Genomic DNA, 69,004 nt, shown 5'->3' with positions numbered 1-69,004 from the left:
TATTATCACTCATGAGCATTATTAGCAGTAGCAGTGTTGGTTAATGGTTATGTATTATTAATAAGATTAACAAATATTATGATTAGTATCACACATAACGTAGGCTAAAAGGCAACTGTCGTATTTTCTTCAAGTTGAAGTTGATTAAGCTTTTATTACTTACCATAGTTAAAAGTTTTTTTTTGTCATTGATAGTTGATTAATTACTCAAAATAGTTACAAGATATAAACAAATTTTACATGATATTCATAATAGTAAAGCAATAACTAAAGAACATGATTTTAAAACGAAATGTCATAGCTAAAAACGGATTTCATATTTTTGAAAAAATTATACACTAATTAAACTAGCTAGCGTTTGGTTATAAATTTTCAAATATTCTTGGCAAATTCATTGGGCGAAATTTCACCATATGTCTTTCTACAGTATTTGGGAAACATATTTTAATTTATTAGAGAAATATAATTTATATCCATAAATTTTAAAAACTATCAAAACTAATCATAAGTTTATATTAAAAGTCAATTGGATTTTCGTTGCAACGAATAACAACTAGTGTCCATGGAACTCGAGCAATGTGGTAGTTTGGATTGACTGCAACAAACATCACTTCACACATCGTGAAGTAGACAAAACACATGACTTTGTTACCTGAGCCGATTGTTCAACAATAACCATGTCATTACTTTCATATTCATTGAATATTTCATCACTACTTTGGTGTTCACGTAAAAAATTATGTAATACAACGCAAATAACTATTATAGAAGGTGTTCTGTAAAGGATAAAAGTTTGATGTAGAATTTCAATTTTTAAAAGATTTCAAATAATGAGATTTGACCCAACTACTAGAAAAAAATAGTATTTGGATATTTGCTAAATAATGACAGATTGTATGGATAAACATTATTTGTCAATTTTTTTCCCAAATATTACTTGAGAAATCTATGGTCAAACGGGTCAAAGCAGAACAAAAGAAGTAACTTTTTTCTTAAAAGAAATTCGAGACACGCTAAAAGTTAGAGCTAAAACAGATTTCATAATTTCAAAAAATACAATGACTAAATTAAAGTAAAACCAGAGAAACATTCTTTTGAAACACGCTGAAGCAGACATGTCAACAAAAATATGACTACTTCAATGCGAACTCTCCCTTATCTAATCTATCCTGCTTAATTTCTCTAAGAACACTTAAATAGATGTGTATTAATGAATTCTCCAAAATTTGTTTATCAGATACAATTTCAAAAGTAAGAAGTTCATGTAATTTAGTCGTATGTTATATCAAGAAAATGGTAGAAGACATCAAATGATATATTATTAGATTACTTTTCATTTCAATTCATGTAGTATTTGTTTAAATTATACAAAATGCTCTAGAATTAGTCATAAATAAGTTGATAATCACCGAAGGAGAACGTAAAAAGGAGTTATTGTCGTGACAAGCAAGAGATATTGTGAACGGCAGAAAGTTGAAGATCATTTAACTAATCGGATATTCATAATCACTAGTCTCACCTATAACAAATTCAATAACAGTAAATCCTATTAGAATGACACATGCCTTCAAAATCGAAGATAAATATATTTTTTCGCTTATATCAAATATTAAAAAGTAAGAAAACCTCTTATTTAATTTTTCACGCAAAATATTTTCATTCATATCAAACAGACTCTAATCATTTTGTTAATCCACTATGTTTAAATATATCTTTTACCCTTTGTTTCTTTTTTTCCTTTATATTTATTTAAAACTTATTTCAATTTGGTTCTTTCCAATTTCCATTATCTTAGGAACCCCAACATCACATATGTTTTCTTTTGCAATTACTTTGTATTTATTAGTCAGCAAATTATATTCTTAAGCTACTCTTTACAGCTCAGCATCTAGCTTAAATTACTAAAAAGTACAATTAAGACAAATTTCTTTGTTAACTTATTTAAGCACTAAATTATTTCTTTTTAATTTATGGAAATCATATCATGGTAGGGTCATTTCATTTCTACATATACATATATACAAGTAGCTAGTAATAAACTGTACATGTTTATCACCATTTAACATATTTTCCAGCTCTAGCTACCCCTACTAAGTCTAAATTAAAGTGCTGATTTTGCTAATATCTTGATAATGATTGCTTTAATGATGCTAGCTAGCACAATTATCAAGATACTAATAACATTTCTTTTTTTTTTATTAAAAACAAAAACAAATTATCATCATGAAACCTTAACTTCTATTCAATGACAATTGTAGAAATATTGTCACACTCTTTCTTACTTCTTAGTAGTTAAAAATTCTAAACTCTGTTACTGTTTATTACAATCAAGTTTTTTTTTTATTGGACTATTAAAATACCTATTACGTTATATTATAAGTTTTTTATATAAAAATTACCCAGACAAATGATTGAATTGTTGAAACTCCTATTATACTATATTATATTAGTATTCAGACAAATGATATCGTTGTAGAGTGATTTTGAATTTTTAGTGTAAAAATAAGTAGAAATAAGTTAAATGATTAGTGGTAATAGGACAATTAAAGGAAGAAAACAAGAAGGAATAAGAAAAAGAAGAGTTAATATACTTTCCTTGGACCCATGCCATGTCTCCTTGGTACTCCATGATTTGATTTCCATCTTTCTCATCTATAATTCTACTCACTTTTTCTTCTTTCTTTCATAATAAATCAACAATATTTAATTAAATCTCAAGCTTGAAATGATCATAACTTGCTATTTATAATTTCTTTACCAAGCATATTATATATTGTCAACCTAGGTTGCACAATTAAAATATTTTGATACCTTACTATGATGTCAAATGATCAAATAATAATCGAAGGCGAAGGAGGAGGAGGAGGAGGAGAAGGATCATCATCGAGATCCAAAACCACTATACTTATAGCACCATCTGACGATCATCATCATCATCATCAGCTACCACCAGTACCACCTCAACTGAGTAGATATGAGTCTCAGAAACGTCGCGATTGGAATACTTTTGGACAATACTTGAAAAATCAAAGGCCACCTGTTCCTTTATCCCAGTGTAACTATAACCACGTGCTAGAGTTTCTCCGATACCTAGATCAATTTGGAAAAACTAAGGTACATTTACATGGTTGCCCTTTTTTTGGTCAACCAGAGCCTCCAGGGCCTTGTACTTGTCCTCTTAGACAAGCATGGGGAAGTCTTGATGCACTTATTGGTAGGCTTAGAGCTGCCTATGAAGAAAATGGTGGCTTACCTGAGAATAATCCATTCGCGAGTGGAGCTATACGCGTTTATCTTAGAGAGGTAAGAGATTTTCAAGCTAAAGCAAGAGGAATTTGTTATAAGAAGAAGAAGAAGAAGAGGAAAATGCAAAACAAACCTACTTCTAGTAATGCTCATGAGCCAACTACAACTACCTTTCAATTCCAATCTTCTTGAATTTCTATGAAGGAACAAAGCAAAAGGTAAAAAAAATAAAAAAAATAAAAATTGCTATGTTTTTTTAATAATAAGAGGATTATTTGCTTTGTTTTTCTCAAAATATATGTCATAGAATTTTCTGATATCAGAGATAGAGTCAGAATTCTTTAGTTTATGAGTTCTGCACTGGACCATAATCATTTCAGTTTAGTTACAAAGTTACTGAATTCTGTTGAATCTGTAAAATAACATGAAGGTTAACTTCATGTTGTAAACATGTTGGATGTTTATAGTTCAACATGGAGTATGAATTAAAAATATTTTCTTTATGCTACATGGTTTGGATTTGATCCATTTTTAGTCATTTTGGATGAGGAAATCCCTAGAAACACGAATGATATTCATGATTAATGAGCTTGATTTAATTTGTAACATCGAATCTACTGACTTTGAATTCTAAATTCTGAATTTAAAACCCTAAACTTCTTTCAAGTTTTATGTGAAAAAATGGATTTTTAATTTTTCAATCATTCATAACCTATCTACTATGGTTACTCATAATTCTCTCATTCTTCTCTCTCTATCAACTCTCCAAACAGTTATCAGTCGGTTTGATTTGACATTAAATTTATTATTTTACTTTTTTTTTTGAAGAAAACTTAAATTTATAATAATAAATACATCATAATGTTGTCTGATTATACATTTTATGAAACTTCTCATCTTAAATATATCATAAAAATTTGTTTGATCTAAAAAAACTTCTTATTCAAAGAAATATACAATTAAATGCATCATTCTTTTTGAATGGTAGTAATTAATAAGGAAATAGTGTTGAACAAAGTGGAGAAAATGGTGCATTTTTTTTGTTTTTCTTTCTTTATAGGGATCTTGTAGCTAAGATTAAAATGTAATCTTTGTTTGCTTTTGTCTAATCTCTTATCTCTTTTGAGATTCTGCATGATTTTGTGCCTCCATGGGTTCCATTAAGTATAATTACTGTGATTAATGGTTATATAAAACATGCATAATAAGTAGTATCTAATTTTTTAAAAAAAAATCTGTTTTTTGTTGTATTTATATGATAGTAGATTTTGAAGACTTAAGATCTCTTTCTTATAAAATAAATAAATAGAAAAAAAAATGATTACTTCATATGTAAAAGTGATTATTTCATAATATTAGTACGTTTGATTCTAGCCTGCATAAAATAAACGAAAATTCTAATTTTGTCACTATATCATGTATAGTATAATATGCCACATGAGATATGGAGGTTCGGGGTGGGATGACCAAGGGGCCGGGCGAGGGTTGGAGGTATTGGATAAATAGGAAGGAGATAATGAACATGAAATATATATTATTTTCGTAACTTATTTTTTCTATTTTCTTTACTGAAGTCGGGAAATCTTTATATAATTCAGTTTGTTAGATATTTAGAATTTCACCTTATTGATAAGGAGTCAAATTCTTATTCATTTCTCATTTGTAAGGAATTCTTTTTCCTAGAAAAAAATATTTTTTGAAATATTTTAATTGACTATAAAAATATTTTTCTTCTTATCAAACAATTATTAGTTTAATGTGTGTTTTGTGGTCTTATTATCGTTAATTATCCTTCCTAAACAGCTTTGCTAATGCAACAGGAATAACTTCCTTGATTGCTTGTAGAACATCTTCTTGCACAGATCATTAGTGTTTGGTACAAACTAATTTTTTCGTAGATTCTGTATTTGTACTACAAAATTAAATAAATAAATATTAATTCGTGAACTCCTAATCAAACTAATTAACAACTTAGTGGTAAAGAAGGGATCGTTGAAATACTTTTTACATTAGAGTTGTGGGTCTGAATCCCGCTATCAACAAAAAGTTTCTCTTTTTCAAAAAAAAAGAATAAAAATTAAAACTTACAAACTCCTAATCTTGTGAGAATGATACTATATATATATATATATTCCTTTATACTACCAAACAAACCCTATCAAGCATTAGTTTGTAGTCATGTTTACTGTATTTAATCTTAGCATTATTGCACCCAATTGTCCCATTTATAAATGTTTCTTAGACTTCTCTTTTTTTTACTTTTTTTAGTTCTAGCTATCTATTGTATCATTCTCACGAGATTAACATAACCATAAGTTTGTGACCATTCCTTTTTATTTTCTCTTTTAGTAAAAGAAAGAAGCATTATATTAATAAAGGTAATAAATAAAATATTCTAGTCAAAATTATACTCCACAAAATATTTTTTAAATAACTCCAAAAAAAAAATTATGACAAGTATGTAGAAACGGAGTAAATATCACTCGCACAAGATTAACATAACCATTATATGTTCATTATTTACTTCATTTTAAGTCCTAAATTTATTAGGATATCAGAGTCAAAATCATTATCTCAATTCGATCATAATTAATTTGATGTTGTACCTTTATATTTTACTATTCGAAGTTTTGAGTGTCCGAGGAGTATAAAGTTTTCCACATTTAATTTTATTAGAATAAGTATTATTACACTCCTTTATAAAATCTTAAAACAATATATTTGGTCTTTTAACTTTGAATTTTAACTTTTGGCTGAATAATAAATATTAGGTGGTCTTCACATTAATAATCTTTATATCAGTTTTAAGAATGTACCATCCATGTGAAAAATAGATATAAATTAGGTATATCTGAGAACATAAACTCTTTTGATAAAATTCCGCATAAAATGGTGACCAAAGGAAGGATTGTTATTGCAGTCTAGTCTGGTTAACTACTTTCACAAACATTTAGATTTTATTATGTGTTAACATTTTTTTAAGTTGAAATTTTATTTAAATAAAAAGAAATTGTAACTTTTTTAAAAATAATTGTAACTATTGACAACCACCTTATTTATTGAAATAACATTAGTTAATAATTTCCACTCAACATATATAATATAGAGTGATTTAACCATTTATTTTCTTCTACTATATAATTTTGCATTGACAAGTATCAAAAAAAAGTAAGAAACATCATATCTAAGAATAATAAAAATCTATTTATAGAGAGGCCCTACTGCTTTTCAACTTATACAGAATCTTTTCATTGATAAGGAATTAGGTTGACTTAGAATAGTATCTCCTTTTAAGGTTAGAAGAAATTAGATGCTCAGAAATACTTCCTCCGTTTAAAAAAAATTATCTGATTTAATTTGAGACTAAATTTAAGAAAAATAGAATTTTTTTTAATTTTTTATAATTTTAAATTAAAGTTATGTCAAATACTTTGTTTCTGTATTTCCGGAGCATGAGTGTGTGACTTGTTATAATTGATCCTATTGATAGTATAGAGAATGGGTCTGTTATCTTGATAGAGATGGTTCTACTTCGTCAGATATATCAAAATATCTTTTAATCATGTGATCTTAAACATACTACGTAGAAAGTTTAAATTAAAATATTGCCAAAAAAAAGAATCGTTCTTTTCTTGAAAGACACTGAAAAAAATTAGATCATTTTTTTAAACGAAGAAAATAATATTAGTTGTAAATAACAATTTGAGATAAACCACTTGTGATTTCACCGAAGCAAATAATTTCTCTATTTTAATTTATATATCTTGCTAATTTATATTATAAAGGTATTTTTGAAAAAAAATTAATTTTATTTTGATAATCTATCTAATATTTAAAATTTTAAAAAAATTATTTAAAAATATTTTTAATTTATGATTACGAAATAAACATAAAATTTTCTTTTGATAGAATGCAATAGTGGGGATGGGTAACACACATCATTTATACGAATCATAGTCACCCTTTTTGTCTTATTCTGTAAATAAAAAATGATTGTACTAGATATTATTTTTTTGCTACCTTGAGTCAAATCAAGGTAAAATTAGCTAGTAATTTTTACTTTTCAAAAAGCAATGGTATAAAAACGTTAATTAGCATATCCAACTTCATTGAGAAGTAAAAAGAAAAAATTAACAAAAATCTTACTTTTTTCGTTTCATTTTATATAAGCTAATTTAATTTTATACGAAATTTAAGAAAGAAAAAATTTATAGACAAAATAAAATGATATAAATTTGTGTGGCTTGTAAATCATTTTATTAAAAATGAAATAGACATTTTATAATTAAATTATTATTTAATATAGAAATATGTCAATTCTTTATAAAATTTGATACAAATTGATAAGACATGGGTAAATGACTAAATAACTCTTTGACTTCAAAATCACTTATTATTTCCATCCAAAATAGAAAATCACTCTTAACTTTTTCTTTCTTATTTTCTCTCTCTCTTATTTTACTCAATTTTTTTCTTTACTTCACTCATTAGTTTTATTTTATTTTGTTGTTCAAGATTTTATTTTGTTGTTAGATTTATATAGTTTTAACAAGATGTATCTGAATAGTCAGAATAGTCAATAAAATAAAGTATTGAATAATTTTTTGAGTTTAGATGAGATTTATAGTTTGTTGTCCCCAAAATCATGAAGATTTCGATGGTACATATGATAGGCCTGGAAAAGAAAAATTAAAAAAATCTTGTGAACTATAGACTTTGAAAAAAAATAAAAAATACCTAAAATTGGAGACCTAAACTTAGATTTGAACTCGTGATCTATAGACTATTTGTTTAAGTTTTAGTCATTTATGTTGCAATAACATAAATTCACAATTACAAAAGAAAATGTATTTACTCTCTTTCATATCAGTTGTTTATTGAATATCACTACTAAATTTAAAATGAGATATTATCAATAAATATAGTCTAATAACTACTAAAATGTGAAGATAAATTATTCAAAGGTTGACATGTACAATAATTAATTGTATTACCCAATTAAAACGTGATCATGCATATATAATTGTATTCAATTAACTTATATTTGTGAGGGAGCATAACTCATATAATAATATATCCATTATATTTATTTTTATCATAATGATTCGACTGATAATAATGAAAAATCTTTAATTTTTGTGAAAAATTTAAATATAAACTTTTATAATCTTATTTACCCAAAAAAGTGAATTTAAAAATTATTTAGATCCTAAAAGTTTCAAAGAGTCTATTTTTTTAAAAAAAAATCTAAAATTGGGACATAACCTAAATTTGAACTCGTGACCTATAGACTATTCATTTAAACTTTAACCATTTGTGCTGCAATAACATTCATTCATAATTACGTTAGGAAATGTATTTACTCTCTTTCATATCAGTTGTTTAATGAATATCATAGGAAATTTAAAATGTGCTATTATCAATAATTATAGTCTAATAACCCCCTAATATGTGAAGATAAATCGATCAAAGATTGACATGTACCATAACTAATGATATTATCTGATTATAACTTGATCATGCGTATATAATGACATTCAATTAACTTGTATTTGTGAGGGAGTATAACTCATATAATACTATATCTATTACATTTATTTTCATCATAATGATTCGACTTGTAATAATGGAAAATCTTCAATTTTTGTGAAACAATCTAAATATAAACTTTTACAAATATATTTACCAAAGCAATATAAAAGAAAAATTATTTAAATCCTAATAGCTCCAAAGAGTCTAATTTTTTTTTTAAAAAAAATACCTAAAATTGGGACCTAGCCTAGATTCAAACTCGTGACATATAGACTATTCGTTTAAGCTTTAATCATTGACGTTGCAATAACATTCGTTCATAATTACGTAAAGAACTGTATTTACTCTTTCTTATCAGTTGATTGTTTTAATTGATTATTTTATTTACTCTTTCTTATCAGTTGATTGTTTTAGTTGATTATTTTTATTTAAATCAAATATTAACAAGATTTTAATATATCGTCATATTTAATATTGTAAGAAAATTGTAAAATTGTTGGAAATAATTTTATCATATTATTTATAATGATTCAATTTTTAGATAATGCGTGATTTATTTTTTAAAGAATCCTCTGTGTGTCAGCGCGCGTGTGCACGCGTATATGTGTGTGTACTTTAACAAAATTTTATAGTTTCATATTTTTTTAGAAGTCCACAAAAATCAAATAGCAAAAAAAAAAATAAAAATTAAAGTTATGAAAGATTGACTTTATTTTAACATTTAAAAATAAATTAATTAAATTTATTTTCATTTAATTAAAAAATGATCTAAACTAAATCACGAGCAAAACAATCCTACTAAAAATATGAAATTTTAAGTTTCACGAAGAAATGTAAAGGAAAAAGAAAAGAGAACATTAACACATTTATTGGTAAGTGGAACCCCAATTTAATTTCTTGGATTATGAACTGAAAAATTAACAATTATGATTTGACTTTTCAACAGTGATTTTGATATATTCGAAGTGATTTTACTTTTAAAAGTAATTTGAATACAAAAAAATAAATAAATTTAATTAATTATCTTTTACTTTTCAATGAAATTACAAAAAAATAAAATTAACTATTCGTGTCAATCGTGCCCTGCCAAATATATTTTCTCTATTTTATTTTCAAGTTCAAAGAAAGTATTTTTTTATTTTACTCTTCAATCAACTGTTGATAGTTGACTCAAGTACTATGTACTTTGACAGATTTTTTTGAGTTTGATTGATTTGTATTTTAATTTAAAGACATTATAATTTGGTCTTATTTTGAATTTGATAAATATTGAGGAACTTTCACATATAATAACTTAAAAATAACTTAATTTTTTTATAGCTATAGTTTAATAATTATAATTTGTAATTACATGTTATAAGAAAGAGAGAGGTGAACTGTATATGTATATCGATTAGATAATTGTATATTATACATATACATTTGCATATATGGCAAGCGAGATTAAGAGAGGGAGGAGAGAGGTGAGCAAGATTCAGAGAGGGAGAGAGGTAAATTATATATGTATATCGGTTAGATAATTGTATATTATACATATGTATTTGTATATTCTGGCGAATTATACCTATACAAACGAGGATAATTATAGATACTCGAAGTCAACTCACATAATTAACGTATAATATTTAATCGCGAGTGATAAATATAATAAACTATAGCTATGGTGAGTAATTAAATAATATAAAATTGCTTAATCGCGTAATTTTTCATAAATTTAAGGGCATATACTCTATAATATATTACATTAACACCCTTCATTTATCAAAAGGTCATCATACCTTTCTCTAAATAATGTACATTGTATATCTTTTCGAATATTTATAATCTTTAATTATAACCCTAAGCAAGTGACATTGAAATATATAGTGTCTTATGAGTCTTATAAATATCGATATCATGAAGAAATTCGAGTCATCCATAAAATGTTTTTATTACTGTAAATTAAGGCATACCTATTTAGTATTTACTAATTACTCATAATATAATTCAAGTTATCCTATTCTTATTTTTTTCGTTAAATTCGATAACTTAAACTAAAAATAAAAATCGAAAGAAATCAAACACTTTACACTTGACAATATTGCTATTGGGCTGCTTAGCTTTCTAACTTCAATTCAGGCCAAGCCCACAAACCCACATATATGCCATACTGATTCTGGAAAAAATTAAATACGAAAGTTGAAACTAACGAAGCGATTTTAGTCGAAGAGACAAGCAAAGCAACAAAGACTTGAAAAAAAGTTATATATAATACTTACACACAAGTAATTAAACATAACTAATAGTTGAGCCTACAACAATGTCTAAGTTTACGATTTTTCTAATGAAATTATGGTAAAAAAAAAAAAACAAGTTTGATAAACGATATATCAAGTTCATTAATACCTTTCTCCCAACGAACACCTCCAACCTCGCTCCCTTGACCATTACACCCTCGATGCTCCTCTATTTACCCCATAGTATTTAGTTAAATTACATACAATACTTTAGAATAATAATTTTTTTATTAATCAAATACTAGAAAATCTATCAGAGTCGATAGTATTTTTGATGGATTTTCAACTAATTTTCTACGAAATTCAAACTTATATTATATGCCTCAAATTATTTAGACTTCAGAAACTAAACAAGCATGGAAGGGTTTAGACACTTTATTTTACATATGCCAAAGATGGACACCACATATTCTTATAAATATATACGTGATATACATGAGATGTATGGATATAGTAAAAGATATTCACAAATATTTAAAAGATATTAGTGCCTCTAGTTAAAAAAAATATTTTTCTCGCAGTCTTCGACATACGGCCATCACAAAATAATCATAATTACAACTATCACTAGCCAAAAAGAGGGAATTAATTATAAATTTAATTATTCATAGCTAACTTAACTTTTTATAATTTATCACTAAATAACATTAACGATGAATTTTATTATTTCGCGGTAACAATCCAAAATATAAATTCAATCAGACCAAAAAGAAAGAGGGAAAAAAAAATACAATACCCTGCTGCTTCATATGACAGAATATATATATTATATTGTCTTCTTGTCAAATAATTTTTGTTTTACTTATATAATAATAAAACAAAATATATAAAAATAAAGTCATTAATATTATATTAGAAAGTAATGAGTGTTAGTTGTAGTGGGCAAAATCAGGCCTTGTGGTTTAGACAGTTGCAAGATTCTTACACATTCTTTTCTTTTTTTATTATTAAGTTATGTTTACTATTTTTTTTAAAGGGCAACTTTCACATATATAAAAAAATCATATTTGTATAATATAGCAAACTTTGCATAATTACGCTCCATAGCAAACATAAAAACTGTATAATTCGCTATACATAGTAATTCGCTGGCCTAAATTATATATTCGCTGGCCTATTTCGCTGCAATTGTATAATTAGCTTTGCATACAGTTGAATCGAATTAAAATTTATGTATATTGCATAATTATAAGTGTATAGCAAGAAAATATATGTTTTTCTCGCTTTATTCAAAAACAGAAACACAATATATACACTTCTGTTGTATAAAGCTAGAAAAATTGTATTTCACTGCAATTGTATAATTCACAATCGTATAATTCTTTGGCCTTTTTCTCTGCAATATTTGAAGTAAAATGTTTGTAAATTATATAATTAAGTGTATAACACGAAGATATACATTTTTGCATGTGTATATACAATTTTCTCTCGCTTTATACAAAACAGAAACAGAAATTATACACTTCTGTGTATAAAGCGAGAGAGGCGAGAATGGGAGAGTGGCGAGCGAGACTTCTGGGAGAGAGACGGCTGACAAATTTTTGTCAATGTTTGCTATGGAGCACAATTAAATCAAACCCTAGCTATTCAATTTAATTTAGGTTATTAATTTGCTATTTTATACAATTTTTCCTTCTTTTAATCAGTATGATATTATATAATTGGACGCATCTCAATTTGTTGTTATTTTTAATAGGAGAAAAATAATATATTTTTATGATAAATATATTTTGAGAAAATAAATAAAATTGGAAGAAAAATTACTCCGCCCCTAAGTATATGATTTGAGTTCTCTCTATTTTTTCTAAGATTTTTGCTTGGATGGAGGACACATGTCGTAGTTTGAAATCCATGGTTAAAATTCAATTAATTAAAGCAAAGATCTAATCACGATAAAGGTAATTAATACTCTCTATGTCGCAATTTTATGTGATTTGCTTTTTTTTAGTAAGTCAAAAAAAGACATTTTCATATTGAGTAACAATTTAACTATAAATGTCTATTTTTTAATAAAATTATTTATAGACACACAAATTTTTATAACTCATGTTGAATCACAAATTTTAAAAGTTCTTCTTTCTTTCTTAAAATTTGTATCAAGTCATACTACCTCAATTAAAATGAGATAGAAAAAATAATTATTTTTATATATTTGTAAAATTTGAAATTAATACACTAATAATACGTTATAATATAACCGTCATCCAAACAAGCAACAATCACATAAAATTTAAATTACAAGAAAATAAATTCCAAATATAATACCCTCAAAAAAAAGTGATCTATTTTGATTAGATATTGAGTTTAAAAAAATATAGAAAATTTTAAAATTTTATATTCATTGATTAAAATTTGTCAATACAAAAAATTATTTTTTAATTTTATAATTTTAAATATAACATATGAAAAATTAGAATTAAAATATTATAATTTTTTTTTAATGAAATAAACTAAAAAAAAGAGTAAGTTATTCTTAGTAAAACTCTAAGAAAGAGAAAACTCTTTATTTCCCAATATATAGGTTGCCATATCCTATTGAGTGTCCAAAGTAAAAAGACTTCTTTTTCTCATTCTTTTATATTCTGACATACCAAAATTCAGGTACTGAACATTATTTATGTTTCTCCAATTTGCCATACTCAAAATTTCATATCTTTCTTGTTTTTTTTTTGCTAACAAATAAATCAACAAGAATATATAACTTAGTAGAGAGTTGCCAACTGGGGTTTTTTTGTTTGTTTTGAATGGCCTGAACAAGAGAAAAGAAAAAGTGGTCCCTTTTTTGTACTTTTCTTGGGGTCATGATCAGATATTGTGGTTGCTATAATTTGTAAAAAAAAAAAAAAAAGATTTTGATGATTTTTATGTTTATGTCTATTGCTGCAGAGTGTTGACTGTTGAGTGAGATATGGCTACTAAGAATTTGGAGAAACTTGCTTCAATTGATGCACAGTTGAGGCAACTGGTGCCTGCTAAAGTTTCTGAAGATGATAAACTTGTTGAGTATGATGCTTTGCTTTTGGATAGGTTTCTTGATATTCTTCAAGATTTGCATGGAGAGGATCTCAAAGGAACAGTATGCATTTTTCCCAATTTAATTTAACCTATGAATGATTAGAAAATTGTAAATTATCTACCAAAGTTGTAGTTTTTGATGTTGTATGAAGTTCTGTGATTTTGGTCTTTTGGTTACTAAGGGGTTGTTGCTTTTGTGTTCCACTTTTAATCTGGTGTATTTCTTGAAGTTAAAGATTGGATTTTTATGTCACTAGTAAAAAAAGGTAAAAAGATTGGATTTTTATGTCTTGTAAAAAAGGGGATAAAAGATTGGATTTTTATGTCTGTTCTTTGTTGAATTGACTAGAAACACTTGAATTGGTTACTAAGGGGTGTTGTTTTGTCTTCCACTTTTAATCTGGTTTATTTCTTGATGGTAAAGATTGAATTTTTATGTCATTTATAAAAAGGGGAATAAAAAAATTGGATTTTTATGTCTGTTCTGACTGAGTGAACTACAAACATTTGATTCTGAGGTGTGTGTAATACTTTGAGATTGTATTGATATAGTGGTATTCATATGCTTCAGTATAGTTTGACTGTGTTAGTGGATGAAGTCCCCATGTGTATGTTGACTTGAAATCCTAAACTTGTGTTGACCAAGTAGTCTGTTTGTTAGAATGTTTTGTCGTGTTTGCTAGATTTCTTCACTTCTGTTATTTCTTTTTTCGATCTGATTTTTCTTAAATCGAGGGTATATCGGAAACCGTCTCTCTACCTTTTCAAGGTAGGGATAAGGTCTTGGTACACTCTACCCTCCCCAGACCCTACTTGTGTGGGATTACACTGAGTATGTTGTTGTTATTGTTGTAATTGCAAAAGACTGGTCAATATTGAAGTTTTTGATTTCTTCGATCTCACATTAGGTCCAAGATTGTTATGAGCTTTCTGCCGAGTATGAAGCCAAGCATGATCCGAAGAAGCTGGAGGAACTTGGCAATGTGTTGACAAGTTTGGATCCAGGGGATTCAATTGTTATTGCTAAAGCTTTCTCTCACATGCTTAACTTGGCCAATTTGGCTGAGGAGGTTCAGATTGCCTACCGTAGGCGCCAAAAATTGAAGAAAAAAGGAGATTTCGGGGATGAGAGTAATGCAACAACTGAGTCAGATATTGAAGAAACTTTCAAGAAACTGGTGGGGGACTTAAAGAAGTCCCCCCAAGAAGTTTTTGATGCTATCAAGAATCAGACTGTGGATTTGGTCCTAACAGCTCATCCTACTCAATCTGTACGAAGATCATTGCTTCAAAAGCATGGCAGGTTTGGTCTTTAATCACAATGTTTATTGTCTTCAGCAGTTCGAGTTGTCTCCTTGGCTTGTCATTTTATGTTAGTTTATGCTTCGATATTTTCCCTAATAAATATAAAGGGGAAATGCTCTTTTCGGACCAAATTTCGTGCTTTCATCGGTTGTTTACTAACTTGTTCTAACTCAGGATCCGTGACTGCTTGGCTCAGTTGTATGCTAAAGACATTACACCCGATGATAAACAAGAACTTGACGAAGCTTTACAGAGGGAGGTAACTATTGACGTTTAGTTAGTTGATTCATGTGTTTTCCTTGAATGAAATTCTATTATTAGTACCTTCAATTCCGATGTCTTTCTAACTCTACTAATCGATATTTTTGTGCTTCAATGTCATATAGATATGTCTTGATCTAGCAGGCTTTGTATTAATGTAGTTTTACTTTCTAAACTTGATGGATATGACATATCCATGGACTTAATTTTTGCATCCATCTCGTGAAGATTGGAGAAGCAAAAATTATCTCATAAGTTACCCATTGAATATTTGTCCCTTCATTCATCTGAATCGTATTTTACCCTGTAAAGAGTGCAGCTAGTTATATGATTACTCTAAAATTGTAATAAGGAATCTTCAAAATCAAATATGTGTCGCATTCTATGGATCTTTCTTTTTTGATAAAAATCTGCTACTTACTTCCTCTGTAGATCCAAGCTGCGTTCCGAACTGATGAGATCCGAAGAACTCCTCCTACTCCACAAGATGAAATGAGAGCTGGAATGAGCTATTTCCATGAAACAATTTGGAAGGGTGTGCCAAAGTTTCTGCGTCGTGTTGATACAGCTCTTAAAAACATAGGGATTGATGAACGAGTTCCTTATAATGCTCCTCTTATTCAATTCTCCTCTTGGATGGGCGGTGATCGTGATGGTATGATTCCTTAACTGTAGAGAATGTTTGCAGTTACTTTAGCTAAAAGCTGAGAAAACAAAATAGGAATTCGGATTACATAATTTTGAAGGGGTGGAGGAAACCAAAGTACTCCTTCTGCTTGAACGTGGATTACTTAGTTACTACATGCAGTAGATAGTCCTTATTTACCTGTCAACTCTGCTACAAAATACAGGTAATCCAAGAGTGACTCCCGAGGTCACAAGAGATGTTTGCTTATTGGCAAGAATGATGGCAGCTAACTTGTACTATTCGCAAATAGAGGACCTCATGTTTGAGGTATCCAACAATTAAATGTTTTTGACAATTTTGTCTCGATTCATTTAGTGAAAGAAATCAGACTATCTACACTGATCTTTTTCTAAATTGTACAATTTTTCAGTTATCTATGTGGCGCTGCAGTGAAGAGCTTCGTGTGCGAGCAGATAAACTCCAAAGGTCTTCAAGGAGAGATGAAAAACACTACATAGGTAACTAATTGAATATTGCTATTGAGGTTGATCCATGAAATTGAATCAAAGAAGAGTTTGGTAGTTGAATATAACCTTGATAGGACTGTTAAAGAATCTTTGGACAGAGAAATCCCATAATCTGTGATCTTATAACGTTTTCTTCTCATGCAGAATTTTGGAAGCAAGTTCCTCCAAATGAACCCTATCGTGTAATTCTTGGTGATGTGAGAGATAAGTTGTATCAGACACGCGAGCGTGCTCGCCAACTGTTAGGCCATGGATACTCTGAAATTCCAGAGGAAGCAACTTATACTAATATTGAGCAGGTTCATAATACTATACTTCTGTCTTTTCCTGTGACTGCTTTCTATATGTAGAGCCTCCTAAATTAAGCAGTGAACATTCACTTGTACTCTTTACTAGTCTTACTAAACAACTTGACATGTTATTCATCGAAAAAAGGAACTAGAAAAACATGAGCAAGTGTGTCTGTTTCTTGTTGAATAACAGCATAAGCATTTGCATGGTTGTTCTATTAAACCGAAATTTATAAATATCTGTGTTGCATGTCATATAATACTAATATGGTCATCATTTTATGTAGTTCTTGGAGCCTCTTGAGCTCTGCTACAGATCTCTTTGTGCTTGTGGTGATCTCTCCATAGCGGATGGTAGCCTTCTGGATTTCCTTAGACAAGTTTCTACGTTTGGACTTTCACTAGTGAGACTTGACATAAGACAAGAGTCGGACCGCCATACTGATGTGCTTGATGCTATTACGCAGCATTTGGAAATTGGTTCATATCGAGAATGGTCTGAAGAACGTAGACAAGAGTGGCTTCTGTCTGAACTCAGTGGCAAGAGACCTTTATTTGGACGGGATCTTCCAAAAACTGAAGAAATTGCTGATGTTTTGGATACGTTCCATGTCATAGCCGAACTCCCAGCAGACTGCTTTGGGGCATACATCATCTCAATGGCCACTGCACCATCTGATGTGCTTGCAGTTGAGCTTCTACAGCGTGAATGCCGAGTTAGGCAACCTTTACGAGTTGTTCCACTTTTTGAGAAGTTGGCCGATCTGGATGCTGCTCCTGCAGCCGTTGCACGTCTTTTCTCAATTGAGTGGTACAGAAACCGGATTAATGGCAAGCAAGAAGTGATGATTGGATACTCCGACTCTGGCAAGGATGCAGGTCGGCTCTCAGCAGCCTGGCAGTTATATAAGGCTCAAGAGGAGCTTATACAAGTCGCCAAGGAGTTCGACGTGAAGCTAACCATGTTCCATGGTAGAGGTGGTACAGTGGGAAGAGGAGGTGGCCCCGCCCATCTTGCCATATTGTCTCAACCACCCGAAACAATTCACGGATCTCTCCGTGTTACAGTTCAGGGTGAGGTTATTGAGCACTCTTTTGGGGAAGAACACTTGTGTTTTAGGACACTCCAACGTTATACTGCTGCTACACTTGAACATGGGATGCATCCACCAGTCTCTCCAAAACCAGAATGGCGTGCACTTATGGACGAAATTGCAGTTGTTGCTACAGAAAAGTATCGATCAATAGTTTTTAAGGAACCCCGATTTGTCGAGTATTTCCGCCTGGTAAGTATGCTAGCGATGAACTCAGTTATTAATTACAGATGCTATCACAAATATTGCCTTGAGTTGTAATAAGCTATTTTTCATTGATCATGTTTGCAGGCCACACCTGAGTTAGAGTATGGTCGAATGAACATTGGCAGCCGTCCATCAAAGCGTAAACCCAGCGGAGGCATAGAATCACTTAGAGCTATTCCTTGGATCTTTGCTTGGACTCAAACTAGATTCCATCTTCCAGTCTGGCTCGGCTTTGGAGCAGCATTTAAGTATGCCATCGAAAAGGATATCAAGAACCTCCGCATGCTGCAGGAAATGTACAATGCATGGCCATTCTTTAGGGTAACTATTGATTTGGTTGAGATGGTGTTCGCCAAAGGAGACCCAGGCATTGCTGCATTGTTCGACAAGCTTCTGGTATCTGAAGATTTGTTGTCTTTCGGTGAACTTTTGAGGTCAAACTATGAGGAGACAAAGAGCCTCCTCCTGCAGGTAATGTGACATATACTTCTGAAAAAGATCGGTTGAACACTTGTTGTGTTCAATTGCTTCACAAACTAGTTCCAAGTTAGTGCATCTAAACATAATTTTCCCCTTATTCAAAATAGATTGCTGGACACAAGGATCTTCTGGAGGGTGATCCGTACTTAAAACAACGACTCAGGCTGCGTGACTCCTACATCACAACATTGAACGTGTGTCAAGCCTACACCCTAAAGCGTATTCGTGACCCAGACTACAGTGTCACACCAAGGCCTCACATTTCCAAGGAATACATGGAAGCAAAACCAGCTACAGAACTTGTGAACCTGAACCCGACTAGCGAATATGCACCTGGCTTGGAGGACACACTCATCTTGACCATGAAAGGTATTGCTGCTGGAATGCAGAATACTGGTTAAGCTAATCCTATTTCATGTCTGTCTTTCATAGTTGATACTTGAGAAAACGCGTCACCTGGAATATGGAAGGATGTTAGTCGTCAAAGATGTTGACGACTAACATCATGATTATGCTCTTGACGCGAAGTCCCGAATAGGGGACCATCACTGAGCAAACTTGCACAAACAGTGAACTAGAATCTTATGTCCCTATTGCAATTGTAGCAACTCTTGAACACTAAGGATCCGTTTGGTTTGATGTGTTATTAGATGAAATATTTATGGTATAAAATTTGGTATTTGCTTTATCTAGTGACTCCTTTGTAATTTCAGTCTTGCATAGGCATTATGTTAATACATTAGTGTATTATACTATTCCGTTTCAATTTATTTGTCATATTTTGACTTGGAAAATAGTTTAGGAAAATAAATAAACTTTTGAATCTTGTGGTCTCAAAATATAAATATATCAAATGCATCAAAATGTGTTTTTAATCTTGTGGTCTTAAAGATGTTACCTGGAAAATTGAAATTAAAAATATGTCAAAAAAGGAAAAAGACATTCTTTACCTGACGGACCAAAAAAGAAAGCAAGACAAACAAATTGAAACTGATTGCATGAGTTTATTGTAGTGATCAAAGTTTTGTAATGCTAGTCCTTCTAATTTTTTTTTAACAAGTGAATAATCAAATCAAAATCGATATACATATATCATATTTAGTTTGGTTTTAATAATATTTTGAGAACCGATTAGATTAATTTGAACTTTTTTAATCAATCATCGACCTATGAACACCATAATACATAAACACACCATTTAACTTAATCTCATTTTACATTTATGTTCTTCAACTTTGAGTGTCCACAAATAGACATTTAAACTTGTATAAAGTTAAACAAAAATAGACACGTGAGTCCTACATGTTACAATACACGTAGGGCACCATCTAGGATACAAATTTTTATGTATATACAAGTTTAAACAAAAATAGACACGTGAGTCCTACATGTTACAATACACGTAGGGCACCATCTAGGATACAAATTTTTATGTAGAACGTTGGAGGGCATAAATGTAAACAAGTCCAAGTTAAAGAATATATTTATATATTATGCCTTTATATAATATGACTTAAAAATATTATAACTTTCAAATGAAAATTATAAATTACTTCACAAATAAATGACCTCAAAATATTATGTCCCATTAAATAATTTTGTCCTCTCAACCAAATAAAATTAGTTATAAAATGAAGAAGTCAAATAACTCCCTAACCTTGTATTAAATATAAGATCATCCTTAAACTACTCCACAACAATCTCTCTACCATTATTCCTTTGAAAAAAAATTATCCCTATAAATAGTTGAATATATCATTTATATTCAAATTGTGACACACACAAGAGAAGAAAGAAAAACCAAAAAAATAAAAAATAAAAAATAAAAAAAAATGGCAAAGGCTATTTTGGTCCTTTCTGCACTCTGCAGCATATTGGCCTTTGCCAACTTTGCTCAATGCCAAGAAGCCTTCAAAGTTGAAGGCACTGTCTATTGTGACACTTGCCGTGTGCAATTTCAGACCAGAATCAGTGAATACATTGAAGGTATGAATAATATTTACGATCAGATCTCTTTATAACGTTATTATTTATCTAAATAGTGTTTTTTAACTGTTATAGCGAGATATAGTAACGTAATATGATTTGATTAACGTTATAATGATATGTTGTTATGGAGGATCGTTGCTATAGAAAGATCCGTAAGAAAATTGACATACATGTTTGGTAAGATGTATTTTATGTTTATTCAATATTATAGGGCGTACAATTCATACATAGCAAACACATGGTATTAGTAATACAAGAGATATTAATGCATGGATAAGCATGATTTAAAACATAAATGTTCTTAAGGCCGTAACATTTAGCAACCAAAAACTATTTAATCTAACAAGTGCTCTCCGAACTAAGCTACATAGTCTCCGGTCACCAGGCTCACCAACCAATCTGAATTTTTTTTTAAATTTCTACCGAATATATCAAAACAAACCATAATAACTGATGATTTCAACCAATGAGTTTCCCTATATATGACATAGCGCTTGGGTAGGGTGGGCTATTTCGATCCATCAAATCTTTGAGCAGGGGCCTAGTATCGTATTTGATGATTGGCGTTGCGATACGTTATGTTTCAATGACTGCCTTCTCAATCGTTGAAAGACTGAGCGAGAACGGTAAGGGCACACAAACAAAGAAATAATCTCAACATATAACTGATCATAATATTACTAGTCCCAAATTACTAATATAACATTACTATTCAGTATTATTTTTATACAATCTGTCAAACAATTTGTAATATATAAAAAAATACTATGGAATATAGATGTAAAGTAAAATGGGAAGGCACCTAGATGGAAACAAGAGAAGTAGTATGGGTGATCACACCATGACACTTACTATGCTTCACAAAACTGACGAATATTGTTATAGAGAAGTCTGATTGGTTGATTAACGAGATACATTGTATAGGAGCAAAAGTGAAGTTGACATGCAGAGACATGGAGACAGAAAAGGTGACATATACAGCAGAAGCATTGACAGACAAGAATGGAAAATACACAATAGAAGCATCAGGTGACCATGAGAAAGAACTTTGTGATGTAGGTGTTGTGCAAAGCCCAAGAGAGGATTGCAAGGACCCTGCAATTGGATTTGAGAACTCAAGAGTTGTGTGCAGTAACAATGTTGGTATGCATAATCCAACTCGCTACGCGAATCCACTATTCTTCATGAAGAAAGAGACTTTGCCTGATTGCAAGGATGTTCTTGATGAGCTTGGTTTATTCCCACTTGAGTTTTAAATTACAAAGTTTTTTAGACCAAAACACACATTACTATTAGCTTTTGCCCTTTTTGTTGAATCGAATTCTCCTGTATGTGTAACTCACCATGCATGAACAACAAAGTTCAATAATTGGTAATGAATAAGGAATTTTCCATAACTAGTTATGCTTTTCATTTGCTCTTTATGTTTGAAAGTTGTGATGTAAGTTGACCGAAGGGGACCAACGTTTCTACTCCTTCACCAAGGAATAGTTAGAGGGATGTCAAGAACGGTGGGAGATCATAGAAAATTGACCTATTCATAGACTGATTCTACAGGATATAACTCCTTTATTTATTAAATCATAATTCATGCAGTCATTAATCAATCATGTAAGGTGGAGAGAATAGGGAAATCAAAGAAGTAAATTACATGAAATCAACCATGTTCTTAAATAGTGAATGCATCACTAAGGACTTTTAACATCTCTCAATTTGGAGAATCAACCGTGAACAAGAGTTTTATCCTTGATTTATTGACGGTCTTAAAATTTAGCTGAATTCATAGAGCTTGATTGCAACCATATTGTCTTATAATGTACCAGCAAACATTCCAATCAATGTTATTAATAAGAAAACATTTTCATTAGTCTCTATCATCAGTCAACACAAACGATCACCATCACTAGCTAGTACCATTAGCAATAGTTTTAATAATTTTTAAGAGCATTATATTAATATAATAGTAGATTAATTAGTAAATAGATATTAATTTCTTTTATACATTTATATATTGGAAAAACAAGTTGCCTTAATTATTTAGTATTCAAATTGTTGAAGAGAAAAATATTAAAAACATTTCAAAACTTGGTACAAATTATTAGTTTCATTCTGAAGTTATTGAATACTTAAAACTAACCCTTTACTTAACTATCTGAATCTAAATACACCCCAATCTTACAATATTAGTGTACTACACCCTAAATACTCATCAAATTTAGGGATATTTTCAATACTTCTCTAGATTTTTACTAAGAACATCATGCTCCTATAAGAATTTGAGACTATTTGTTATTTTACGTGACATATTAGGAGTGTATCTAAATTTACTTAGTCAAGTAGATGATTGTTTTTAAGATTGACAATAGTTCGATGAGAAACTAGTAATTTGCGTCAAGTTTGAAATATTATGTTTATTGCATATCTTATTATTCAGATGTGTATTCTGATTCAGATTCGACGGTGGATGTATTTCACACATTTTGAAACTTGAAGGACTAAACCAAACATTTTAGAGGGGTATTTTCATGGCATTTTGCTATTAAAACCCGATAAACCCTCACAGAGCTAGCTAGGGTTTTGTTGAAACGAAAATGGCGTCTCGCTCTTTGCTCAATGCATTCAAACGCTCCTGCAACTCATTTTCTCTCTCTACAACTCCGAGCACTTACTCACTCCACCTTCTCCGACCACTTCATGCCGTTGCGGCCAACCTACGAAATGTCTCTCCGGCACCGACGCCGTTTTCTCGAGGTTTTGCCACTCGTCAAACGTCGTCGTCACTGAATGATCCAAATCCTAACTGGTCCAATCGACCTCCGAAGGAAACGATTTTGCTTGACGGCTGTGATTTTGAGCACTGGCTTGTTGTGATGGAGAAGCCTGAAGGTGATCCTACCAGAGATGAAATTATTGATAGCTACATCAAAACACTTGCTACGATTGTTGGAAGGTTTGGCTCATTTCTCTGCATTTTTAGCTTCTTCTCGTGTTTCAGCTCCATTTTATTAAAACCTAATTATAATTGCATACTGTTTTATTACTTTTGGTGATATGATGTTTAGTTTTAGCTCTTGATAAATGATTTGGGGAAGAAATGATTAAAACATGTGAATAAAATATGTTTTTTTATCTTGATATGCTAAAAGTGATGAGTGAAAATGTATTTTCAGTATAATGGATGAGTAAACGTGAACAGAGGGAGTGTTAGTTTGTTCAAGGAAAAACAAACTTCCCTGTGTGGTGTGCCTATACTTGTATATGGAAATGTATGCCTTTTGTTAACCAATATATACTTGTTTTGCCGTAAAAACGAAGTTGTTAGCTTGTGTGGATGAGGAGAACAAAGACTGTACGAGTGATTATACCTGAAAGAAGGATTAGCTTATCTTTATGGATGGCTTATGTTAATAGTTAATTTTTTCAGTGAGGAGGAAGCACGGATGAAGATTTATTCCGTCTCAACTAGACATTACTTTGCTTTTGGTGCCCTTGTATCTGAAGAGCTTTCTTATAAACTAAAAGGTAATGCAGTTGTTACACCCCAACCTTTTTTTTTCCTTTGGTCATTCATGATGGTGAGTAAATTGGTGGTAAGCCTAATCACTTGTTTGTTTTCATTCATGTCCAGAGCTGCCTAAGGTTCGTTGGGTGCTTCCTGATTCTTATCTCGATGTTAGAAATAAAGATTATGGAGGTAAGCGATTCCATGTTTTGTAGTCCTATCAGGTTGCTGTGTCAGCACTAGTTAAGCATTTTTGGACAGTTTATCTTGGATTATAAACTTGTCATGTGTGTCAAGTTAATATGTGGTGCATCAGCTAATCTTATAACTTTTTGTAATGCATGTTGCAGGGGAACCTTTTATCAATGGACAGGCTGTACCATATGACCCGAAATACCATGAGGAATGGGTGAGAAACAATGCTCGTGCTAATGAGAGAAACAGGCGCAATGACCGACCTCGTAATTTTGATAGGTCCAGAAACTTTGAGAGAAGAAGAGAGATGCAGAATCAACCCAGTCAGAACCCTGGATCTAACATGGCAGCAGGGGGGCCTCCCAACATGGGCGGCATGCAGCAACCTAACATGGGTGGAATGCACCAGCAGCAAGGCATGGGAGGGCCACCACCTCATGCAGGCGGGATGCACCAGCAGCAAGGCTATGGAGGGCCACCACCTCATGCAGGCGGTATGCAGCAGCCGGACATGAGAGGACCACCCATGCAGCAGCAAGGCTATGGAGGGCCACCACCTCATGCTGGCGGGATGCAGCAGCCGGACATGAGAGGGCCACCCATGCAGCAGCAAGGCTATGGAGGGCCACCACCTCATGCAGGCGGGATGCAGCAGCCGGACATGAGAGGGCCACCCCGTGGAGGTGGGATGCAGCAGCCGAATATGCCACCAAACATGGGTGGAGTGCCTCCCAATAACTACGGAATGCCAAACAACGCACGTAATTTCCAATACAATGGTGGTGGACAGAACAATGGAGACACGCCTTACCAAACAGGTCCAGGGCCAAACCAGAGCTACGCTCCTAATACATCTGATGGGAACTCCTATCAGAATCCAAACATGGCTGGTAGAGATATGTCCAATTCTAATTACCGATGAGCAGCTGTAGATACGTGTTTAGTTGTCAATGCTAGATGGTTTATCTTCACAAAGTAATGTCTTAATGGAGTTTTGATAGCACGTTGTCCTCATAATAGTTGGAAGTACGAATTTTACATATTGAGTTATGCAGTGCCAAAAATTATTGGGATTTCCTTTTATTTTTTTCCAGTGTTCATCATCATATTACAAGTTTTTTGGATTGCTAATAGGATTAATTTTTTAGCCTGCAATGGCATCGCTTTAGCTTGAATTGCACAATACATTTGTGCAGTGGAAGTATCAGCCACTGTAGTTGGTAGGGTTGGCAAATGGGATGTTTGAGCAGAAGTTGGTTGGTTCAAGATGGTCTTGAGTTTGCAGAACTAATGCTACACATTATATTTTCGAAAGTGGAGAAGCAGGAAAATTATATTTTCAATCACTAACTAGGCAGACAATATCTGGAACAACCACATTATATTTGCTGGCAAACCTGTAAGTTGGAATAAAAAATTGATTCTCTTAGAAATTGTTCCAGGGTAAGTAGTTTAGGGAACCAGGTTTTTTCCTCATCAATGATCATCATGTCGCATGTTCTCAAGTCAAATACAAGTCAATCTTCCCTCTTTTGGCATCATCGAGCAACAATATTTTTCATGTTGATAAACAACGAAAAACTGCTGAATGTAACACTGAAATGAGCTAGTTTCAACCTGAACTAATTCATCAGCAAATGTGACTACAGACAGATGGTTGACAATCCTTTTTTTTTTTTTTTGCATAACTTGAATATCACAAGCTGCTTTTTTCCTTTTCCCATTTCTTTTTCTACAGGTAGCTTATGGTATTCCTGAAATTGAAAATTCTAACATGCGGTTTCTCCATCATATGAGTGATGTCCAAGGACAAAAAGCTCCCAACGAAGACGGAGGCTAAGTTGTCCAGACATTCTCATATGCCAATGCAAGTAGCTAAATGATTGGAGAAAATACTTCTGTCATTTTGTTTCCACTGTGATGAATTTAGCCTCTGCAGATACTTCAATAGATTGAGAGTTGGAGGATGTAATACCAAAGGCTTTTTCATTCACATCCATTGTTCTCTTCTTGGCAGCACGAATCTGATCTGCAAGAGAAACTGTTTTTTGTACTTGAGGTCTCTTTATGAATGCTACATCGAGTTTCTCCCAAGCTTGTCGATGTTCTCTACAAACATGGCTAAGTGTGGACTTTTTCTTCTGAATCTGTCAGCACACAGGATATCGCATCAGTAATAACACAAAAAAGAAGGCACCAAGATGACAACATTTTAATTACAGAAGAACTGTGAACATAGAGGATATGGCATCACTTATAGAACACAATAATGCACCAAAATGACAACTTTTTAGCCGCATCCACATCTGGAATTCATTTTGGAATATTTTCTAGTTCGGTGCTAACTTGTACAGCAGTTGTGTTTCCTTTTTCCAGAGGGAATTGAGCAAAAAGTAGAAATTTTGATGTTGGAGAGACTATAATATGTGACTTCATTGTAGTAGCTACAGCATTTTCTTGGAATGGCCAAAGGAATAAAAATTGATCTATGGGATCATCTAGGTAAGAGTGCCAAATACAACCCATGCATATTTTACTCAGTGTTCAAGCAAGGTTTTGTTTAGTTCTGACCTTCACTAATTTCGCCTTGAGTTTCAATTCTTCAGCAACAGCTAACTCTTCTTTCTCTTGCTTTGACCGTCTTCTTGGTCTCTTCGTTTTTCCTTCAACTTTTTGCTTTTCTTCTCGTTCTTTTCTCCTTTGAACAAGTCTCTGCATCCTTTCCGTCTTTCTCTGTGCTGCTCTCTCAGCTCGTATGCGTGTGATTTCTTTTGCCTTGGCCTTTTCTGCAGCCAACTGAAGTCGTTCGAGAGCTATCTCTCTTTTGATCTTGTCGTAGCTGTCCCATTCTAATTCTTCTTGGTCGCTCCCACCTACCTTAGCAGCATTTGCAATGCTTTCAGCCCATGACTGAAAAAATTTCTCCCGTGACCTTTTCCATTTTAATCGTTCACCCCAGAGTTTTCTGAGAGATGCGCGTATTCGTAACTTGGTCTGATTGCTGCAAAAGAGAGTTATTATGAACTTCCAGTTTTATATGGAAAAGGTCTATTTTGCAAGTTATTATTTATGGTGAACTATTCATGCTGCAGTTAGAGTGATATCAAACCATTCCTATCCTTCAATAACAGAGTAAAGAGAGACTTTTGGCTATACTTGCAACTTCCTAGTGATCACAAAGGTTAGCACCGAAGGTCAAGACACCACACAATAGCATGCATCCTCTACTAAATTACTTCTAAAATTTCAAACCAGTGATTAAAGTTCTTAAAACAAATTTAAAAAGGGAGCAGAACTATTGTTTGGATTGATTTTAGACGTCATCACACAACCTATGCATAGGATGAACATGAAATTATGAAAGTAAATATCTAATGCCACAAACTTAGCAGTTTATGTGCGGCTTAGCAGGAGCAGGTTCTTCTTGCTGGTCAACTATGACTGGTTGTGCGCACAGTTTGAAACAGGGTGCAGGTCTGCTGAAAATTTGCCTCTTGACTTAGAGGGAGCTTTTAAAGCTCTTATATCTTGATATTCCTCTTTGCAAAATCATGTGGACAACATTTCAGCCTGATTTGTTCCTTGTGACCCCTCTTTCCTTTGGAAGATAACTTATGGTGGCAATGATTTTGTTGATACATTCTAGTAAATTAACGTTTCACAATGAGGAAACTAAACTTTCTTTTATAACCTGAAGTTTGACAGATGGGTTAGTATGATTTATTCAGATTGAGACAGTGAACCACTATTTAGTTATTCTGGTCAGAAATGACAGAGGAGGTGCTCCATCCAAAAATAAATAAATAAAGACAATAAGAGGAGGTCACAAAGCTCTGTAACCAGCTGAAATCGCTTAAATAGATATCTGATCAGCGAAAATGATTGTGGCTAGCCAGAAGCACATACAAAGCAAGAAGAACTGGGAGCTAGCAGTTGGAACTTTAAGCAAAATATTTTTACTTAACATAGCGCTTTCTTTGTTATCTCTCTATGCCAAGGGTATTCCCTTCTCTATGATGTAGTACTTTCTTCTCAACAGTATCTTTAGCTTGAACTTAGACAGATCGAGAGAGAATCAATTTACCAAAAAGCTGACACGTACCACAGACATATACAAACACATTCTTGTTGACTTAACTTAGGTGTCCCCTACTCATCTGTAACAATTCCTCGAGATTGTCCCAAATCCTAAAATTAAAGTTCTCATACAACCAAGCTAACTCTTGCACTTAACGAACCTAGTGAATGTTACTTTGGGCAAGAACTCTCATTACACATACCAAAATCCTAAGCTTTTCAGAGCGCTCGTAGACTAGCAGATGTGAATATCTTATCAACATGCAATGACGTATAGCTGTATAATTGCATACTTTTTCAAAATATAGCATAATAAAGACGAGAGCGAAAATACCTAAGAGAGCGTGGACATTCAGACATCTTTTGTCTTACCTGAAATAAGATAAAATATATTTTAGGAGAAAGAGAATGATATATATGTATCAGAGTGGTCAGTACATTATCATGCTACAATTGTAAGTTCCTATTTGTCAGAAGGAATGCTTTGAGGGAAAACAAAGGAAAAAGAGCAGTGGATTGTGGTCTTTCATGTGCAAGTCAAAACTTCAAAGCAAAACCAAAAGTATAAACAGTTGGACATTTTAAAAAATTGTGAACTAAACAAACTTTCTTTATCTAACAACAGCACATGCTTCATATCTATTTTAAAAGTAAACGCAACATGAAAGACTTCGTACAATTGATTCTTACATGACTTCACCTTGGGATCACGCAAAGCTTCTTTGGTTCTCTGTCTGATCTTCTCACGAGTCTCTGCAAGGTACTGCAAATAGTTAAACTACACAGATATATGTCGTATAATTAACATATCGCCATCCATATAAAGGCTACCTGGACTATGTTTTCTGCCTTTGTTCCATGGCACTTTTCCTCTGTTTGCTAATCCAATCTTTCTTCTTCTGTCTACTTCCTTTTCCTTACCATCCTTGCTGTTAAAACCCTTGTCCTTGTTGGAATAGTCCTCTTCTTGAAAGTCATTAGTTAAAACTTGCCCCTTGGACACATTATCACTTTGGCTTCTTGCATTACATCTCATTAGCTGCAACATCTCTGCCGAGCCATTTCTGGCATACACCAGTTTATATGAGCCTTCTCTTTCGGATGAAACAGCAAAGCCTGATAGGGAATATTTCTGAACCATAGATGCATGACAGATTAACTTTAATATGCTCAGCCTGCTTCGTGTATACTCAGCCGCACAGACTGAAGTTGGGGAGAGAAAAGTGCTATGTGTGGTATTGATAGGAAGGTGAGAAGGAGATAATTTCCTGAGGAATGAACAAATATACAGATCAGAGCTGCATCCATTTGATAAATAACACTAATTAAAATACATGCAACCCAAAGTCAAGCCTCCTACTATGCAGCCAAAAGCAATACATCCATTGCTCATTTCTGGCTAAACAACAGTTATTTCCATCAAGGCAACATGACACTGCTCTTAGTACAAATTGTTGTGCCAGAGGTTTGTTCGATTTCTACCCCAAAAAGCTATGCTACACATGAGTTGTCTCACCTTTTTGCGCGAAAAGTAGAATAGAATACCAAACCAGAAACTGAGTAATCAGTTGAACAATAATTGCTAAAACTAAAGAAGACCTTAACATTTAGAGTAAAGCTTAAGTAGAACTCAAGTGAACAGTCAGGATGTGATTCATAACGGTTTTGATTTCCAAGACAAAACCAAAGAAAGTATAAAATAAGAGAAGGAGAGGAGAGGAGAAACAATTAGACTACAAAAGTTGGCTCAGATATAGAAACTAAATCAAAAAGTGATGACTGCAAAAATGACAAAATTATATTACAAACCCAAGCAACAACATGACGAGTGTATCCCACAAATGGAGTCTGGGGGCATAATGTGTACACATACCTTACCCTTACCTTGGAAGATAGAGAAGTTGTTTCCAATAGACCCACGGCTCAACGAGAAAACATATTTTGTAATTTGTATTACAAGTCTAACTGGAAAATATCAAAGTGCATGTCTACCTCAGTTCTTGAACAGGACTTGTGGTACCTTTCATTTACAAATTTTTAACAGAGCTACTTTATGAACTTCATTTAAAGTAGTACTAAACATTTGGGAATTTCTCACCCGAAGGACCAAAGTACAAGTCACCCAACTCATCAAAAGATAGCTTCGCAAATATCAACAATCATCTTAACCCAAATCACCACCCCATACACCCAATGTCATGCATATCCCTTAACAATCAGTTTCAGGGTGGTCAAGGAATTTCCTATACATTTCATAAATAGGGGCTAAGCTGCCTCAATATGGCCATATTGCTCAAATTTTGTGAACTCTCACTGCTAGTTTCGGCTCAAATCTTGAGTTTATGTTTAAAAAATCACTCAATGTGTATAAATAGTTAATCAAGAACCAATAAGCTTCTTCTTTTTTAGAACTCACTACCCATAAACTCAAAAACCATAGCTCCGCCTCTATATAAGAAGCTCAATAAATGCATAACAACAAGATTAGAAATTTGACTTCATATCTAGCAAAAACAAATAGAAACATTCAAGGCCACTTCTTTAAAAGCTAAAAAAAAAACAAAAAAGAAAAAAAAACAGAAAGCTTTAATCTTTGTTCGAATTAAGTAAATGGGGTTTCTGAATTGCAATCAGATTTTTCGAGTAAGAGCTTACATGGAGAAGAAGATTGAGAGACGCATCAACCATACGTTTCAGATAACTGCTTCTCTTTATTATTTTGTTTCCCACAATTATGTAACTTAGCCTAGGTATAAATGAATGGAACCAATGAATATTATTTACCTTTTTTTCGAAATATTATTTCACTTCATTTGAAAAATAATATTGGATAATCAAAACCTTTTTTTTAAAAAAAATAAATTATTATGCTTTTATAATAACTTTAAACTTTAATTTTCATAAAATAATCTCATTTGAAATTGATTTTGAAATAAAATAAATATTTTAAAAAAAATATGCCCAATCATTTTTTAAGTGCAGTAATGAAATTTTACAAGTGGGGTCTGAGCAGAGTAGAATGTACGCATACCTTGTCACAAATATCTGTGAAGGTAGAGAACTGTTTCCAGAAGACTCAACAAATCTACTTACAAAGTAGCAAGAGACAGTGAAATAAATTTAGCAGGTAACAATGAAACATTATAAGGTCTACCAAAATAAAACGAAAACAACAATAACAAAATGAGAACGCAATCAACAACATATTAGGATAGACTATCGAATATAATAATAAACAATAAAACTAGTTAACGACAAAACACTAATAAGTAATATTAATAAATATAAAAGAGCAAGAGCTACACTAATATAACAAGTAAAATATTTCACATTATACTACATGTTAACCTTCTCCTGTTATACATATCCTTCACATGCCTATTTAAGATTTTGTCCTCAGTAATCAAAGTTGCATTATATCTGGTCTTAATACATTTCTCTAATATCTCTTCGGCCTGCTTTTGTCAATCCTCATAATCATCCAAAAGTTGACAAGAGAGGATTTCAAAAGATAAATACCTTCCATTTTCAACTCAAAGACTATATGTTCAACTTGAAGCAAAAAGAATGAAAATCACTTGGACGAATAGCTCCTAATATTGCATCTTTTTTGAGATCGAAACCTTTTATCAGAGCTTTTGCTTGTTGCATATCCTGATCCACTACCATATATACAGATAACAATAACTGCTGCAATTTGAGCAACAAACATTGCTCCTCTTCTGTACTTTTAGATTCAGAATTATCAAGCGGATCAAAAAGTTACTTGACCTCATACATTTGTAACAATAACAATGATACTATTGAAACTTTTTTTGAATATGAATAATTTTCTCTGACATTCTATGTACCTTTGTGTGGAACCAATATATTTATTTCTAACACAAACTAATTACTAATATAACTTTTACTACATTTTATCATCTTAGAAATATGAATTGAGATACATGAATATATCTTTGGATTCAGAAGAAACCAGAGGATCAAGAAACTATTCGACCTCATACATCTGTTACTGCAATAATGATATTATTGAAGCTTGCTTGTACATGAATGACTTTCTTACATACATCTTCCCGTGAATCAATATATCTACTTCAATACAAACTAAATATTGATATAGCTTTTATTATATTCATCATCTCAAAAATATAATTTAAGATACATGGATTTATCATCTTAAATATCTCTGAAATTCAGAAGTACCAAAACAGAGAATCAAAAACCTACTCGACTTCATACATCTTAATTATAACAATGACTTTATTAAAACTTACTTGAATTTAGAAGTACTAAACAATCTACATATATTTTTATCCTAATCAATACATCCATTTCTAACACGAACGAATTTTCAATATAACTTTTACCATATTTTATCATCTCGTAAATATGAACCAGATATACATGAACATATCTTTTGAAGATTTGGTTGTTAGCATTGGGCTATCATAAAAGCCCAAAACCGAACCCATATCATCTCAAATATATATAGTGTTGCACTTGCTCAGAGAATTGGGATTTAGGGTTTTAAACTCCATTGTTCGGTAGAGTTTTTGAGCTCCAGAAAATGGACCAGATGAAGAAGAGGAAGCTTGAGGACAACGGCGTCGGCACTGACGTTCCTGTTGCGAATAGGCTTTCGATCGAAGATGGTCGGAAGATTCTTGAATCTGTTACACCTGAACAAATGGTAGAAATCTTACAAAATGCTGTCGTTCGTCATCCCGACGTGCTTGATCAAGTTCGAGAAATCGTCGATCGTGACCCTACTAAAAGAAAGCTTTTTGTTCGTGGGCTTGGCTGGGAAACTACGACTGAAAAAATCAGGTCAATTTTTGGGACATTCGGTGAGTTAGAAGAAGCTGTTGTTATTCTTGATAAAAATACTGGGAAGAGCAAAGGTTATGGATTTGTTACGTTTAAGCATGTTGATGGAGCTTTACTTGCGTTAAAGCAACCGAGTAAACACGTTGATGGCCGAGTTACGGTTACTCAGCTTGCTTCAGCTGGGATTCAAGGTGGCCCTGGTGGTGGGAGTTCGAATAATCCAGTGGATGTGTCGTTGAGGAAGATTTATGTATCTAATGTGCCGTATGATATGCAATCCGAGAGGATTTTACAGCATTTTTTGATGTATGGGGAGATAGAGGAAGGACCGTTAGGGTTTGATAAGGCCACTGGGAAGTCAAAAGGGTATGCTTTGTTTGTGTACAAGACGGCGGAGGCAGCACAGTCTTCGTTGGTGGATCCTGTTAAGAATATTGATGGGCATCAATTGAACTGTAAGCTGGCTATTGATGGGAAGAAAAAGCCTGGTGTAGGAGGTCCAGGAGGAGCTCAGGTTCAAACAGATGGACATGGTGATCCGATGGGTCCTGGGCAATATGGTGCGCCTAGTGGTTATGGTGGATTTTCAGGTCATTCTTCATATGGCGGGCATGGACATGGTCCCAATTCGGCATTGGGTAGTGGAAATGGTATCGGTGTGGGTGGTCCTGGTGGTTCATCTTATGGGAACCAATCTGTGGGTGGTGGGTACGGTTCAGGGATTGGTGGTCCATATGGTGGGGGGTCTCATTATGGTGGAGCTGGTTCAGCTGGATATGGCGGGTTGACCGGTAGTGGTTATGGCGGTGCTGGGGCAGTGGGAGGTGCTGCTGGTGGATTACCTGGCGCTGGTAGTACATTAGGTGGTGCTGGCCGTGGATCTTCAATGTATGGGTTACCCCCAAGCTCAGCCGGGATGCCCTCGGGAGATTATCCACCACAGGGTTCTCATTACGGTCCTTTACATCAACCTCACGGGCTACAAAACCAAGGCCCTGGGGCATCAGCTGCACCTAGAGTTGCACCTGGGGGTATGTACCAGGGGATGCATTCATATTACTGAGGTAAATTTCTTCCTCTCCATTTTCAGGTGATTATTGTTATTGGTGGTTGGTGCTCTGTGGTGCTCTCAGATTCGGTTGATCTTGGACTTCTGGTCACTTCTGTTAGTTGCTCTAGTTGTCAGTCCCGTGTTCTTTTGGCATCAGTATGCTTTAGATTCTGCCTGTAGAATATTCTTGCTTGAAAATGTTGTGTGTAGGCTTGATTGGAATGATAAACATTTTTGTGACGTGCTTGTAAAGTAGGCTTAATTTTTAATGAGTTTTGAACGTGCTTGCTGATTCTATGATATGGTTGGTGGAATGTGCTTGCTGATTCTATGATATGGTATGAGCTTTACTAGGTAAGACGAGGTGTGATAAAACGACAAAAACTAGAGGAAGGCAAAAACCTCTAAAAAAAAGGTTCCCTTAATGTAGTTAATTGAATTTGTTTTGTGGCAGTATGGTTGATTCACATATATTTGGGCTTTTTGTGTTCTTGAAATTTGTTGAATGCGTCTTAATCAATGTATGTAGATTTTAGAGTGACATTTTGCATTAGGTTAAGGAGCATACACCATTGAACAAACTTTTGTAAATGAAAGTTTATTTGTCTTTTCCCTTTCTTTATTTTTGTGTTATTTATGTGACCTGAATGTTAATTTATTATCTTTTGTTACCTTGAAATTTTGCTTGGAGAACAACAACCAAGAATCCAAGCAATGGGATATTGTCCAAGATCATCTCTTTATTTTTTCTCCGTCTCCGCTTCAATTATCTCGATTGATTAGATTTTGGTTGTGATGATTGTCTGTCACCGTATCTTTCAATGCGTTGTTATCAATTCAAGCTTGATTAGATTGATTTTTGTTGTTCTTCTTACAGATAGTGATTGTGTTGATTGATATTGTCTGTCTTTTGATGGATTGTTCTTAATCCCGGATTGATTAGATTGATTTTCTCTGTTTTTGTACGGTCCTTCTGCATTGCTGTAAAGGTTTTAATTACTGTTATGTTCCTTTCTTTTGAATTCGCTTGAAGATTTGTATTGTTTCTGGATGTAGAATGATCTATTGAGTTGTGAATGGATGTTTGATTCAGGTGTTTTGACAGCTTGGTGCAGCTGCTTTTAGTGGTTCTGGATGAATGCAGATGTTTTTAAGTCTGGTTTGATGATTTTGATTGCTATCTACTTTGGCTTCTGCATTTGCACCCTTTACTGATGTCCTTCTACATTGTGGTAGTCAAGCGGTTACTTTCTTCAAGAGACCTTGTGCTTTTTGGAGTTCTAGTTGGAGTTTGTGTTTGGATATAAATATAGTAATGTTTCGTACGCTTTTGAGCCTTAGAAACGATCTGCTGTATTGGAACAACTTTTAGATTGCTGTTGAAGTTGCTGAAATTAGTTTCTTATGGTATTTGGAAGACCTCCGTTTCTTTACATTTAAATTGTCTGAATCTAGAATTCTTCTTCTTTGTGCCTTTTTCTTTTGCCAACGACTTCATTCTTTTGGATGATGAAGAAGCATTACTTTTATGTGTGCCCAATTGTCTGCGTAGTTGTTCAATATATGTTCGTCAATTATCTTTGAGATTTGAGAGGACGATTTGGAAGAATGAGTTTGTGAACTGGATGGGAGTGCTGTTTGATTCCCTCATTTTGCATATTATTAGAGTCTCCCAAAGGTGTGGTTGGCTAAATTGTATTTCACTTGTTGGTTGCTTGGCTATTTGAGGATGTGAATAACCCTTGTGATGGCTTATAGAAGTCAAGCTACAAGACCTGTCTAAAGTTGATTTTTGGTGCAATCTTGCTGAAGATACTTTTATTTAGGATACATCTATTATTGAAAGTGATTTTTTTTTGGTAATGTGACGTTGTTATTGATGTAAATGAGGGCTTCACTTGTATATAAGCAACATACAAAATGGAGAAGTTCATACAAAAGTATAACTACTTAGTGATCACGCTTGTAATCTATAAGTACTGGATTCTTTTTGGAATTTAATGAGTTGAAAAAGATGATATTTTAATTGTCATTGCAATATAACACGATCATCTAATATGTGCAAGTGAGTTTTAATCCTTTTATTAGGTTTGATTGCTCTCTTAGAACAGGATACCTGAGTGCTAGAGGAGCCATGTTCCAATAGTTACTTTTCCTTTTTCTTCCTATAGTCCAGCTTAAAGTGAAATTGACATTTTCCCACCAATTCTCCTGGTATCACCCATGAATTCCAAAAAGATTCATACTGTTCTATCTGACAGTACAACAACAACAAACCCAATGCAACTCCACAAAGTATGGGATTGGGGAGGGTAGAATGTACACAAAACTTACCATTACCCTAGAGGTAGAGAGGCTGTTTCCGCCAGACCCTCCACTTAAGAAAACAATCCAAAGTAGAATATGGAAAAATAACGTAAATGAAGACAATCATGACAAAAAACTTAAGACAACCTGACAAATCATCCTGAATAATAGTCATAACAAGCTGCATAATAGAAGTGTAAAAAATCAACTATTCATAACCAAATTGAAAGGACAAAGAAATTACACAAGTCATGAGTAATATTACTAATGGGACTTCAAGAGTAAAGAGGCATAAGCGAGACAATTCCCAATGGACTGTCTAACCTCCTATCCTAACATGTGACCACCCTAACCTCTCTTGACCCTTGGTTTATATAACATGGGCTAGCACAACATAATATTCTAGTGTAGGCTCTCTTCTTTTGGTATATGGTTTGTATATATTAAGTTCTCCTTCAAATTATTTAGCTTATAATCAAAAGAAAACATGAGTTATTTTTCCTTTTTCTCAAATTTCTCCGTTGTAAGGATGGTTTCCACACTGCACGCTAAGCAAATAATGTATAGAGTCATTCCTCCATCCTTCAATTTTTTAAGGTATCCTAGTCTGTCAATCTATGTTGCTTGAATCCTTTGAAAATGTAGCTGAGTGTATGTCAGATCTTATAACAGTTCACAATATGACCTGAAGAACTTGATAAAGAAAATTAAGAATTCAAAAGAAATTGCCGAAACTTGAACTAAAATTTAAAAATGAAAAAGAACTGAAAATAAAGTAAGAACCAATTCAAGGATGTGTTTCTTGAATTAAGTAATGGTTCAAACAATTCAAGAAGTGATCTAGAATTTCAAGACAAACATTCACAACAACAATTAGCCCTTGGTAGAGAATGATTGCAAGCATTAGATTATAGATCCCCAACCTTTTTTAGAGTGACAAAGACAATTATAAGACAAGACTTTCTCTCCTTCTTTAACCACCTAAAAGTAACCCTACGATTTGAAGAGAGTGATAGCATTCTAGGAAGCACAACTCTAATTAAAGACAAGGATGAAGCTTTGGAAGCTCCAAGAAGCCTATTAACAAGATCTCAAGCTAAAAGAGTTGCCAGACGTTCTTCTTTTGAACAAAAACAACTGTGGCCAAAACATATAAAGATGTGTTAGTGCCTCGTATGAATATAGTTGAACAGAGATGAAAAGAGGTATAATGATTCATAGTCTAGTGTGGAACGGGCTCTTGCTCAAAGGATCGAAGAGATGTTGGGGATGATATAGAACTCTGGGAAGAGCTCTTATGAGTGGTTCTACAATTGGATGTTGTTTATCACATCTTGCGGTTGAATATATCTAGTTTTTTTCATCTTTAGGCTGAATCTCAAGAATTTAGGTCGTAGGAGTCAAACCTGTCCTTTAGTTGGGTATCAATTTTTTTTTTCCAGAGTGGTGGCATCGGAAGGACCAAGTGAAGGAAGTCTTAAATTTTCGTTAGTAAATTTGCTTAAAACTACAGTTTAATTTATTCACACCCACTACAGATCATCTCATTTTGCTTTTGCAGGTTTGTTTTATATAATTTTGACATGTAGTACTCTACTTTGCATTTAGTAGACTGACACAGTTAGAGTGGGTGGGAATTGGGACGAGATGGTGATTTAGCTTAGTTTCTCACTTTCTCTCCCAGATACTAGTTTTCCTTTTCTTTTGTGGGGGAAGAAGTGTTTTTTCAACATCCTTAATTACATTTTGAAGATGTGAAAATTGGTGATTTTGTATTGAACTTACATGCATATTGAAATGGAAGTGTTTCTTGGTTGATAAGTTAAAACCCTCTTATCATTATTTGTAGGTGTGAGAAATGGTGATATTTGATTAAAAATCTGCATATTGGGATATTGAGTGTTTCTAAATAATTTTGAATTTCAATTTTTATATGAATGGACCCAACTTGTTTGCGAGTAAGTTATTGTCCACGCTGGATTGGTATAAATTTGCACTGAGACGTGCCACTACTAAAGATTTTACATTGTCATGAGTTTGTCTCAAGTTGCCATTATAACTTGTTTTAGATCGTCTTTCATAATTCTCCCTTTTTTAGGTGAAAATTATTATTGTCAGATGCATCTATTGTGTGCAGTTATAACTATAGGTGTTCCCTAACATTGAAAATGTGGATGCTATGCTACAACTGATTGTTTGTCGAGTACCTAAATTTCATAAGTTTGTTTGCGGTTTCTGGGTAAGTTGTGCGTACGCTCTACCCTTCCCAGACTTCACTTGGTATGTTGTTTTTAGCGATTTCGGTTTATATAAGGTGAAATAATCAGACCTTATCTCAAAGTCCATCCAGCTTTTGTTGCAAACTTTTTATGTGTGTTTCCCGAAATTGAGCCAGTTATGAGCTTGGCTGTCTCTGGCTTTCACCTAGCCTTGTCAATGTTTTGGTTTATATCATCAAGAGTTGTATGGGATTTTAATTGCTGTGGTGTGTGGTTTAGGATGTCCGTAGATACAGTGCATCATTTGCTAATTATATTCATCACTGTAGTCTTCTCATTCAAAGGGTCATTGACTCGTGTATGTGAAGGAAAATCTTGTATTGGGTGAGTAATCTCGACGTTTTCAGTACTCGGCAGTGGATATTCTTTCTGTCGACTGCACTGGGTATTGATCATTTTTCTGGTTTTGTTCCTACCACACCCACATTTTGCAAGTCGAAAGTGGTCAGACCTGTTGGTGATTTTTTTTTAATCTACTATATGTCAGTAGGTATTAGTTTTGTTCAACGAAACAATGCTACACGTTCTTGAAAGCTTTTCCTTGAAATCCTCTTCTTGTTTTGGAGCCGTTTGTTTCTATGATGTGTAGTTTTTCAGTGCGCGAGTTTCTCCTATCGCGGCATTGATTTGACGCAGTAAGTAGCTCAACTGCAAGACTATTATGCATCAGAAACTGGAAGAAAGACGGATCAATCGAAAATTGATTGCTCTGATCATTGGACATCATGTTCTCCATAATTGTATATCGAATGATAGTAGTAGCTAAGAGTCGTGTAACCCACTTAAGCTTACATGGAACTTTGATGTACTAAGATATTTGTAAATTATAGTTTTATCTCATTTCAATTCTATTGTTTTTTGCTTGTTTTGTTAATAGAACTAAATTATTTTCTAATGTTTCATAATCTAACCTTTTATGTCCATGATCCTTTTGAAGTTGAGTGATATAATAGGTAAATATGACCTTTAACTTGGTGTCAACTAACAATTATAACCCTTAAATTTAAATGTGCACAAGTAGATATTTAAATTTTTGTAAAATTGAATAAGTAGGATGAATATGTCAATTTGTTTAATTTTATACAAGTTTAAGTGTTGTGAACATTTAAAGTTAAAGGTCATGTTGTCAACTAACGCCTAAGTTTTTTATGTCCCACTTTTTAATACGCTTTAAGTTTCATTAGAGTACTACTCAAATTGTGAGTCCGGAGCTTAAAGAGTGTAAAATATTGACAAAAGTTTTAAAACGGTATATAAAATTTTATATTAATCAAAATGACAAGATCGCTGGAACAATAGCGATTTTCTCCGTCAAAATAAGCAAAATCACTACAGTAGTAGCGATTTGCTGCAAAATGTGATTTTTTTCAAGAAAAATATTCAAATGAAGACGATTTTTATATTTTTTTTAAAATAATAATTGCTCCCTAAATTTTTATTTTTTTTTTTTTAAAAAATGAAATTGCTGCTTAGGCAGCTATTTTCATGAAACTTTTTTTTAAAAAAAATCACATTTTGCAAAATCGCTGCAGTAGCGTTTTCGGCGGAAGAAGTTGCTGTTGTTTCAGCGATTTTTACCGTTTTGGTTATATAAAATTTTATATATCGTTTTAGAATTTTTGTTAATATTTTATATCCTTTAAGATCCGGACTCCTCAAATTGTTCTATTATTATTTCGAAAAGATCTCTACACCGCCGATAAAAATAAAAGAATGGTAAGAAACAAAAAAAGATCATGTACTAAACCAATTTTTTTCAATCAATGATTACGGTAATCTTGCAGTAAAATTGCATACAATAACTGATTCCAAGTATCAGGTACTCCTGGTAAGCACCAATGAATACAATCAGCATATGTCTTTGGCTCTGATCTTTCTTCTTTAGTCAATAATTTACCTCTCCTTTCACCAAAAACTGAAGTGTGGCCATCTTTTCTGTACTCAGACAACTGAGTAATATTCAGCAAACGCACATCAACTTCCAGTTTCTCAATTACATCTTTCAAAATCGCCATGATTTCAAGATTTGAACCTGTTCCCCAGTAGGGTCCTTCTATTGGTTGCGTCTCGTTAAAACAGTTCCCATCAATCCCACCTTTCCATTCCCAGTTCCTGCAGAATGACATAGAGATGTCAACGCGTATCCCTGCTCTGATACCACGTAAAATATGAGTATAGTCTCACCATAAATGTGTTGGGGACATTGTCGCGAAGAAAACCTTTTGCCTTTGAGGATTAATATTCGACTCTATCCATCTTCCCCAGGTTTCCAACGCCAATTTATATGCTGTTGTTACGTTATATTCTTGAACGTTTTCAGTAGATCCGTATCTGCAGAAACAGAACAGATCATGAGCTACAATATTAGCTCATTCTGCTGTAATGAACTTAGGGGTCGTTTGATAGAGTGTATAATAATGGAATAGTTACGTTGCATTAATGAAAGGTTTATGCATCCACCACACATAGCTTTCAAAAACCAAAACATCAACTCCTTCCCAGAGTTTGCGATGCTTCTCTACAGAGTCAAGCTTAACTAGCCGCTTCATTACAGTATGATTAGTTGCATGATCTGATATAGATTCAACCATGAAAGGAGCCCAGTAATACTCAATCGACGCGTTAAACTCCTACAACAGAAAAACAACGATTTATGTACACATAAGTTCAAGTGAAATGTAAATTCCATTAGTACCTCAATTCTGAAAATCTTTCTGGGAGGAACTCTTTCAATGGGATGATCAACATCCGCGATTACTGAATGAACAAGACAAACCATTGACTCAAACATGCCTCTCTGTATAGAGTCTCCGATAAACATGATCCTTTTATCTCTCAACATCTCCAGCATTTTCAAAGGATTGAACCTGATCAAACAAACATTTTTTACAAACACAATCCGCGAGTAAAAATATAAGATTAATATTCATCATTCAACTTTTTTACCTTGGTAAGTTGCAACCATGAGGCTGCCATCTCCAATTCTGATAAAAAGAATCAGGTCTTCCATTTCTTTGACAAGTAACTTGTTTAACTAAATAAGGACAAGTTTCTTCTTTATAAAGTGGATATGTTACATTGTCCCAAACCCATTTTCCTTCAAATACATTGCAATTTTCTTCAATGATTTCATTTTCTGAAACATTTATTGGTACCCTAAGAAACTTATTTTGCCGTAGAATTTGGATTTGGTTATTTTTCAAGTTATCTAGTAAAAATCTAAGAGTTCCAAGAAGAAAAAGAGAGATTAATGCAAGAGGAAAAAGGAAAAAGATTTTACGATCTTGTGGGGGTTGGGTTGTCATATTGGTGGGAGTAGAATTAAGATTAAGCATAGTGTAAAATAGGATGAAATAAATGCCTTGTAATTTAAGCATAGTTTGAATGCAACTACTAGTTGGTGAATGGTGATATAGTGAGTTAGGTACATCAAGAGCCTTAAATATATATATATTTAAATAGGTATACGTTAGTGTAAAAAGATCATTCATAGTAAATGATATCTATAGGTAAGTGTAGGCATAAATATCGAAAAATCGAATCGAATCGAATTGAATTATTTTGATTCTTTGGTTTGGTGTTGGTTCTTTATTTTTGGAACTTCCATTTTTCTGTTCGGAGTTCGGTGTAAGGATTTCGAAACTAAGGTGCATCGAAGAATCGAAGTTTTATGAAAAGTGTAAAAATATTTAATTATATTGCTTAATTAATAATATTTTTATATCTTTTAGAAAAAAAAAATTTACATGATCCATTTAAACTTTTTACTTCCGCTAGCCTTTTACGACAAAAAATTGTTTTACTGATATAACATTATGATGACAATTAAGTCTGGAACTATTGCTGTAGCAAATCTTTGTTAGCTTAGCAACTAGCAAACACTTGTTAGCTTTTGATTATGTACCTTCTCATACATTGTGAGTCCTTATATTTGCTCTCTACTTTATTCATTCATGTATGGGAGAAAATAAATATAATCTCGCATATTTACCTTCTTTTTATTTTTAGTAAGCACATGAAACTATTAACACTTTATCATATTTTCACTTTATTTTTATTCACATCGAAAAATCAATTTAAAAACTGAATCAAAGTAGAAAAAATCAAACTCAACCAATCTTAGTTTGGTAAAAATATGATGCACACTTTTCTAAAATTAAATACCAAAAAATCAAATCAAAATTTGATTAAACCAAAACGAAGCGAAGAAACAAACACCCGCACTAGGTAAGTCTCCTTAATGCGAGATTTGAAATCTTAAAATAAGATAAGCTACTCATAACTCATAGATTCTTTTCTCCATCAAAACTACATGACAATTATGCTCATAACTGGACTTGTTGAAGAGATAATATATAACCACGATATCTGTTCTTATTTAAATGCCATTGATCATCACTATAAAACACATTTAAGTAGTAAAGAATTAATACACGTAGAATAAAAAATAACATGTTAAATGTCAAATAAGACACGTGTGTCTATTTATGCACACGAAAAGTTGAAGGACATATTCATGTATTATATGGAGGTAAGTTATTTCTCATCTTGATAAAATAGGTAAAATGATCAAGTAAAATAAACTATCTATATTGGAAAATGAATAGTATTTAAGAATAGACATAATACATAAACATAAACCTTAACTTGACTTTAACGGATAACTATACCCTCCAACTTTGAGTGTGCACAAGTAGACACTTAAACTTATATAAAATTGAATAAGAAGATACATGTAATAAGAAGATACATGTGTCATACATGACAAAATACACATAGAACGCCACGTAGCATACAAAATTGTCATGTATGGTATCATTTAGGATGAATGTGTTTATTTGTCGAATTTTGTATAAGTGTAAGTATCTACACCCAAAGTTAAAAGGTCATATTGCCAATTGAAGCCAAGTTAAGAGTCATCTTTATTTATCATGATTTATGAATATATATATATATATATATATATATATATATATATATATATTGCCTCATTACATACAGTGAAGAGTGTTATTCGTTTTGAATAAAATCACAAATTTAACAAGTTTTAATCACGAGAGAAGTAAAATTAAAAGTTCAATTACCTCTCCACCACCAATTCAATCAAGGGCCAAGCTACCCTTTGCCAATGGATGTCAAGCGACACCTCCTCCTTGAAAAATTACGTTATATATAAATATCAAATTTTAGTTTTATAAATATATATCAAATATAAATATTTCTTGGTGTATGTTATTAGTCTAGTGATAAAAATAATCATAAATGTTATATGATGTCACATGTTTAAAATCTATAGCCTCATAATTACTTTTTACTATAATCATTGATATTCTTTACGTCACTGACTTTAACCATCCACATCTCTACTGTCACTACATTTTCACGTTATGATATTTTTTTTTATCAATAACCACATTAAATAAGCGTGATTTCATAAGTGAATTTTGAAAATAATAAATTATACAAATTTAACTATTATATTCTAAGATAGAGGCACTATTTCTAAGTTATACATGAATATTTTAAAAATATTATATTTATTTATCAGATATATAATCCAAATATATTTAACATCTTATTTGATAGGCAATTCCAAAGGAAGCAAGTCAATACGAGATTGAGAAGCTAAGTATTATTTGGTACTAATATGGTGTGCAATTATTTGGCAATTAGCATTGTTGGGATTAGTTGGAGTGATATTTTATTCTTTCATCTTTACTTTCAGGAATAATAGGTGCCTTTTTACTTCCTGTTATTGAAATATTAGCTATAGTTTTATTTCATGAAAAATTTCATATATGATCATTTAAATTTTATCGCATTGTATCAAAATAATTAAAGTATTTTGTAACAAATCAGTTATAATTATTATTAACTTTAAATCAGTTAATAATGAGACCATGAAAGTGAAAGAATATCAAGTGGACAATTTAGATGGACTTTCAACCAAAATCAATTCAACAATTTCAAATTTATATTTTATAAATAAAAAGTCACCATTTTAAATTTATACAAGTTAAGATAAATTATACTCGATATAAAAAGATTATATATAACACGTGAAAGAATTATATTAACGAATAACTAATTAGTACTATTGCTAATTTATTATGTTAGTGAATCTTTGTTGCACTTCATGCTCAGTTGAGTGATCATTAATACCGTCCAAACCTTCAATATAATCAATCAATTTATATGTTAACAATCTACTAACACCAGTAAAACAACTAGTATCGGGTAACCATCCTGTTAATTCAAATATCATTTCTTGTCTACCTATAATCTCTAAAGAATCAGCCCCATTTAAAATTATAGGACTACCATCTACTACCATTCCGAATAAAATTTCAACATCTTGTAAAGTTATGGTAGCCTCGCCAGTTCGCATGAAAAGTATGTGTTTCTGGACGCCACCTTTCAATTAAAGTAGAAATTAATCCGGAGTCATACGACACACATCCTACATCAAGAAATCCTTTAAATCTACAATTTGCAAAATATTGACGGATGCGAGAATGTAATGGATGATATTTTATATGTTGCCAAAATTCAATATCACCACGATGCGTATATAAGCAAGACCTCTCTTCTTTTATGCTACCATTCCAAATTCCTTCGGAACAATGATGAACTTGAGTTTTTAGTACATCATGCTCTACTAAATCAGGATGTACGTATACATTTGACGGATGCATATCTATACACAAAAAATAAAAAAATATTAACATTAATATAAGTATCAAAAGATTGAATATATCCACAATATCATATAAAAATATAAAATTAGTTAAATAAATTAAAATAAAATAAATTCAAACTCACCTTACGAAGAAAAGACTTTTAAAAACTTTAAAAAATTAGAAAAACAGAAAGGCTTTTAGAAATGTTGGAAAATTGAAAATTACAATGCAATTTGAATGAGCAATTCAATCAATTTATAACAAAGTAAAAGTGTAATATTCTGAGTTGACACTATTTGCACGTGAATTGTATTCAATCAATTTATAATAAAACAAAAACTACACTATTTGTATGTGAATTACAATTCATAACAAAATAAAAATTACACTATTTGTATGTGAATTGACACAATTTTTTATAAATGCATGTGAATTTTTTAAAAAAATTTGAATATATATATATATATATATATATATATATATATATATATATATATATATATATATATATATATATATATATATATATATATAAAGGAAATCGCTGCATATAATATCTTTTTTTAAAAAGAAAATATTTTTGTTACCTTACTTATTATTATTATTTTTAAATAATGCATATTTTCTTATAAGCTATATATTTAAATTTAAAAAAATATTAGAATTTTTTTTTAATAAAATCGCTGCTTTTAATTTTTTTTTGAAAATATATGCCTAGGAAGCGGTTTCCATATTTAATTTTTTTAAGGCAGTGATTTTCATATTTTTTTTTTTTTATAAAATCGCTACCTAGGCAGCGATCTAATTTTTTTTTAAAAATCGCTGCCTAGGCAGTGATTTCCATATTTTATTTTATTTTTATAAAATCGCTGCCTAGGCAGTGATTTAAATTTTATTTTTTTAGAAATCGCTGCCTAGGCAGCGATTTCCATATTTCATTTTTTTTAAAAAAAATAAAAATTGTTGCCTAGGTAGCGATTTCAATTTTTTTAAAAAAAATAACATCTTGCAAAATCGCTGCAGTGGCAACGATTTTGTTTTTTTTGGTGGAGAAAATCGCTGTTGTTCCAGCGATTTTGCCGTTTTGGTTAATATAAAATTATATATATACCGTTTTGAAATTTTTGTTAATATTTTGTATCCTTTAGGCTTCGAACTCTCAAAATCACACTTAATAACCTAAGATTTGAACTTTTGAATCGCTTGCCCCATTACATATAGTGAAGAGTGTCACTTATGTGTTTTGAATAAAACTATAAATTTAACAAGTTTTAATCACGAGAGAAGTAAAATTAAAAGTTCAATTACCTCTCCACCACCAATTCAATCAGGGGCCAAGCTACCCTTTGCCGATGGGTATCAAGCGGCACCTCCTCCTTGAAAAATTACATTATATATAAATATCAAATTTTGGTTTTATAAATATATATACAAATATAAATATTTTTTGGTACATTTTATTAGTCTAGTGATAAAAAAATCATAAATGTTATATGGCATCACGTGTTCAAAATCTATAGCCTCATAATTACTTGTTACTACAACCATTGACATTCCTTATGTCACTGACTATAATCATCCACATCTCTACTATCACTACACTTTCACCTCATGATATTTTTTTTTATCAATAACAACAATATATTAAGCATGATTTCATAAGTGAATTTTGAAAAATAATAAACTACACAAATTTAACTATTATATTGTAAGATAGAGGCACTATTTCTAAGTTATACATGAATATTTTAAAAATATTATATTTATTTATCAGATATATAACCCAAATATATTTAACATCTTATTTGATAGGCAATTCCAAAGGAAGCAAGTCAATATGAGATTTTGGAGAAGCTAAGTATTATTTGGTACTAATAGGTGCCTTTTTACTTCCTGTTACTGAAATATTAGCTATAGTTTTATTTCATGAAAATTTTCAAGTTAGAAAAGGGAGTTGCTATTTTTCTTGCTCTATGTGGATTTATCTCTTATTTCTATGGTGGAACAAAGAAACGGGATAATTTCATATATAATCACTTAAATTTTATCTCATTGCATCAAATCAATTAAAGTACTTTGTAAATAATCAGTTCTAATTATTATCAACTCTAAATCAGTTAATAATAAGACCACAAAAGTGAAAGAATATCAAGTGGACAATTTACATGGACTTTCAACCAAAATCAATTCAACAATTTCAAATTTATATTTTACAAGTAAAAAGTCACCGTTTCAAATTTATACAAGTTAAAAGAAATTATACTCGATATAAAGAGATTATATATAATACGTGAAAGAATTATATTAACGAATAACTAATAGTACTAGTAACGAATAACTAATTAGTACTATTGTTAATTTATTATGTTAGTGAATCTTTGAAATTTATATGTTTAAAAGTTTTTTACACTAATATATTATTATAAATATTTATTTATAATTTTTTTTTAACATATGCAATTTATAATATCATATTTTTTAATTTTTTTATTTATAATTTTCTCATTTAATAGAGAGTAAATAATTTCACAAATAGTAAGATTTTCATATTTATCAAACAAATATTAATTTTTGAAAAATTCACTTAATAAACTATAGTTAAAAAAAGACTTTGGCTCCTCTCCGGTAGCCAATCGGTCCAGTTGCTCCAGTCATGATAAGCACCGTCGGGACGGGTGGCGTTCGAATAAGCAGCTATCTCCGGCTTCCGTACACGGTGGAGACACTTCTCCGCCGCCGCCGTCTCTTCACCTCATGCTCTGCCTCCTCTACCAAAGAGAAAGTTATTGTCATTTCCGGACCTACCGGTGCCGGAAAAAGCAAGCTAGCATTAGAGCTCGCTAAGCGAATCAATGGCGAAATCATCAGTGCAGACTCTGTACAGGTTATTACTTATCGAACCTCATAAATTGCTTCCGTTTGCTTAGTTAGAAAATTGAGATTGATAGTAAACAATTGAATAAAATTGAATTACCATAACTTGAACTTTAATGAAATAGCAAAGATTATCACAAGCTTGTTAATGTTGCTTAACTGAATGCAGTGGTGGAGCTAGGTAGGGTCGAGAAAATCACACTTCATTTTTATGTATATATAGTAGATGTGCAACCCGTATCATGGCTCTGCTACTGACTGAATGACGTTTGTTGAAATTCAGTTGATTTATGCTTTGTTCTCTCGCTTTACAGGTGTATCGAGGGCTTGATGTCGGTTCAGCAAAGCCTTCCTTTGATGAACGAAAGGTATTACTTTAGCAAATTTGAATTATGTTTTGCTAATATTAGCATGTTTACCGCCTGGTTTTGTGAGGCATGCTTTTAACATGAAACATTTTTTGCCTTCTTTTGGTTTCGGCGTAATTTTTGGTTCTGTTGGTTTCATGTTTGGATGTACTGAGTGACTAACTTCTGGAGCTTCATTAAGTAACTTGTTTGTCCGTTTGAGGAATGGAAAATACTTCTTGAATGTTATAGAACCATGTGTTAGAGTACTGCCATGACAGACACTTATTTTGATGTATGTTCTGCAGGAAGTAGTACATCATCTGGTTGACATATTGCATCCATCCGAAGGTATTTCTTTCTAAATTAGAGGGTCTGAAGCATTGAAACAATATTTTGCATGAATTTCAATAGCTGTGCAGCTCATCCCTTCACTCAATGAAGCATGATCTGTTCCCTCTACATTGTCATAGATTGTAATTTGGTGCATATATTTGTTGGTATGTGCGTAGTGACAGTCATGACCTATAGAAGCCCTATGCTTTCCATATTTGTGGAACATCAGAACTTAAAATCAATGAAGGGAACACATCAAAATTCAGCAATTTGTCGAAACCCTCAAATTAACCATTTTATAGCCTATCACTTCACCTTTGTTTGTTATTGCTCAAGGCATTTTGCAATGTTTATACAAATCGTCGAGATTAGTGATATTTGTAACTTTAGACTAAATGACTAATACAACATTCCAAACTCCACTGTGATCAAGAGTCCTTTTTCTGGGGAACCTGTGCCAGTTGGGTGGGGTGGGGCTGTAATTTGAAGTTAAATTTCCTTCGTCTGATTTGCTCGTATAGTCATATTTAGTTAAACGTATGCCTATATGATGTACCCTTAAATTTGTTGTCCTTTTGTGCTAACACATTTTTTTCTCCTTTTCTTTTGGATATGTCATCAGATTATTCTGTTGGACAATTTTTTGAGGATGCTAGGCAAACTACCAGAGATATCCTTGATAGGGGCCGTGTTCCAATAGTCGCGGGTGGTACTGGATTATATTTGCGATGGTATGTGTAGGATATACAGCTCACACTTGAAAGCTTCTGGTTTGATTGAGGAGCACATTTCAAAACTAAAGCTAAACTTTTTGGTTGCAACTTGTTCAACAAAGAAGATTCATTCTGTAAAACTACAGACTGTGAGAGAGCAAGAATGAGGATAAGTTTTGTTGAGAGATGTCTATTTACAAGCTTTATTATACTTAAAAATGAAGCTTACATATATCCTGTAACTGATAATAGAATTGGATCTTGGGTGTACAAGAATTCCTTTTTCATGCAGACTCTACAACTGAGTCACTTAACCTAAAGGGGCATGATCTTCCAACTCACATAATAAATTCTGTCCAACGTTTAAGGTTTATTTATGGGAGGCCAGATGTTCCAAAAGCCTCTCGAGAGATTGCTGCTGAAGTCGACTCAGAGCTTGCAAGTTTACAGAATGATGAGGACTGGAATGCTGCTGTTCAGTTGTTGGTTAAAGCTGGTGATCCCGGTGCCCAGTCTTTACCGGCAAATGATTGGTATCGCTTGCGTCGCAGGCTTGAAATTGTTAAGGTAAAATTGTGAAACTTTCATGTGTGATCGTCTGATTTTAACCCCTTCTTTGTAAGCTTGATCACATGTTGTATGAGTTAGGTTGACATTAGAGGTTTCTGTGTTATTTTTTGTCACTTCCCGATGTGATTGAGGGATCCTGTGTTTCCTGTCAACTCTTGATGTACTTGTATAGAGAACTTGTATTGGTTTCATAAGAGCTCTTTGGGGTTATGGAATAGTTGAGACTGGATTGAGATGTGCCCAACTGTTAGTCCATGTTGTCGCAGCCTGTTCAATTCATCTTTAGATGAAAAAACTAAATACATTTTTGTCTTGCAGTCTACTGGGTCGCCTCCATCAGCTTTTGAAGTACCATATAATTCTTTCAGAGAACAGCTCGTATCAGGTCAAATAGATGCTGCTGATGTCAAGACTTCAGATGACAAATTGCAGCAGAATGAAATAAAGGATTTGGATTATGATTTTCTTTGTTATTTCCTTTCCACCAGTAGGATAGATCTCTATAGATCAATTGATTTTCGGTGTGAAGATATGCTCTTAGGTAAAAGATAAATGAAATTTTTATAATTATTTGCTTTATTTAATATTTTTTTAAGGTCTTAGAATTCTTAATCAGAGCCTCATCCATTATTCACAAGCCTTCTAGGGAGAACATTCTTTTGCCTTAAGATTTTTGCGGTTATCATGATACCTAAGACTAATTATCTGCTTCTCTTCCTTCCTCCCTTCCTGCCCTTCTTCGTTTCATAATATTTTGACAAGACTGGAGGATTTTTTTCTCACATTTTGGAAAGATTAGATGTAGTAATTTGATCCTTTCTTTTTCTTTGTTCATAGTTTTCTTGTCATCTAAGGATATGTATTTCAGATAAGTTTCTTCTGAATAACTGGAGAAGCATTTTCTTTGGAAATTGGATAGTGAAATGTGAGCAATTTAAATAAGTACCAGTGATCATTTTGTTAATAAAGGTTAATTCTTCTTCCAAGAGTTAACCAGTGTGCTTTAAATTTGTAGTCCTTGAGATACTAATCGTTGCTTCAACTAAATAAATCTTTCTTTTAAATAAGAGCTTTCCATTTTAGTTCCTTAACAACTTTTTTTAGAATACCTTGATCCTAATTAATTCATTATGATGTTGGATACTGCAGGAGCAGATGGAATTCTATCTGAGGCCAGGTGGCTTCTTGATGTGGGTCTTTTGCCGAACTCGAATTCTGCTACTCGGGCAATTGGTTACCGACAAGTATATTTGCATCCCTATAGCTTGAACACAGTCCAATAGTTTGGTTACTAATATGTGTTTGTTCAAAATCTTTTAGGCAATGGAATACCTTCTAAGGTGTAGGGAAGATGGAGGATGGAGTTCTGCTGGGGACTTCCATGATTTTTTATCTGAATTTCAGAAAGAATCACGGTATTTTACTTTCACTGTGACTATGTAGTTGTCTCAAATTGTGATGATCTTAGTTGTTCTTGGTTTCTTGTATAGAAGATATGGATGTCGGGAAAACGACTGTCTTATTGTGTAATATAATATAATTTTTCAAAATGTTATCTTTCAATAAAATGGCCTTTTAGTATGAACCATTAAGGCCCCCTTGATTGAAATGTGTTTGATCTAACGGAAATTATTTTATTGAAAATATTTCCGGGGAAATGTTTTTCAGTGGAAGATTATTTTCCCAGAAAATGTTTTCTCGTGTTTGGTTGGTGAGTGAAAAATTATATTTGGAAATATACATACCAAAGACAATATTTTTAGGAAATTGGATAGTGTTTTACCAAAATTTGAGTAATAAAGATTAATAATTATGTCTAAGTGTTGGTTGGAGCAATTGATATGGAATTAATAGTCAACATAGTTATAACGAAAATGGCTTTCGTCCATAAGTGAGGGAGTTCATCCCGTCACCCCCCAGTAACCAAGCACTAGTGCATGACTTCCTCATGAAAATGTCTTTCTTAGAAAATAACTACTGTCATAAGTCATAACAAACACTTCCTCTATTATTTCACATATTAAGACAACCTTTCTTTCTTGACATTTAAATGTTGTATTTATCTGCTGTTTTTCTCTGTAGCGTCACAGTTTAGTTCTGGATGCTTATATGTTGTAGTCATTGTATGGATCAGCAAAAAGTTCCACAACTATTCCTGATAGAATTTTAATCATGTCTCCCCTGTCATTGTTGAAGACAACTTTCTACTTAACCCTCTCTTTCTTGTCTGCTGATCAAGCCACACTTCTTGATACTATAGTTACTTTTCAAGATGAGAAAAGAGCAGTATGGATGATTGTGGATGCAAAAGTGAGGAACTTCTGATAGTGCTGCCTAAATTGGTCAACCCTTACTCCTGTCTGGGCTCTGGTCCCTTCCATACATTTGGGTCTGGTCCATGCTTTTAGTGCTGGTTTTCCTGATTTGATTGGATCGTCTATAATACTATATCTTGGCAGTAGTATTAGAAATACTCTTGTAGTTTCTTGGCAGTAGTATTAGTAATATTCTCTTAGCGCTGGTTTTACAGTTCTTTCTTCTCTATGTTGCGTAATGCTCTCCATTTCACATTATTCCGTTGTTACTTTTCCCATATTGAAACTGCTGAAAATGTTTTTTAAATCCGGGTCTATCGGTAACATCATCTCTATTTCTACGAGGTAGGATTGGTTTCGTCTTGGTATGTTGTTGTTGTCTATAATGTTATTTCTTGCAAGTTATAAGCTGATTGACTGATTCTTATATTCTTGTGCAGAAATTTTGCAAAAAGGCAGATGACATGGTTTCGCAATGAACAGATTTATGAGTGGATAGATGCTTCTAAACCTTTGGTATGCCATTTCTGTTTTATAAGGAATTGTTGTGCCTTTTTTTTTTGTTATATAGAACTTTTATCAAGTTGGACATTTCTCTTCATTCCGGATGCAGTAGCTGAGTTCTGCTGGTCTATAAAAGTTGTTCACTGTTCCTTTTATTGACAGTATGATATTCATACAGTCATGCATGCATTATATATATGCGGATTTTTTCATCATCTCTTTGGGTATCCCATGGTTGGTATATTCTGTGTTGTGTCAGTCTGGATATGAAAGGTTGATTCTGGGAGGTTCAGAACAATAGTGGGTCCTTTTCTTAGCAATAATTACCTTAGTGTGGGAAGATTCTCTTTCAAATTGTTTACTTCTTTTTTTCATAGAGCTACAATCAGTTTCACGATGACCTCCTTTGGTTTTAGACGCTTATTCTTGCCTTGGGACTTCTCTTTTACCAAAAGCATGCCTTAAGGGAAAATATAGGCAGTGACAATCAATTGTAAGAAATAGCGATTCTTTGACTTGGAGTTGGCATGTGATAATTTTCAGTTTTTCTTTTTTCAAGGAACGTGGTTGTTTCATGTGCAGAGGCAGTCGTCTCTTCCCCTATGAAAAATTGTTTAATTGTTTAATCATACCTTTTATTGGGCCTTATCTCTCAGTAGCATGAGCCATGAAACACGTCAAATTCTCCTGTTGACATCTGAAACTGGCATTTACAGGAAAAGGTTCTTAGCTTCATATGTGATTCATATAACAGTCAGGATGGCCATCTCCAGATGCCCGAGTCACTTCGTATGCGGAAAGATATAAGAAATCACCGTCAAGCTGCAGTATTGAAGACCTATCGTACAATAAACAGGTATGAACTTGAACTATAGAAACAAAAATCTTCACTCATTTTGTCCTAACCCGAAATCCCTCTCTATGTGAAGGCATTTCATTGGGCATGAAGATTGTGTGGATGTTCTGGACTGGATAAAGAAGATATATGGCCAACCTACTGACTCTCTTTGTTAACGAACATCTAAGGGACTTTGTCTTTCACTTCAAGTTGTCAAAATCAAAACATCCAAAAGTTGTTCTCGTTGTTATCGAGGTTAGCTTATGGAGATTATTACAACTATTATTAGTATTTTGATTTGGTTCCACTTCGAGCTGTGAAATTGCTTGCGCCTACATTAAACTCCCTTGGGATGTAGCACTTCCCTAATGTTTACTGAGCTTCCCTGTTTCAGATTTGATTGCTACTTTTCCCTTAAAATTTGGATCGTTTACTAGAGAGTTCTCTTTCTCTATCTCTATAGTATTGCGAAGGTTGAAGTTGTTACAATTGAAGAGGGTAATGAGGCCGTCAAGCTGTGGCTGGGGAATGTCAATCTGCATCTATGAAATTTTGTACATGTAGGAGTCTGTTCAAGAGCTTTATTTGCCAGAACATACATTTTCCGCGAGGATGTTGCTCGAATACTGTATATTCATTTCGAATGTCTCACTCCCATCAAACACATCGCTGGCATCACACTCCGATGCATTTCTTAGATGTATTTATATGCATTTTACATTTGTCTCGCATAATTGATACAAGTTGTGTGAGGTTCTCTTTTTGTTTCACAAATTGGTGGACTCAAAGTTTGTACCAAAAAAAGTGTAAAGAATTGGGTTCACTAACTTGTAAAACAAAAAGTATAACTTGTGTTTTGCTGTATGAGGCATAAAAATAAATGTTCTCGATATCATAAAGATGAGAACTTGGTCGCATGCGCAAAGATATTTGAAGATAATATGCTTCATTGTGATTGATTAAGATAAAAAGAATATGCTATATTTGTTAGTGAACTAGAAACGTATAAAATTTGATAAAAAGGTAAATAATTGATATCTCCATGAGATTAACTATTCACTTTTTTTTTTATATATAAAATGACTAATTCTATACTTTAATTATATCATGAAAAAAAAATTTAAACATTGTATGAAATTACTATTGTATACCGTGTGTAAAACATAACTTATAGTTACTTATTAAGAACCGGTTTGATGGGCCTATAAACGGTTACTTATTAGGCAAAAGTCATAAATAGTCAAATAGATGATGTTCTACTTTTGATTTTTACTAAAAGAAAATACATTGGTTTGGCCATAGATTTTTCAAATAATATTTGGAAATAGATTTGGCAAATAGTGTTAGTCCATACACTTTGTCATTATTTGATAAATATTCCAAATTTTCAAATACTAATTTTTTCTAGTATCGGGGTTAAATCTCATTATTTGGGATATTTTAAAATTGTAATTTTACTCCAAACTTTTAACTTTTACAAAAACACCCTCTATAGTTATTGCTTTGGGTTGTATTACATAATTTTTTTACGAACACTACTTAACACCAAAGTAGTGATGAAATATTCAGTGAATGTTAAAATGATGATACGGTTATTGATGAAAATGATGAACATTCTGCTCATGATAACAAAATCATGTGTTTTGTCTACTTTGGAATGATGCTTGTTGCACTCACTCCAAATCACCACATTGATCTAGTATCATGAACACTATTTCTTATTGTTGTAACGAAGATTCAATTGACTTGTAATACAAACTTATGATTAGTTTTTATAGTTTTTAAGACTTATGAATATAAATCATATTTTTCTATAAAGTGAAATATACTTCCCAAGTACTATGGCCAAATACATGGTGAAAATTCACCCAAATAATATTTGTCAAGAATATTTAGAAATCTATGGTCAAACGCTAGCCAAATCACCGCTGAACTTGGCGTCAACACTTACTTTTAACAAAACTTATTCCCCATTGATCAAAGGTTCTAACTTTTGAGTACTATCTCCGAATTAACACAAATTTAAATTATTCAAATTAAATATGGGATAGAAAAACTCAAAAGATTTTTGAAAGATAATGCTAAATAACAAATAAAATTGACCAAATATTTTAAAAATTTTATAATATTCTTTCAATTTAAAAGTAAATTATTTTTTTAAAAAAAAATTAATATATAAAAAAATAAAATATATATTTTATTTTATCATTCTATCCAAATTCTATAGGATTTTTCCATTTTTAAGTAGTAGATGGAATAAGTAAAAATGAATCGTGGGAATATTTAGCGGCAGAAAATCAGGTGGACCCATTCCTTTGAAATTTTTGAATCTATCACCACTATAAAAACTCTAGTCGACTTCACGGCTCACGCAACTCAACACTCCCTTTTAACATTTTCGCTTCAGGTTTTTCTCCGACATAGCAATGAGGACATCCGTGGTGAGATTACTGGCTCGCAGAACCTCAACCGCCGGCCTCACACGCCGGGGATTTGCATCGGAATCTGCTCCGGACAGGAAAGTCGCTATTTTAGGTGCAGCTGGAGGGATCGGGCAGCCTCTGTCACTTCTCATGAAACTGAATCCTTTAGTTTCCAGACTTGCACTCTACGATATTGCCGGAACTCCTGGTGTTGCCGCTGATGTCAGCCATATCAACACCAGATCTGAGGTTAATTTCTGTTTTATCTTGTCTGCTCTTCTGATGAATGTGTGGTTTCTCACTCTTTTAAGCCCTAGAATTTTAATTGCTCTGATGTATCAGTGTCGTTTGATGAATTTAGGGACTTGATTTCTGTTTTATGTTGATTACCTGTTATTTTTTTTGAGTTTTCTTTTGATTCCTATTATATACCAGGTATGATGATAAGCTAAATACTAAATAATGATGTAAAGGCATAGAATTATCAGAAAGAAACTCTTATGAAATTTTATATAAGCGTTTGTTGTAGATGACTTCAATATTCAATGGAAAATACTTCACATACTCCAGTGATTTTATTATTACTGTGATCCTTGATTCCTTGTGAAATTTTTCAAGGAAAATTTTTATTGGAGTAAAACTACAAAAATGTGAAATATAAATATTACATTTCGCTAGTTAAGATGACAACTTTACTTTACTAACAAGGGAGTTGATTGGAATTTGGGTATGGAGAAGCGTTTCACTGAACAAATTTTTAGGATAAGTTGAAGTAAGACGTAATATATATCCAAGTTTAGCTCTCCTACCATAAGGACGAAGGTGAAGAGAGATTGGATAAAATTGTGCTGTCACTTAATCTCTTGAAGAGAATAATGTGATAGACAAAAATATAGTAGATTGGTTGATAGAAATATATTGATTGAAGTGCTCAATCTTTTGAAGTGAATGGCGTGAATAGACGAAAATATAGTAGATTGATTGAATTTTAGTGATGGAAGTGAAAGATTGCTTCGAGATTCCTACTTGAGAAGGTAAATTTATAAAATGGTTGTGAGATCAACAATGTGATATGGGGTGAACTTTGGGTCTCAAAATGCTTATCATATCCACAAGATTAACTGTCATTGAAACTTTAGATGCAAATATAGATGTGCAGTCATAGAAGACTGGACAAAAATAGAAATGGTCACATCAGACAAAAAGTGCAAGTATCACACAGAGGATTAAGTAGTAAAAAGTTGCCATAGATGGTTTGGCTATGCCTTGCATAAACCTGCAAACACTATTCCGCACGTACAGCGTTGTGGTGATTGAAGATGCTATAAAAAGAGATCAGGTTGAACTAAAATCACGTGGAAGAAAATTGCTTTAAAAGTAGTATAATCCTTCTGTATCAATGCGGATTTATCTAAGAATATAGAACAAAAGATCTATAAGAGATACGAATTAGCTAGACTAAGCCTTAGTCATTGCTACACTAGCTTTAGCTTCAAATAGGGATTGGTCTGAAGTTTGAAGAACTTATAGTTTTAGGGACTCCTAGTTTACCATAAAAGATATAATAATATCAAATTGAGATGGACCAAATACAGCAAGATATCTAGAACATTTATATCATTGACTCCTGCAGTTAGAGATTGAGGTATAGTTAATTAAATTGCCTGATGTTCTTATTACTTTATAGTAAATATACAAACTTTTCTCAAAATATACGGAGAGATAATATGTAAGAAATGGTTAACTGAATAAGTGATCAAATAAAATGTTATTCTTTTCTGATTTATGTGCTCTTATGCATCTATTCCTAATACTTGTAATGTTATACATTACTGAATTTGGTAATACTACATAATTAATGTTGATATTGTGAATACTGAGAGTAAAAGTGAAAACCAAACACTAAACAACTAATGCAGAATTTAGTTGGGGGTTTATTTTGAAAAATATGGATCTCCCAAACGACCTCTTACTTTTATCCTAATGATGTAATCCTTTGCACAATAAGCCAAATAATGTTATACTTTTTATCCCACTTGCCTCACCTGCAATCCACAGACTGAACGACCTCAGTGTCTGATCTCTAGTCCTTGCAGTTCCTTGACCATTATTTTTTTCATGGACTTGCAGATTTTGGGTTATGCAGGAGAAGAACAGCTAGGGAAGGCTTTGGAGGGAGCTGATGTTGTCATTATTCCAGCTGGTGTGCCACGGAAACCTGGTATGACCCGTGATGATCTGTTCAACATTAATGCTGGTATTGTTAAGTCTCTTTGCACAGCTATTGCAAAGTATTGCCCTCATGTAAGCACCCATATTTGTTACATATTAGTTAAGATGTTCGAGTAAGAAATACCGACTCTTCCTCTTTCCTCTAATGCCTTCCCTTCAAATCTCCAAAAGGCACTTGTCAATGTGATCAGCAACCCCGTGAATTCCACTGTCCCAATTGCATCTGAGGTGTTCAAGAAGGCTGGAACCTATGATGAGAAGAGACTCTTTGGAGTGACCACACTTGACGTTGTTAGGGCAAAGACTTTCTATGCTGGAAAAGCTAAAGTTAACGTTGCTGGTATGCATCGTTGTGATTTCCATCTTTGATTTGCTTCTATTTCATTGTATTAAACCGTCAATTCATGTAAAGTTTTTATTCACTACAAAAAATTTGGTGCATTGTTCCAGATGTCAATGTCCCTGTTGTTGGTGGTCATGCTGGCGTAACTATCCTCCCGTTATTTTCCCAAGTAATCTTTCTTTTCTATTGTTTTATCTAGGTTATTTAAAATTATGTCTACGTTGACTCATAAAAAAAGATGAACTCCACCTTGTAACTTTATTATTTCTTGTCTTGTTGTTATCTCTAAATGTTGCAATAGGCCACTCCAAGTGCAAATTTGTCAAGTGAAGACATTCAGGCACTTACCAAGCGTACCCAAGATGGTGGCACTGAAGTTGTGGAGGCCAAGGCTGGAAAGGGTTCAGCCACCCTCTCGATGGCGTATGTTCCTATTCAAATCTCTCTTTTACTTATTTAAGTTTCACTGATTTCATGAAAGTTTCTCTGTTTGGTGGCAAGAACTTTCTGGTATTGACTAGGAACACCTGCGTACGTGTCTTCCCCTAACGAGAGTCAGATTCTTGTAAAGAGGGTCTAGAGTTGCTTGACAACTCTATTTGTTCCACTTTATGTGACCATATCTCCTTTATAGTCCTCACAAAAAGAAAGACTTCCTAAACCTGGAAGTAATTTAATAAACTTTCCATTTTACCCTTGATGAGAAGCTTTGGTAGCCACACAAATGTTATAACATGTTTAAGAGCACAAGTCCCAATTCTTTTCTTTCGTGAACACTCTGCACAATTAAATAAATTCATGTAAATCAAAATGGAGCGAAAATATTTTGACAGGTTTTCGCAATACGGAATACCTTTTTCTGCATGTGTTGTCACATGCCACATCTGGAAATTAACACATGCTGCATAGTGGCCAAGATTGTGCAATCTTGATAACGTTTTGAATATAAAGTTTCCATGCACCTAATATTGAAGTGAACTACTTGTCAAAATAATGTATTGAAGTGAACTTGCCCCACTCAGTATATCAGTAGAAGATATTGTTATAAAACATAAGAGGACTTCTATTTTTTATCGCTGGTCCTATACACCTTATCTGCATATCTTTCTTTGTGTGGTTACTGGGTTTTGAGGAATTTGTTTCACTTCTGCAGCTATGCTGGTGCCATCTTCGCGGATGCTTGCTTGAAGGGACTGAATGGGGTTCCAGATGTTGTAGAGTGTTCATTCGTACAATCGACTGTGACAGACCTGCCATTCTTTGCATCCAAGGTAATGATATCGGCTTCTAACCTAAATGGTGCTTGAGTCCCTATTTTCTATTAAATGTATTTGTCTTACCATCACTCGATTTTGCATCTGTGTGGAAGGATGTTCATGTTGGGTCAGTCGATGACATTATTTTCAACTGTGAGAACAATTTGATTATCCTTCTCACAACGAGTGTATAAAATGGGAGATTTAGGACGTAAGAAAAGATAAAAACTACCAAATTTTGTTGGTTATCGTTCTTCTGATTTCAGCACTTGTTTAACTCTCTTCAGGTGAGACTTGGGAAAAATGGTGTGGAAGAAGTGTTAGGATTAGGCGCACTTTCAGACTACGAGAAAGAAGGACTTGAAGCTCTTAAACCAGAACTGAAATCGTCCATTGAGAAAGGAATCAAATTTGCCAACGCCTAAATTAATTAAACATAAAAAGAAAATGATACTTTGAAGTTTTGCCATCCCCATTTTCAGATACATTTGAGTTAATATTTTGCGAGCTCCTCACTGCCTGAGGCATTAGATTTATAGCTTTTATAGTCTAAGATAGTAGAGGTGTTAGATATATAGCCATATATTTTGGTAGAAAATAATCATTGGCAGACTTGTGATGGGTGCATTTTCTTTAAATAATCTACAAACGTTGAACCTTCTACTTCATTTATTACACATGCAGATATATTTGGTTAAAAGTAGTAAATTGGGTTTTCTTAATATTCTATTTGATTGTAATTGTTAGAGGTTTGGTGACAAACTCTAGAGGTCAAAAGGGTTCATGTTAAGTGGGACTAAAACGAAGTAGTAATGTACAGATGAAGATGTTGTGAACGTGAGACTTGATTCACACGCCATTCGATAAGAAAAGAATTTTCAAATACGTTCGGTCTATTGTTCAACGTATTGGGAAATTGACAAGAATATCACACATTGTATTATTGTAAAATGGATGAAATGAACGTTTGTATCCAGAATCTTATGTAACAAGAAGATGCCGTAGAAGCTTAAAAGACAAATAAATAATACAGTAAGTGTACTGTTGCACGTTAATAATTGTACCCCGTAAATATTCAGTATAATATTTAAGTTAAATATGTTAATATGATGCATGAATAGGGGTATGTTGCTTTAATAAAGTATCTCTGATAAAATTCAATTTGATAGTGAATCAACTTGAAGTTAGTGCTAAACTTATGATTAAGTAGAGTTCGGAGTTCATAGGCAAAAAAAAATTATTTTTTTAATAAAAAGGGTGTATCAAAACACTTTCTAACTAAAACAGTTCAATCGCTACTGACGTAGTAATTTATTTTGACGGCGTTAAGTAAAATTATTTTTATTTTTATTTTGAAATCGCTGTCTCGGCAATGATTGTTGTTGTTGTTTTTAAAGTTTTTTTTTATACAAAATTGCTGCCTTATATTTTAATTGTGTTTTTTAAATCGCTGCATTTGCAACAATTTTAGTGAAATTTATTTTGTTTTTTTAAATTATAAATTGTAAAATCGGTGCAGTTGCAATGATTTTGGCTTTTTAAGCAAATAGCTGCAAAGGCAGTGATTTTAGTATTTTTTTTAATTGTGTTGTATTGCAGCGATAGCTATTTTTTTTTACTGGATCTTTTTTTAAATTGAAACTTTTTTTATTATTTTATTTTATAAATATTTCAGCCAATTATTTTTTTATTCATAATATGATTGGCTGAAATATTTATAAAATAAAATTAAAAAAAAAGTTTTAATTTAAAAACAAACAAACTAAAAGTCGCTGCATTTACCCCAATTATGCAACACAATTTTTTTTTAAAAAAACAAACTAAAATTGTTGCTTTTACAGCGATTTACTTAAATAATAATAATAAATAGCTAAAATTGTTGCAAATACTGTGATTTTCAATTCATAATTAAAAAAACAAAAAAATTTACTAAAATCGTTGCAAATGCAACAATTTAAAATACACAAATAAAAAATTAAAAATTAAAATCGCTGCTAAGTCAACGATTTGTTAAAAAAAATTAAAAAAAAACAATAACAAAAATCGCTGTAAAGGCAGCGATTTCAAATCGCTGCTTGAACTGCGATTTCGCTTTAATGCCGTCAAAATAAATCGTTACGTCTGTAGTGATTTTACCATTTTGGTTAAAATTTATATTTATATACCCTTTTAAAATTTTTGTTAACTTTTTTTGCTCTTTTAGACTCCGAACTTTGATTAAGTATGTCCAAAAAAAATATCGCTAAAAATTTTTTTGGTTTAAAAAGTATGTTCAAAAGAAAACAGGGTTTACACTTATTAAGAACATAAAAATCATTTGATATCTAAAGTAGATTTCGATTAATTAACATTTATATTCATACTTAATAATAACTAGTTTCTATGAATATGCTATACAAGTTAATAATAGTACTAGATATTTAGTCAATCAACATTTCATGTTCGTCAATTATTTTTATTCATATAAATGAAGAACAATTTGAATTTAATATAAAATCTTGAGGATTAACTTGTTTGTTGAAATATTATTTTTCCAGTGTTATTACATTTTAAATCCTGAGTTGAATTTTGAGTAGAAATATAAAAAATATTAAATTCAGCCCCTATTTTAACCAAAAAATTCATATCTAATTTAATATGCGGCTCATAACATCACATTATTTTATTAAATAAATGTCCAAAAAAGGTCCAAAGTTACTTAGCTTAGTAAATCTGATTAAATTTTGCTGGCTTAAATGCATAAATATAACCACTTCCCTTTTAATTTAACATTAATTGACATATATACCCTTAAATTTTGAGTCTATAAATAAAGACTTAAATTTATACTATAAATTTAAATAAATAAATATACATATACAAATAAAATAAAACACACATAAAACACTATATAAGATATGAATTACCACGTAGAACGCTACTAAAATTACATGTGTCTTACTTATTTAACTTTATACACATTTAAATTTTTATTTATTCACATTCAAAAAAATAAAAAGCATATATATCGACTCAAACCAAATCAAAAAGACATCATACATAAACACGTCCTTTAACTTAGCCCTAACAAAAATCTATATCCTTCAACTTTGAATGCATAAATAAACACTCAAACTTGTATAAAGTTGACACGTTTATCTAAACATGTATTACGCCATATAAAACACATTCCTCTGCTTGTTAAATTTCTTACATGTTTAAACTATACTTATATCCACCCAAAAATAAAAAAACATAAATAACAGTTGAAATGAAATTTTAAAAAAAATATATTTACACATTATATCAATTAAAAAAAAGACAAATTCATGTGTATTATACTTAAAAACAAAGAAGTAAGTGTTAAACCATGTGATTACACATGAATACAAACTAAACTCATGTATTATACATGACCTAAATATTTTATTTTTTAATTCGATAAAAACCATAACAATTAAAAATGATCCCGAGAAAGGGTCACTCACACGAGGGTAAGCAAGTAAAAAAAAAACAAAAAAAGTATCATGTCATCCCATGTTTTCCCAAACATGTTACGTGGCAAAAATGTCAGAAAACCTCTTTGGTAATAACAATAGACTTTGACACGACAAGCGCGTGTTGACAACATTATAAAAGAGAAAGTATACTGTACGTACACAACCCAAGCGAGTACACTTTTGGATCCGACCCGAAAAAACACTCTCTCTCTCTCTCTACAGGTGATTATCTCTCTCTCTCTCTCTTCTGCTATGCTTTGTCCCCAATTTTCTTAACCCTAATTTTATTCTTCCCCAATTTTTTTAATTTTTTAATTTTTACTTTTTTTATGTTTTTACTATTTTATTATTTTTTGGAAAAACCCTAGTGCCGTACCGGCTTTGATTTACCTGAAAATTGATTTTTTTTTGATCTGTATGAGCTAGGGTTTCGGAATATTGATGTTATGATTCATGGGGTTCTGAGGAACCCTAGTTTTTTTTTGTTTTTTTTGATGGTTGAAGATGTTGTTATGGTGATTCTGGTGGATTTTTTTCAGGTTTGTGGTGTTATTTGGTTTGATTTCATGTATGGCTTCATATGCCGACGATTTGAAATCTAGAGAAAGGTTAAGGTGGGGAAGCCCTATCAAAGTTTATACGCGGAAACGTAGAAGGATCCAGAAGAAGGATGACTCGATTCCGATTTCCGCCGCGCCGGATGTGAGCAGCAATGACGCGAATGGTTATGTTGTACAGGCTGGGGAATCGGAATCTGCGGAGAAATCGGAACGGTTGCAGGACCGTCAGGAGGTGGAAGAACCTCAACTGAAAGCGTGTGATTTGGAATTGGAAGATGGGAGGGATAGGAATCAGGATCAGGATCTGGTAGAATTGATAAATGGTGGACAAGGGCAGGAAGATACCCTTGGATCACAGGGAGATGTAGATGGTAGAGATGTGGGTAAGTTTGGTGGTAGCCCAATTGTGGAGGCTAATACTAGTGGGGATGTTAGGGGTAAACAGGCTGCTAGGGAGACTGATGCAGATGGATTAACTAGAGACCATGCTGAGCTGGATTCAACAGTTAAACCTGTAATTTCTAGGTTTCGAGATAGAATTAGGATTAATATAGGGGGAATGACATCAAGAGCGGAGATTAAAGGTATTAGGAGGGACTTAGCGGGTGAACTTGATCAGGTTAGGAGTTTAGTTACAGAGCTTGAAGCTAAGCAGATTCAGCTGACCGCACATGATACAAATACTAATGGTGGTTCTAATAATGTTGGTAGGATACCCTCCGTTCCTAGTGGTGCTGTTAATTCTTATAGTCAACCACGATATATCGATAATGGTGTGATGAATAGTAGGGCTTTAGTGCGAGCGAATTCAGAGATGGATTTGGTGGGGCACCCTAGATCGAGACCATTCCAGCGACCAAGGGTTGCAGTTGTGGAAAACAATAATGTAGCTGCTGAATTTGTGGAGAAGGAGAAGAGGACCCCGAAGGCCAATCAGTACTACACTAATTCCGAATTCTTACTTGCGAAGGATAGATTGCCTCCGGAAAGCAATAAGAAATTTAAGCCAAATGGTGCTGGGAGGAAACACAATGGTGAGTTGGAGCAGGGGTATCCATTTGGTGTTGGCTTTGGGTTTGATAAACATAGGAATCAGGTGTTTAAGAGATGCACCACCCTGCTTCAGAGGTTAATGAAGCACAAGCATGGGTGGGTGTTTAATGAGCCAGTGAATGTGGAGCGTCTGGGGCTGCATGATTATCATGCTATCATCAAGCATCCTATGGATTTGGGCACTATCAAAGCTAGGCTATCTCAAAATTGGTACAAGTCCCCCAGGGAGTTTGCTGAGGATGTGAGACTTGTCTTTCATAATGCCATGACTTATAATCCCAAAGGACATGATGTTCATCTTATGTCGGAACAGTTGTTAAAGATTTTTGAAGACAGGTGGGCAGTTATAGAGGCAGAGTTTAATCCGGATTGGAGGTATCAAATGTATCATGATGCAGGTTTGCCTACCCCCGCTTCAAGAAAGGTCCCTCAGCCTTCTCCCTTTGCCCGTGCTTCTGTAACTTCTCATCCACCTGCTTCTCAAGCAAGGGCTTTGGAAAGGTCTGAGTTAATGACTGAACCAGCTGATTTCAGGTTCAAGCCATCACGCGTTGCTCATGTCGGTAGGGTACCAGTTCCTAAGAAACCTAAAGCAAATGATCCCAATAAAAGGGATATGACCTATGAAGAAAAACAGAGACTCAGCACACATCTCCAGAGCTTACCTTTAGAAAAGCTTGATGCTGTTGTTCAGATTATTAAGAAGAGGAACTCAACATTTTATCAAAATGGTGATGAGATTGAAGTAGATATAGACAGTGTTGATGTGGAAAGCCTCTGGGAGCTTGAAAGGTTTGTGACCAATTACAAAAAGAACTTAAGCAAGCAGAAGAGAAAGACTGAACTTGCTCAGCAAGCCAGACGAACTGCAAGGACTGCCCCAGTCATGGTGAGCTTTGATATAGATACTCCTCTCTCTTTTCCTTCTCCACCCTCGTTTTACATTTTTGTCTGGTAGGGATTTCTTAATTTGTGGCATTTCTTTACAGAATTCTGCTCCGATGGTTGCTGGTGCACCGAACAGTAATACTGGTAAGCCTCTTATACATGTGACTATTTTCCCAGATTGTTATCAAGGTTCATGCTTTAGGTTGAAAATACTCATAGAACATGGTTCTTTATTTTTTTAACATGACTAGCTAAAAATAACACCAGTGTTCTTGCTACATATGCAGAAGCGGGAAGACAGATGGATAATGCAAGTAGGTCTAGTAGTTCAAGCAGTTCCAGCAGCGATTCAGGTTCATCCTCAAGTGGTAATACTGATTATCTTTTGCATGTTTCATCTTCAACTGCACCATAATTGTCGCATGTTCAATATTATTGATTTATCAGCCAGTTGTTCACTGCATGTGTCTGATATTTTTTGCTCTATCTTTTCAGATTCTGATAGCGATAGTTCCTCTGGATCCGGATCAGAGGGGGGGCATTGATGCGAAAGGCCGCTTAGCGCAGGTGAGACAGTTAGCTAACTTTTTTCTTATTTCTTGAAGACTTGCACCTTGTTTGTGATTGGTTTGGCTCTTGCAAAATTTTCTTGCGCATGTTGTTGATTAAATTATTCAAGGTTGAGATATGGTAGTTTGGGTGGGGGGAGGGACTTGATTTGATGGTGTATGCAACTCTAGTCCTTAAATATTTTTAAATAAGATTGTTGTGGACTAATAGTTTTGAAGCTACCCTATTTAACGTATCTTATTACTTGTTATCTGTATAATTAAAAAAAATGACTTGTGGAATAAATAATAAAGAAAAAGTCACAAGTTCCTGAAAATGATTAATGTTGATCCTATTTAACACAAAATATTTTCATACCATATAAGTGAGCACATTAATGGCATCACCAAATTATCTAAAAAATTGGAAAATTTTGTGATTGCCTTGTTTGTCAATATTTGGTAAGTACCCCTTTTATGTAGTACTCCTTAAATATTGAATATTAAATCTAGTGTCCACATTATTTGATTTATCAATTTTCTACTTATGCTTAGGTTAGCTTTGAATTCGCCTGGATTATCAATCAGCCCATTGAAGGATTATTTACTATTTGTCTTGAAAACATTCGAAATGATAATAAGATATGGTTAAGTCGTTCTTTTTTCTGGGTAAAAATGATTTTTCACATCCAAATAGTGTGTGAGATACTGGTGAGGGGGGGGGGGGAATGAATTAAGGTCATTAATAGCTTGTGTGCCCTTAGTCATTCTCTACTGCTTTTTTGGGGTCAAGTGCATATGCATGCATCTATGTTGTTATTTATTGATTTTATCCCATTATGGAATTTTCTCTTTTGACAATGTTTATGATGTTTCTTCTTATAGATTCAGGAGAAGTTCTAAATTTTTTTTTGTCTATCTTATTGTTTTACAGGATGTCTTTAGCTGTGTAATCATCTTAAGGTTCCAAGATGAAGGGGTCCCCTTGTGGTTGAAGGATCAAGAATCATCAAAGTGCTTTATCTCGATGATTATGAAAAAGAGTCAGACATCTCATTCTTAACATTATTTATGATGTTATTTCTATACAAGTGTTATTGGTTATGGTAGTCGTCATGTGAGAGATGTAGCACCTGTAAATTGCTCATCCAGTTTTGCTTATACATGTGCTGGGATTTTCAGTCATAGGGTTGTTCACAGTTAGAGAAGCAGGTAGGTTTGCTTTGTGCGATGTCGTGCAGCTGGTCTTGTAGAAACCAAGTATGATGGTAGGAATGCATACTGTAAAAATTATCAGGGAATCTTAAGTGGAAATGATAATGGGGGTGTGTACATATTAACCCATTCATCTTCCGGGCGACTTTTTACAAAGAATTTGTATGTATTTTCCCCTGAAGTAGTAGACACAACCATGTCCATCCCCTCTTGTATGTCCAAAAATGCTACTCTGTATGTTGCTCTTTTGACTTGGAATTAATAGAATATGAATCCTGAGGGATCTTGGTTGATTTTTCTGAGTTGTGTATATGATTTCTTGTTATGGTCTGAAAGTAGTTAACAAAGAGTAGTTGTGGTATTTGATTGCCTATTTATTATGGCTTAAAGTTTTATCATATGATTTTTACTGCAATTTTAGACTATAGTCTAGTAATAACTGCATCATGCAGGAGATGAACTCTCTCTTATTCAAATCCTGCATGAGACTTTCATCTCAGTTTTTTAATGGCATGGTTGGGGCAATATTGAGGAAAGTTTGGACGTGATTTTTCATTTAGACATCTTAATTAGGTCACGTACCTATTGAATGGTTGGCGTAGGGTTTTAACTATATTATTTTGATACTTTTTAACGAATTGCATAATCTTTGTTTTTTGTTTTCCATAAGCTGTGACCTTTTTCTTCAGATCAAGTGTTTTTTTTTTCGAGAATAGTATTTTCAAATCAGTAGTTTAAA

At 32.8% G+C, this 69,004-nt stretch overlaps 10 protein-coding genes across 16 annotated transcripts; 8 read left to right on the top strand and 2 right to left on the bottom strand.

Moving 5' to 3' along the window:
- Positions 1-2,669: 2,669 nt before the first annotated feature.
- LOC101263979 (protein LIGHT-DEPENDENT SHORT HYPOCOTYLS 10) lies at positions 2,670-3,568 on the top strand. Its single transcript, XM_010315783.4, has one exon. The coding sequence runs from the start codon at positions 2,818-2,820 to the stop codon at positions 3,436-3,438; it is 621 nt and encodes a 206-aa protein (XP_010314085.2). The 5' UTR covers positions 2,670-2,817; the 3' UTR covers positions 3,439-3,568.
- A 9,909-nt stretch (positions 3,569-13,477) lies between these two features.
- On the top strand, positions 13,478-19,549 carry PPC1 (phosphoenolpyruvate carboxylase). Of its 2 annotated transcripts, XM_004251845.5 has the most exons (11): positions 13,478-13,655; positions 13,941-14,130; positions 14,978-15,372; positions 15,549-15,633; positions 16,068-16,290; positions 16,487-16,590; positions 16,694-16,781; positions 16,935-17,089; positions 17,368-18,366; positions 18,466-18,852; positions 18,969-19,549. In XM_004251845.5, exons 2-11 carry the CDS (start codon positions 13,963-13,965, stop codon positions 19,260-19,262), a joined length of 2,898 nt encoding a protein of 965 aa, XP_004251893.1. In that variant the 5' UTR covers positions 13,478-13,655; positions 13,941-13,962; the 3' UTR covers positions 19,263-19,549. The 2 variants fall into 2 exon arrangements, with proteins under 2 accessions (XP_004251893.1, XP_010313917.1); XM_010315615.4 differs by lacking the exon at positions 13,478-13,655 and having other exon boundaries at positions 13,656-14,130.
- A 1,079-nt stretch (positions 19,550-20,628) lies between these two features.
- LOC101260018 (anther-specific protein LAT52-like) lies at positions 20,629-22,247 on the top strand. Its single transcript, XM_004251844.5, has 2 exons — positions 20,629-20,847; positions 21,775-22,247. The coding sequence occupies exons 1-2, from the start codon at positions 20,694-20,696 to the stop codon at positions 22,104-22,106; spliced, it is 486 nt and encodes a 161-aa protein (XP_004251892.1). The 5' UTR covers positions 20,629-20,693; the 3' UTR covers positions 22,107-22,247.
- A 1,105-nt stretch (positions 22,248-23,352) lies between these two features.
- On the top strand, positions 23,353-25,630 carry LOC101259714 (multiple organellar RNA editing factor 8, chloroplastic/mitochondrial). The gene is made up of 4 exons (XM_004251843.5): positions 23,353-23,800; positions 24,275-24,372; positions 24,479-24,544; positions 24,703-25,630. Exons 1-4 carry the CDS (start codon positions 23,442-23,444, stop codon positions 25,467-25,469), a joined length of 1,290 nt encoding a protein of 429 aa, XP_004251891.1. The 5' UTR covers positions 23,353-23,441; the 3' UTR covers positions 25,470-25,630.
- Positions 25,631-25,951: 321 nt separating this feature from the next.
- Positions 25,952-31,407, bottom strand: LOC101259409 (stress response protein NST1). 3 transcript variants are annotated; one of them, XM_069292307.1, is made up of 7 exons: positions 31,280-31,352; positions 30,509-30,589; positions 29,456-29,892; positions 29,325-29,377; positions 28,959-28,996; positions 27,119-27,548; positions 25,952-26,694 (listed from the first exon to the last, which is right to left on the bottom strand). In XM_069292307.1, exons 3-7 carry the CDS (start codon positions 29,763-29,765, stop codon positions 26,449-26,451), a joined length of 1,077 nt encoding a protein of 358 aa, XP_069148408.1. In that variant the 5' UTR covers positions 29,766-29,892; positions 30,509-30,589; positions 31,280-31,352; the 3' UTR covers positions 25,952-26,448. The 3 variants fall into 3 exon arrangements, with proteins under 3 accessions (XP_069148408.1, XP_004251890.1, XP_010313915.1); XM_004251842.5 differs by lacking the exon at positions 30,509-30,589 and having other exon boundaries at positions 31,280-31,407; XM_010315613.4 differs by lacking the exon at positions 31,280-31,352 and having other exon boundaries at positions 30,498-30,600.
- Positions 31,408-32,738: 1,331 nt separating this feature from the next.
- On the top strand, positions 32,739-35,938 carry LOC101259124 (UBP1-associated protein 2C-like). The gene is made up of 2 exons (XM_004251841.5): positions 32,739-34,518; positions 35,599-35,938. Exon 1 carries the CDS (start codon positions 33,195-33,197, stop codon positions 34,515-34,517), a length of 1,323 nt encoding a protein of 440 aa, XP_004251889.1. The 5' UTR covers positions 32,739-33,194; the 3' UTR covers position 34,518; positions 35,599-35,938.
- Positions 35,939-40,825: 4,887 nt separating this feature from the next.
- On the bottom strand, positions 40,826-42,425 carry LOC101263677 (protein trichome birefringence-like 31). Its single transcript, XM_004252069.5, has 5 exons — positions 42,038-42,425; positions 41,787-41,958; positions 41,522-41,721; positions 41,276-41,422; positions 40,826-41,203 (listed from the first exon to the last, which is right to left on the bottom strand). Exons 1-5 carry the CDS (start codon positions 42,394-42,396, stop codon positions 40,852-40,854), a joined length of 1,230 nt encoding a protein of 409 aa, XP_004252117.1. The 5' UTR covers positions 42,397-42,425; the 3' UTR covers positions 40,826-40,851.
- Positions 42,426-48,354: 5,929 nt separating this feature from the next.
- LOC101258827 (tRNA dimethylallyltransferase 9) lies at positions 48,355-55,193 on the top strand. 3 transcript variants are annotated; one of them, XR_738727.4, is made up of 12 exons: positions 48,355-48,655; positions 48,960-49,013; positions 49,301-49,343; positions 49,951-50,059; positions 50,410-50,608; positions 50,930-51,152; positions 51,761-51,855; positions 51,932-52,026; positions 53,367-53,442; positions 54,147-54,286; positions 54,360-54,523; positions 54,732-55,193. XR_738727.4 is itself a non-coding variant. In XM_004251840.5 (11 exons), the coding sequence occupies exons 1-11, from the start codon at positions 48,425-48,427 to the stop codon at positions 54,442-54,444; spliced, it is 1,350 nt and encodes a 449-aa protein (XP_004251888.1). In that variant the 5' UTR covers positions 48,355-48,424; the 3' UTR covers positions 54,445-55,193. The 3 variants fall into 3 exon arrangements, 1 of the variants encoding a protein (XP_004251888.1); XR_738728.4 differs by having other exon boundaries at positions 54,663-55,193; XM_004251840.5 differs by having other exon boundaries at positions 54,360-55,193.
- Positions 55,194-56,640: 1,447 nt separating this feature from the next.
- Positions 56,641-61,182, top strand: MMDH2 (malate dehydrogenase 2). The gene is made up of 7 exons (NM_001329048.1): positions 56,641-56,940; positions 58,822-58,995; positions 59,095-59,263; positions 59,374-59,435; positions 59,568-59,689; positions 60,420-60,537; positions 60,810-61,182. The coding sequence occupies exons 1-7, from the start codon at positions 56,695-56,697 to the stop codon at positions 60,945-60,947; spliced, it is 1,029 nt and encodes a 342-aa protein (NP_001315977.1). The 5' UTR covers positions 56,641-56,694; the 3' UTR covers positions 60,948-61,182.
- Positions 61,183-64,095: 2,913 nt separating this feature from the next.
- On the top strand, positions 64,096-68,558 carry LOC101258231 (transcription factor GTE3, chloroplastic-like). 2 transcript variants are annotated; one of them, XM_004251838.5, is made up of 6 exons: positions 64,096-64,223; positions 64,541-66,503; positions 66,604-66,646; positions 66,790-66,870; positions 66,998-67,069; positions 67,985-68,558. In XM_004251838.5, exons 2-5 carry the CDS (start codon positions 64,572-64,574, stop codon positions 67,045-67,047), a joined length of 2,106 nt encoding a protein of 701 aa, XP_004251886.1. In that variant the 5' UTR covers positions 64,096-64,223; positions 64,541-64,571; the 3' UTR covers positions 67,048-67,069; positions 67,985-68,558. The 2 variants fall into 2 exon arrangements, with proteins under 2 accessions (XP_004251886.1, XP_069148918.1); XM_069292817.1 differs by lacking the exon at positions 64,096-64,223 and having other exon boundaries at positions 64,225-66,503.
- Positions 68,559-69,004: the final 446 nt, after the last annotated feature.

The sequence above is a fragment of the Solanum lycopersicum genome, chromosome 12 (assembly GCF_036512215.1).
Source record: "Solanum lycopersicum chromosome 12, SLM_r2.1".
Lineage (NCBI taxonomy): Eukaryota > Viridiplantae > Streptophyta > Magnoliopsida > Solanales > Solanaceae > Solanum > Solanum lycopersicum.
This window is presented reverse-complemented; position numbering and strand designations above follow the sequence as displayed.

Bases quoted from the DNA above. Each gene is read 5' to 3' on its own strand.
- MMDH2 (NM_001329048.1), top strand. From the start codon at position 56,695: ATGAGGACATCCGTGGTGAGATTACTGGCTCGCAGAACCTCAACCGCC. The intron at 58,996-59,094 runs GTAAGCACCCAT...AATCTCCAAAAG, and splicing joins TTGCAAAGTATTGCCCTCAT to GCACTTGTCAATGTGATCAG. The intron at 59,436-59,567 runs GTAATCTTTCTT...ATGTTGCAATAG, and splicing joins TCCTCCCGTTATTTTCCCAA to GCCACTCCAAGTGCAAATTT.
- LOC101259124 (XM_004251841.5), top strand. From the start codon at position 33,195: ATGGACCAGATGAAGAAGAGGAAGCTTGAGGACAACGGCGTCGGCACT.
- LOC101260018 (XM_004251844.5), top strand. From the start codon at position 20,694: ATGGCAAAGGCTATTTTGGTCCTTTCTGCACTCTGCAGCATATTGGCC. The intron at 20,848-21,774 runs GTATGAATAATA...TACATTGTATAG, and splicing joins AATCAGTGAATACATTGAAG to GAGCAAAAGTGAAGTTGACA.
- LOC101259409 (XM_004251842.5), bottom strand. From the start codon at position 31,305: ATGCGTCTCTCAATCTTCTTCTCCAT. The intron at 29,893-31,279 runs GTAAGCTCTTAC...TTCATTCCTCAG, and splicing joins CTCTCAATCTTCTTCTCCAT to GAAATTATCTCCTTCTCACC. The intron at 28,997-29,324 runs GTGAAGTCATGT...ATCTTATTTCAG, and splicing joins AAGCTTTGCGTGATCCCAAG to GTAAGACAAAAGATGTCTGA.
- LOC101259714 (XM_004251843.5), top strand. From the start codon at position 23,442: ATGGCGTCTCGCTCTTTGCTCAATGCATTCAAACGCTCCTGCAACTCA. The intron at 23,801-24,274 runs GTTTGGCTCATT...TAATTTTTTCAG, and splicing joins CTTGCTACGATTGTTGGAAG to TGAGGAGGAAGCACGGATGA. The intron at 24,373-24,478 runs GTAATGCAGTTG...ATTCATGTCCAG, and splicing joins GCTTTCTTATAAACTAAAAG to AGCTGCCTAAGGTTCGTTGG.
- PPC1 (XM_004251845.5), top strand. From the start codon at position 13,963: ATGGCTACTAAGAATTTGGAGAAACTTGCTTCAATTGATGCACAGTTG. The intron at 15,373-15,548 runs GTTTGGTCTTTA...GTTCTAACTCAG, and splicing joins TTGCTTCAAAAGCATGGCAG to GATCCGTGACTGCTTGGCTC. The intron at 16,291-16,486 runs GTATGATTCCTT...TACAAAATACAG, and splicing joins GATGGGCGGTGATCGTGATG to GTAATCCAAGAGTGACTCCC.
- LOC101263677 (XM_004252069.5), bottom strand. From the start codon at position 42,396: ATGACAACCCAACCCCCACAAGATCGTAAAATCTTTTTCCTTTTTCCT. The intron at 41,959-42,037 runs GTAAAAAAGTTG...TTGTTTGATCAG, and splicing joins CATGGTTGCAACTTACCAAG to GTTCAATCCTTTGAAAATGC. The intron at 41,423-41,521 runs GTAACTATTCCA...CTGTTTCTGCAG, and splicing joins AAACCTTTCATTAATGCAAC to ATACGGATCTACTGAAAACG.
- LOC101258231 (XM_004251838.5), top strand. From the start codon at position 64,572: ATGGCTTCATATGCCGACGATTTGAAATCTAGAGAAAGGTTAAGGTGG. The intron at 66,504-66,603 runs GTGAGCTTTGAT...ATTTCTTTACAG, and splicing joins CAAGGACTGCCCCAGTCATG to AATTCTGCTCCGATGGTTGC. The intron at 66,871-66,997 runs GTAATACTGATT...CTATCTTTTCAG, and splicing joins TTCAGGTTCATCCTCAAGTG to ATTCTGATAGCGATAGTTCC.
- LOC101263979 (XM_010315783.4), top strand. From the start codon at position 2,818: ATGATGTCAAATGATCAAATAATAATCGAAGGCGAAGGAGGAGGAGGA.
- LOC101258827 (XM_004251840.5), top strand. From the start codon at position 48,425: ATGATAAGCACCGTCGGGACGGGTGGCGTTCGAATAAGCAGCTATCTC. The intron at 48,656-48,959 runs GTTATTACTTAT...CTCGCTTTACAG, and splicing joins TCAGTGCAGACTCTGTACAG to GTGTATCGAGGGCTTGATGT. The intron at 52,027-53,366 runs GTATTTTACTTT...ATTCTTGTGCAG, and splicing joins GAATTTCAGAAAGAATCACG to AAATTTTGCAAAAAGGCAGA.